A 72,089-nucleotide genomic window follows, 5' to 3' on the forward strand; every position below is an offset into this window, starting at 1 on the left:
TTGTTATGTAGCAATAACAATCACAATTCCTTCTTGTAACGACTTTAGAAAGCTTAGAGTCACAAATGTTACTCCACTAATGGTTCACAAACACCAAGAGCAAGAGGATGAAGAGGATAAGAGAAGGAGGCTGCCCAAAACCGTCCAAAACCCTAGAAGGAGGCTTGTCCACGTTTTTGGGGCTTAAGGGTTCTATATATAGTGAGGCTATTAGGGTTATCTAACAAGGAAACCCTAATTTGGATGCTTAAGCCCTAAGCAACCTATGGACTCCTTTATTTAAGGACCTTGGACGATTTCTTATGGGTTTCCCCATAGAATTCGTCCAACCTTATATAATAAGGCAATCCATAGCCCAATTGCAATTATCTTATAATTACAATTACAGTCCCTTAAGTTTAATTAATCTCTTTTAGTCACAAACTCAATTCTTACTAGTTCTTGACTAATATTAATTAAACAATATGATTTCTCCTTTAATATATAATTCCCATAATATATTAATAAACCATATTTAATCCTTTCTCTCCATAATTCATCCTATCAAGTTGCTTTGGTGAAGGCAACCCAAAAGGACCATGCACCATCGGGTCAAGTACATACCAAAATAGTTATGGACTTAGACACTAATCCAACAGTCTCCCACTTGGATATGTTTAATAACTATTCTGCGTATGACTTCAGATCCTGATCTGCAATCGTAGCTTTCCAAATCCGCTGTCAACTCTGATCCTATCAGATACGCGTGTCCTTTAGATAAGGGATCATATATTCCTCCATTCTAGATATCGTATAAGACATGATTTCAAATCATTCTTTCTATACTATTTCTCGATTTTCAATTTATGACGACTGACTAATTGAACAAATCAAATTAACCCTAGCCTGACCGAGCATTTACGTTTGTCATCACTAAATCATCGAGGGGCCAAAAGATATCGCTTTTATCCTACTTTGAATAAAGGGAACGGATAAATTTTGACTCAACGCTCGCTTGCACTCACTCACCGAATTATACATAACAATATGTTTTATAACACCAAGTTACTAGTGCGTTTACATATTATCAATGTGCAACCGACTCGCAAGGTACAACTCACACATCTCGGTTTCAAGAATATAAGATGTTATCGTCTCACTAATCACTCGTGATAAAATCCATGAAGTGATCCAAGTGAGCATGGGTTTAATCCAATGCTCAAATCATATTCATAAGCACTCATGAACGTTGCAACAAACATTTTCTTATCTCTAATACTCTTTTAGACATTCACACACCAATTCATGACAATCTTCATTCATACCTAATTCCAACATATGAACGATTGTGGTCCGTTCGAATAATTTGACTATTCTTAACCAATGAAATTATTCAGGAAGTCGAAACATGCAAAGTGAAACACAAGGATAATACTAATCCCATATGGCCGCAAACCCTTTAGTATAAATAAAACACCTTTTATTTATCACCATATCGATTACTCATTATTTGTTGTTTCTGGTAATCAACTTGTTACTTGAATTATAACACTTGTCCTATACTCTCAGCATGCACACAATGTTTACCTATGGTTCTTACTTTTGTGAAATAGATCAAATGAACACATTTCCAATCATACTCATCTCACAACTCTCAATCCTTTTTCATAAGTGTAAGAATATCAAATTCTTTCCACTTATAAAATATGTTAGATTCTAACATTTTATGCAAAGATCCTTTTGTAATGTCATTGCACTAAAGTCACAATGACTATTGCCAATGAATTACAAAGTTCTCTATCGGAAATTGTTACAATACAATTCCATAGATGTGATGTCTCTCACTCAAAGTACATTTCTTTGAACATCCATTTGCATAAAGTTTCTAATCTAGACATAGATTCTCAATATCTAACTCCTAATATGGAAACCTTTCCATACTTACCATATCACTACTCGTTCTTAATAGAATCTTATCTATTCATAAAAATGTAGATATACTCCATCCAATACTATACTTCCAACTACTCACAAGCGACCAATCCTCGGCGAACTTTGGATTGTCCTTTGATAGTTGTTTAATTATCTTAGTCAAAACCGATTCTTGTCCTTTTTCCCTCTAAATGTGCTAGACATTTGGAAAATTTTAGAATGGTCAAATATTGTAGCATTTGCAATCGATCCTATACCCGAAGCGTATGGGACACGATTCATAATGTCTTACATAAAGATTTAATACTTTATCAATCTTCTGCCATAATATTCTGTTGACTATGTTCTTACAATTCGAATTATGAAGAGGAATGCCGTAATCATAATCGAAATCTAAGAACACACTATATATCCTTGACTAAATTATTAACATTCCACAACCTAAGCCTTTAGATTTGAAATGAAGCATATGTTGGATAAGGTGTCTAAGCCCATAACTATTTCTGGTATGTACTTGACCCGACCCGGCATGGTCCATTTGGGTTGCATGGCACCGTGCAATTGGATAGACTAAATGAGAGAAATAACGCTTGGAGATTATTAATATATTATAAGTTCTAATATATTAATAATATTATTTGATTAGTTTGATCAAGAATTAATTTAGAATTAATTATGTGATCAAAAGATAACTAATTAAATATATGGGTTGATTATGTAAATCATCCATATCTTGTATAGTGGGCTAAGAGGCTCCATGGATTATCAAGTTGGGTTCCACCCATAGGATGCTCCATGGATGCTCCATGGGAGTTACAAACCCATGGGTCATGGAAATGAAGAGTCATGACACATTAGGGTTTAACCCTAGATGTGTCAACACTATATAAGTAACATGTTCTCCACCTAAAATCGGCTACACTAAGAAACAAGAGGGCTTGGCCGATTTTTGAGAAGTGTGTGTTCTCTCATAAGTTCTTCCAAGAGCATTTGGTGTTGTGTGAAGCATTTGAGGCATCACACTTGGGGTGCTAGGCTCACAAGGTTTCAAGGAACACAAACAACAACAAGGTAAGTTATTCTATCTATACTTTAAGATAAAATTGTTCCCCATGTATGCTAGATAGGAATATAACCTTGGAATTCAACTTTGCATGATAATTAGACAAACATAGATCCAAGGTTATTAGGGTTGCATGTACACTTAGGAAGTGTTAGAATGCTCAAAACCCATCAACATAATATTCTCTCCCTTAATTATAGCAAAACAACTATTCAACCCTTACAACCTTGCAAAGTATGACTCTTGTTTTCTATAATTAATATTGCTAACTTGCAGTACTTGCCTTAATAATCATACAATCATAACATTTATGCTCCCACTATCATGATGATTATTATAAACATAACGCTTATGCTCCCACTAGCTTTGACATGTATTTAGAAAACAGCTTAACTTACAGAAAAACAATACCTATTGAATTTCTTAAGTTCATGTTTCTAATACTTAATGCTTTGATAATCCTTTATCAAGTCTTCTTAATCTCATACACCTTTATCCAAGATAGCTCATATGTGTCTTAAACAATTAATACTAATTGCCAAGTCTCACAATTCAAGTCATGGAGAGGGATACCGTAACCATAATCAAATTTGAGAATGCAATTTTACAATTGCTATCTTCTTAAAATCTCTCTTAGTGAAAGCATTTCCTCATAGTCATTTTCATGAAGGAGGGAATCTTATGACACTTAGATTTTAATGGTGTATGTGTTCCTATCCATGTGAATTTGTCAAAACTAAGCTTTGCGACAAATTCAAACTCATATGGACCAAACTTTCTTAATCTTGATTTCTTGCCTTATGGTAGCACAACTGCCCACCATGTCTTCCAAGTAGTTAAGCAACTCACCTTTTCCTATCAATGTACTTTTCATTGATCAAGGTCCTTGCCTTTTATGCATCCAAATGAGAACTCCTAGGGCTCACATGCATAATTAACTCAGTTGGAACGGCACAGAAACAATATAGTGTCAACACGATAGGTTGTAAACCTCAACTCGTGTGCTAGTCATGATTAATGAGGTCTAATTTGATTTGTTCTTGAAACCTTTCAATACCATTAAGACTCCCACTGACTCCTCGACATATAAGATTCTCTTGTCAATAAACATTTCTTGACAAACAAATATTCAAGAGTTAGTGTAGTTTTTATCAAAACACTTCATAAATTGGTCCTAGTTGGTCTTTGACTTATCCAAGACATCACAACTTTCCACATTTGATGAATGTTATAAACCTTCTTAATACTTATTACTCAATGTCACAATCTTAACTCTAAGACTTGTTTTGGAATGAAGTATGATTAACTTCTTGAATTAACCATTTCTTCAATTCTTGATTCCTCTTCTTAGACATTCAATTGTACTAAGACTCTCTTAGAGGATCAATTGAGATATGGTTCTTAATCATTAAGACCTATCATAAAGCGTAAAAGGTACTCTCCCTTCTTCTTAGAATAGAGAAACTTTTATCTTTCTGCCTACTTGATTCTTCTTATTCGTTCTGCTATTGATTTAAACTTTTACAATCAATTCAGAATTACACTTAATCTTATAAGTGTAACCATATTTGCTAAACCTTTAGTGAATCATGAAGAATATCTTTGTTACTCTTGTGGTGGACTTGATCAACACATAACCTTGTGTACTCGATCTCCTAGTCCTTCACTTGACACTTTGTCAACGAATTAGTCTAATTTCCAAATGTGAAAGTTTATTCATTCATCATAAAATTCTTGTTGTACGATTCAATATTTCTATCCAATAGAAACTTGGGCTATGAGAAACTTTCCCTATTTGGTAAATTCTTGACATTTCCACAAACAACATAATTAAGAATCACGAACATCAATTTTTCATAACGATTTCATTGCAAGGAGATAAATAAATAAACACGTCAAACAAAATTTATTTTATTTATAAAAGCAGCGGAAAAACATTTGTCCTTACAATGCAAAATCAACTGAAAAAACTGTGTAATAAATATTCCTAATAACTCTATCTAAGCTCAAAATCTAATCTTCAAATCCATGAAATCGTGATTAGATTCATCTTGCTATTTCATCAAGCTTCCTCTATTTTCTTCGATCCTACAAAACATCAATTGTATTCTTATCACATTATATATTAAGAATCTAGAATAGGAGCTTAAAGAGTTAGTTAATGGATTTTACCTAAAGCAGAGCCATACGTTTTGAATCTCCCATCTCTTAGATCTCTTAGGTAAATAGGGCAGACTTGTATCCAACGCCCTTTCTCTTGGCAGCAAACGCAGGTCGGTTCTCCTAGAACGTCCTCGGAAGCATGGTTGGTTGACTCTCCCAACAATACGCTCCATTGCTTTGCCAAATCATTTCTGATTCAGCAGCAATGAGCATGTAAGTTAGGTCAATGAGGCTTTCTTCATGATCCATCATATAATACTTTATTTTGAACTCATTATATGATTCGGGAAGTGACTGCAGAACCTAGTTCACAGCCAACTTATCCGGAAATGATACGCCCAACATTCTCAAACTATCAATGTGTGATTTCATTCCTAGAACGTGGGCACACACGGGTTTACCATCTTCATGTTTCATTTCCAATAGGGCTTTAGTGACATTGAACCTTTCAATTCTTCGATCTTGTGGGTTAGGGAGAACAACGGGAGGAGGAGGAGGAAGTGAAGTATGATTTCTTGTTCCTCGATCGAATCATGGAATATCATCTTCATGTGGAAAGCTTGTTCCACGGGATTTGGGAAGACCATAGTTGTCGAACTTTGACATCTACAAAACGGGAGAAAACATAAATTCAAGTTAGTTGATTGATTGAGTCCTTTGTAATTCACCCAAATGAGATACTAAGGCTAGGACCCAACACAATATGCTACAACCTAGAAAAGGGATTCCATAATCTAGTTGCAGAATATTTGAAGGTAAGTGAATGACGATTCACTAATTTCCACCATGAAAAATGAAAAAGGAATTTAAGTTTTAAATCTATGAAAACTCCTAGATCCTTTGAGATTCATTGAACATTTCAATGGCATGTTTAAATCTCGATATGCCCCTCTTGTTTGTGACTGGGATGCTAAGGATCACAAAGCGGGTGTGAATAACCATGCAAACTTACATGGTGCCCTCACATGTTACGATCACCTATTCGATGTGCTGGTAAACCACACACACTCCACCGAACTATGACAAACATTGAGTCACCCTTTGCTACCTTTGCTCAGAACCATTTAGTGTGCCGGTAAACCACACACGCTCCACTAACGTCTTTGCAAGGGCACAAAGTGTAATTTCATGGAATTGCATCAATTCACTTTTGCCTAAGTAACTAAGATTGGGAATTTGTAAAAACATTTAGTTACTTTTTGTACTTCACTATACTTATAATGGAAGGTTTTGTCCTATCCTACCCGTTCGGCTAACGACCCTCCACTAGTCAAGAGTGCGGTGGGTAAGAGTGGATACCCATTCAATCGCCATTTTATAGGATATTTCCTTAAACACCCCTTATAGACCAGCTTCGTGAATGAGGCCTACTAACGGTAAGACTGACTTTTACTCATACATATATATATATATATATATATATATATATATATATATATATATATATAATGTTAGACTTTTAATGTTATATATAGTATAGGGTGTATTTTACACTTTTAAAATACTCGGTGGTGAAATTTAACAATTATACCTTTAATTCAATTAAATTGTAAACCTAAACTTTTATGGATTTGTTAAACGTCTTTTAATTACACACCTTAATTAATTAATAAAACCATAAGGGTGTTATTTGAACTTTTCAAAACAATACTAGGGTTTTAGAATTTAACATTTCTAAATTAAACTTTTAATCAACTTTTAAATTCCAAATACTTGAGGGCAAGTTTTGAAACATTTCAAAACATTAGGTTTAGAATTTAGATATACATCAAAATTAACTTTTAATCAAAATTTAAATTCTAAAACTTGAGGACAAGTTTTGAAACCTTTTCAAAACATTAGGGTTTAACTATTTAAATTTCAAAACTAAACTTTTAAGTTCAAATTTAAACTATAAAACCTAAAGGGGAAAACTGAAACTTTTCATATTACAAGGATCAAATAACAAATAATATAAATTAAACAATTAATTTCATCATTATCTATATTTGACCTAATTTCAATTTCTTGCAAAATAAGTTACCCAATTAATACAAATGTAACGTCCGGGTTTTCAGGGCTAAGCATTTTTGTCAATGTAATAGTCTAGGTCAACTATTGTAACTCTTTTTGAAGTAATAAATATGAAATATTTGATTATTATGTGAATTATGTGTGTTTATGTGTTTATTATTTAATTATAAATGTATAATTAATAAAGAATAAAAATGAGCGTCAAAATTAAAGTGTGAGATAATCCCGATATCTCTACATAAAGATGTAGAATATGTCTCAAGGTTTCCGTACATATAAAGAATGCCGAAATCCGAGCTATAACGAAGAAGTTATGGCCCACCGAAGTTTTACGGCAAAACCGGCACGACACCGGGAGACGTAAATAGTGAATTTACGATAGAAGACTTTTTAGCCTTAGCAATCTAAACAAAAGTCATAGAATATGTTAAACTAAGAACATCGATAAAAAGAACGCCCAAATCTGACTTCGTATGAAGAAGTTATGATTTTTCTAAGATTCGGCTTAGCAGTGCACGGCCTGAAACTCGAATTTTAGTTCGAGCGGTTTTTGGCTTACGCAACGTAAATGAGAGTTGAAGATCTCATTAATAGGAAATCAACGGTAAAAAGACAGACAAAAACAGAGTCCGTATGTAGAAGTTATTAATTTTACGCAGACGTTTAACAGTATAATCTCCTTGTACTGTTAAATTTAAGATCGGTCGAGAATTAGCTGACGGTGTCAAAATGAAAGTTGTAGATATTATTATTACCTACGCATGGATATAAGGAATTTCAAAAAAGGAGGTCGTATGTGAAAGTTACGGATTCTAGAAGTCGGAAGTGTGCTGTGCGAAAATGGGTGATGTGGCACAATCTTGGCCATTGCTTTCTCCCCAAGGCTTGCCACCAGATGGTGACATGTGGCACCAAGTTCAGCCACATTTCACCCTATAAATACCACCTCTCCCACCCTCATTTTCTTCACACATTTCCCATTCTTTCTTCTCTTTACTCTCTCTCTCTCTCTCTAGAACCTCTCTCTAGCCCCGAAATCCCCCGAAAAGCCTAGGGAACCTCCCTAGCACGAGGCGGAAGCCCCGGAGTGCTCGAAGGCTCTGAGAAGAAGAGATTTTCGGCTCGGGAACGCTGCTCCAAGCAAAGCCCGGTTTTCTATAAAACCCGCTGTAAGTGAGCTACGCCTACGCTATTTTTAATATAACTTTTATTTAATTATAGTAACGTTATTAGGAACTTATAATAAATACTTGGGCTATTATTATGGGTTATATAAGTATTTTTTTGATGCTTATATAATAATAATAATAATAATAATAGCTAGACTATTAATTAGTCTCGACGAATAATAAACTAAACTCTAGTGGTAATAATACTAGGTTTCGTCGAAGAAAAAAATTCTTTTTAAGAAGCGAAGCGCTGTCTGAGTTCGGAATCACCACCTTTTCCGGTGAGTGCATAGTTACTTTCAGCTTACACATAGATATGAAGTATTTTATATAAATTACGTGCTATGTTTGCATATTATCTAAATACTTGCTATCTACGTTAGATGAACGTTGTTATACATGTTTTCAATGATTTAAACTGTATATGTATTTTATATCTACGAAAATGTTGGGGTAAAACATGGGTACATGTAATAGGTGATGTGAGATAAAATGATGAGAGGCCTCGATGTTGTTGTTGTTGATCCAGTCATCTAGCGGAGTATAGATGACGACCACGGACTCTTCTAGACAGTCCAGTGGAACACTAGCAGGCTCGCAACCTGTAGGTGTTGTGACCGATGTGTTCACCGGTGTACTCCATCCCCCACATGGTTGCCTATTAGGACATTTATTACTGAGGAATCCCCTTAGCAGTAGTGTTCGTCCCGATGATGATCCTTAGGCTAGGTCCCTTATGATAGGTGTTTAGGGACGTAAAGTGAGGATAATGGGAACGGGTAATCGGGTTATTGTTGATTGATGAAATTAATAAACTTATTTATTGTTGGTTGAAAACCCTATGTGCTCACCAGGCTCCCAAGCCTGACCCACTCAGTTTTATGCATTACAGGTAGTGGCGCATGAGCATAGTTGTGATATTTTGGACGAGGGATTACGGATATAGGCCTGTAGATATGAAATAATGTAGTAAGGCTTATATTGTACTGTTTATACTTTTGATCTGTACGAACATGACATCCCGAGTCTTTTAATGAAATACATTTCTATGGAAATGCTTTTGATAAATCTTTATCATATTATTGTTTTGGGACAAATTCCGCAACCCTTTTATTAAAAGATAACTCTGATTTTGAAATAAAGTATAAACAAAACCTGTCTTTTCTGACCGTGATTTTGGGGATGTCACAGTTGGTATCAGAGCATTAGTTTAAGTGAACTAGGAATTTGTAGGATTTCTAGACTTAAACTTAGAATGCTAAGCGATGATTGTGAGGTGTGAGTACTAGCTTATTTTAGGAATTGTGCCTAAAATGCTTTTATGTGCTAAATGCTTTATGCATGATATGCCATTATTTTGTTCGGATCTATGGTCTGTTGCCGACTGGATCTGGAAACCTTATGTGTTTAGGATTCTAAATGTACGACTACGATATTAGAACTAGCATGTAAACGTTTCGGAGTGATAAGGACAATTTAAAACGTCTCTCCTAAATAAAGATTTGAATTCACCTTATTCGTTGTATAGATCATGATGGCAAGGACCCGTAGCGGAAACGTGAACGCAAATGGAGGTAGGAACCAACCCCCAGTAGTTCAGCAAATACCTATTGTTGAAGAAGTTGCACCTGAGCCAGTTACCATTGCTGGAGTTCAAGCCATGATTCAGGCTATGCTAGCTGAACAAAGGGAAGAAATGAGACGGATGCTCCGCGAGAATAGAGACGAACCTACCATACATGTTGAACCGACGGAGCCAGTTCCTGAGCCATCTGAGGAAGGGAACTATAGCCGTCAAGTGAGTCAAATAGGGACTCAAGGTGAACAAAGGGATGGCCCAGAAGGAAGAAACAACAAGGATGGGCGGATGTACAAAAATTTATTGGGTGCAAAACCACCAAGTCTCTCAGGAGGCCCAAAGCCTGTTGAGATTATGGACTGGATCTCCGAGATGGAGATGGTGTTTGAGAGCTGCGACTGCAACGAAAAGCAGAAGACTGTCTTCGCTGTGAGACAATTGAAAACTGGAGTCTTGAGTTGGTGGAAGCTATTGGCAGATACGATGCCACGAGGAAAAGCCCTGAAAATGTCATGGGATGAGTTCTTGGAACAACTAAAGGCGCAGTACTGTTCAGAGATAGACCTGATTGATCTGAACAATGAGTTCCAAAATTTGAAGAAGGGGAGAATGAGCATTGATGACTATGCTGCTGCATTTACTGAAAAGATGAAGTTGTTTCCATACCTAGTGCCAACCGAACTTTCTAAAATTGAGAAATTCGCAAACGGACTGCCGACTGACTTTGGCCCAACAGTCAAGATGGCAACCACTCTGAAATCAGCTGTTTGAGCAGCTAAGAATGTGGAGACCCAACAAAAGGAAAGAGGTCTGGAAAGGGCTGAGGTCGGTGAGAAACGGAAGTTCGATGGATCCTCGAAGTCCAACAAGAAGAGTAGATTCTCGAAACCTGGTTCGAGAGGAGGAGGATCAGAAGCAAAGTGGTGTGACAAGTGCAAGAAGAATCACTTTGGGAAGTGTGATGGAGGGGTCACTTGTTACAAATGCGGAAAGCCTGGGCACTATGCCAATGAATGCACCCTTAACCAGAAGGCCTATTATGGGTGTAATGAAGAAGGGCACATTTTGAAGGACTGCCCGAAGAAGAAGGAGGCAGGAAGACCCAACATACCACCAAAGCCGAAGGCGAGAGCCTTCCAGATGACGCTCGAGGCTGCAAAGGAGACAGCAGACGTCGCTTCAGGTACCTTTCTTGTAAATGGTTTGCCTGCAAATATACTGTTTGATTCCAGAGCCAACTACTCCTTTGTGTCGCATAAATTTAGTGCGAAATTAGCATTACCTGTAGAAAAACTTGATAACGCCCTAATTGTAGAAGTTGCCAGTGGCAAATTAGTACCTGTTAGTAATCGTATTAGGAACATCGTCATTGACCTAAACGGAAACGAATTCCAAGAGGAACTATTACCCATAGAGTTAAACGGTTTCGACATCGTTTTGGGTATGGATTGGCTTAGCGCCAACGATGCCGAGATATTATGCCGAAAGAAGATAGCTAGGATAAACCCACCCGGAAAGGAATCATTTATGGTGTACGGGGACAAACGCAGAGTGAGTTCTGGAATCATCTCCTTGATGAAAGCCAAGAAATGTTTGTCCAAGGGATATGCATCGTACTTGGCATTCGTAATCGATGCTAAGAAAGAAAAGAAAGAGGTGCAGAATATACCGGTTGTGTGCGATTATCCGGAAGTCTTTCCCGAAGATCTTCCCGGATTACCACCTGATAGGCAAGTAGAATTTCGTATAGACTTATTACCAGGAACAACACCGATAGCAAAGGCACCTTACCGATTAGCACCGACAGAGATGAAGGAGCTCATGACGCAACTTCAGGAGCTGTTGGACAGCGGTTTCATTCGACCTAGTTCATCACCCTGGGGAGCTCCGGTGTTATTCGTGAAGAAGAAGGACGGAAGCATGAGGATGTGCATAGACGACCGAGAGTTGAATAAGGCAACGGTGAAGAACAAGTATCCATTGCTGAGGATTTATGATCTATTCGATCAGCTGCAAGGTTCGAGCTACTTCTCAAAGATCGATCTTAGGTCAGGATATCATCAGTTGAAGGTGAGAGAGCAGGATATTGAGAAGACTGCATTCAGAACAAGATATGGACACTACGAGTTCTTGGTTATGTCATTCAGACTAACCAATGCTCCCGCAGCATTCATGGATTTGATGAATAGGGTTTGTAAACCATTCCTCGATAAATCTATGATAGTGTTCATCGACGACATTCTCATTTACTCGAAAATCCAGGAGGAGCATGGCAAGCATCTACGAGAAGTGTTGGAGGTGTTAAAGAAGGAGAAGCTTTTTGCAAAGTTCTCTAAATGCGACTTTTGGATACGGGAAGTCCAATTCTTGGGTCATGTTGTTAACCAGGAGGGAATAATGGTTGACCCCACCAAGATCGAGGCTGTAATGAAGTGGGAACGTCCGAAGAGTCCCACGGAGATTCGAAGCTTTCTAGGATTAGCCGGATATTACCGACGATTTATCCAAGGCTTTTCTTCGATAGCTGCTCCATTAACAGCTTTGACCCATAAAGGAGCTACGTATACATGGAGTGAGAAACACGATGAGGCGTTCGAGAAGCTAAAAAAGAAGTTATGTGAAGCACCAATACTTTCTCTACCCGATGGAGTCGAAGATTTCGCAGTTTATAGTGATGCATCTGGAGTCGGGTTGGGTTGTGTTCTGACCCAAAGAGAAAAGGTGATAGCATACGCATCTCGACAATTGAAAGAGCACGAAAAGAACTACCCCACTCATGATCTGGAGTTGGCAGCGGTAGTATTTGCCTTAAAGATATGGAGGCATTACCTCTACGGCACGAAGTGCAAGCTCTTCACTGATCATAAGAGCCTCCAATATCTCTTTAATCAGAAGGAGTTGAACATGAGGCAACGACGCTGGCTAGAACTTCTCAAGGACTACGACTGTGAGATACTTTACCACCCAGGTAAAGCAAATATTGTTGCTGATGCTCTTAGTCGGAAAGTCAATCTTGAAAGAAAAAGACCAAGAGCGTTAAGAATTGAAGTCGTCTCGATGATTGTGGAAAGTATCAGGAAAGCTAGAGAAGAAGCCTTAGAAAAGAATGACCGAAAGGAAGAACGTTTGGGAAAAACGTTAGTGTTCGGTACGAATAGTCGAGGACTGAAGGTATTCCAAGATCGAATTTGGGTACCTAAGACGGGAGGAATAAGAGATCTTCTAATGGAAGAAGCACACAAGACCATGTACTCGATTCATCCCGGTAGCACTAAAATGTATAGGGACCTAAAACCCTACTACTGGTGGCCGACGATGAAGCTCGATGTTGCGAAGTATGTGGCTGAGTGCGTAACATGTGCGAGGGTTAAGGCACAACATCAAAAACCGTATGGGAGTTTAGAACCCTTACCTGTACCCATGGGAAAATGGGAAGACATCACCATGGATTTTGTGACTAAACTGCCCAGAACGAAGAATGGTCACGACATGATTTGGGTAGTCGTGGATCGTTTCACCAAGAGTGCACACTTCATAGCAGCCAACGAGAAGTGGTCTATGGATAAGCTCGCAAATGCTTACGTGAAGGAAATTGTAAGACTTCACGGTGTCCCTCTTACTATTGTGTCAGATCGTGATAGTCGTTTCACATCGAGGTTTTGGAGGAGTCTACAAGAGGAGTTGGGTACAAAGTTGTGTTTGAGTACTGCTTACCATCCGCAAACTGATGGTCAGAGTGAAAGAACGATTCAGACGTTGGAAGATATGCTGAGAGCATGTACCCTCGAATTCCAAGGGAATTGGGACGAGCACTTACCTCTGGTAGAATTTTCCTACAACAATAGTTTTCACTCGAGCATCAAGATGGCTCCTTATCAAGCCTTGTATGGGCAGAAGTGTCGTACGCCGTCTTGTTGGCATGAAGCCGGAGAGAAGCAGTTTATGGGCCCCGAGATAGTCCATGAGACTGCTGAGAAATTGAAGGTGATTAGGGAAAGAATGTTAGCAGCTCAGGATCGTCAGAAGAGCTATGCCGACAAGAAAAGACGACCGATAACCTTCGAAGTTGGGGATTCCGTTTTACTTAAAGTCTCACCGTGGAAGGGACTTATACGATTTGGGAAACGAGGAAAGTTGAGTCCAAGGTTTATTGGACCATTCAAAGTTCTTCAGAGGATTGGGAACCAAGCTTACAAGCTGGAATTGCCCGAAGAACTCAATGGTATTCATAACACATTCCATGTGTGTTATTTGAGGAAATTCATGTAAGATGTTCCCGACATAATTCCAATCTCGGAATTAAGGATGGATGAGAATAAAAGGCTGATCGAAGAGCCTGAGGCAATTATTGACCGTAAGACTAAGAAGTTACGACGCAAGATGGTCGACTTGGTGCTAGTCCGATGGAAACATTCGAATGGGCCGAATATCACTTGGGAAATAGAGGATGACATGATGAGTCGCTGTCCACATATGTTTGCTGATGCATGATTCCGGGACGGAATCATCCTAAGGGGGTGAGAATTGTAACGTCCGGGTTTTCAGGGCTAAGCATTTTTGTCAATGTAATAGTCTAGGTCAACTATTGTAACTCTTTTTGAAGTAATAAATATGAAATATTTGATTATTATGTGAATTATGTGTGTTTATGTGTTTATTATTTAATTATAAATGTATAATTAATAAAGAATAAAAATGAGCGTCAAAATTAAAGTGTGAGATAATCCCGATATCTCTACATAAAGATGTAGAATATGTCTCAAGGTTTCCGTACATATAAAGAATGCCGAAATCCGAGCTATAACGAAGAAGTTATGGCCCACCGAAGTTTTACGGCAAAACCGGCACGACACCGGGAGACGTAAATAGTAAATTTACGATAGAAGACTTTTTAGCCTTAGCAATCTAAACAAAAGTCATAGAATATGTTAAACTAAGAACATCGATAAAAAGAACGCCCAAATCTGACTTCGTATGAAGAAGTTATGATTTTTCTAAGGTTCGGCTTAGCAGTGCACGGCCTGAAACTCGAATTTTAGTTCGAGCGGTTTTTGGCTTACGCAACGTAAATGAGAGTTGAAGATCTCATTAATAGGAAATCAACGGTAAAAAGACAGACAAAAACAGAGTCCGTATGTAGAAGTTATTAATTTTACGCAGACGTTTAACAGTATAATCTCCTTGTACTGTTAAATTTAAGATCGGTCGAGAATTAGCTGACGGTGTCAAAATGAAAGTTGTAGATATTATTATTACCTACGCATGGATATAAGGAATTTCAAAAAAGGAGGTCGTATGTGAAAGTTACGGATTCTAGAAGTCGGAAGTGTGCTGTGCGAAAATGGGTGATGTGGCACAATCTTGGCCATTGCTTTCTCCCCAAGGCTTGCCACCAGATGGTGACATGTGGCACCAAGTTCAGCCACATTTCACCCTATAAATACCACCTCTCCCACCCTCATTTTCTTCACACATTTCCCATTCTTTCTTCTCTTTACTCTCTCTCTCTCTCTCTAGAACCTCTCTCTAGCCCCGAAATCCCCCGAAAAGCCTAGGGAACCTCCCTAGCACGAGGCGGAAGCCCCGAAGTGCTCGAAGGCTCTGAGAAGAAGAGATTTTCGGCTCAGGAACGCTGCTCCAAGCAAAGCCCGGTTTTCTATAAAACCCGCTGTAAATGAGCTACGCCTACGCTATTTTTAATATAACTTTTATTTAATTATAGTAACTTATAATAAATACTTGGGCTATTATTATGGGTTATATAAGTATTTTTTTGATGCTTATATAATAATAATAATAATAATAGCTAGACTATTAATTAGTCTCGACGAATAATAAACTAAACTCTAGTGGTAATAATACTAGGTTTCGTCGAAGAAAAAAATTCTTTTTAAGAAGCGAAGCGCTGTCTGAGTTCGGAATCACCACCTTTTCCGGTGAGTGCATAGTTACTTTCAGCTTACACATAGATATGAAGTATTTTATATAAATTACGTGCTATGTGTGCATATTATCTGAATACTTGCTATCTACGTTAGATGAACGTTGTTATACATGTTTTCAATGATTTAAACTGTATATGTATTTTATATCTACGAAAATCTTGGGGTAAAACATGGGTAGATGTAATAGGTGATGTGTGATAAAATGATGAGAGGCCTCGATGTTGTTGTTGTTGATCCAGTCATCTATCGGAGTATAGATGACGACCACGGACTCTTCTAGACAGTCCAGTGGAACACTAGCAGGCTCGCAACCTGTAGGTGTTGTGAACGATGTGTTCACCGGTGTACTCCATCCCCCACATGGTTGCCTATTAGGACATTTATTACTAAGGAATCCCCTTAGCAGTAGTGTTCGTCCCGATGATGATCCTTAGGCTAGGTCCCTTATGATAGGTGTTTAGGGACGTAAAGTGAGGATAATGGGAACGGGTAATCGGGTTATTGTTGATTGATGAAATTAATAAACTTATTTATTGTGGGTTGAAAACCCTATGTGCTCACCAGGCTCCCAAGCCTGACCCACTCAGTTTTATGCATTACAGGTAGTGGCGCATGAGCATAGGTGTGATGTTTTGGACGAGGGATTACGGATATAAGCCTGTAGATATGAAATAATGTAGTAAGGCTTATATTGTACTGTTTATACTTTTGATCTGTACGAACATGACATCCCGAGTCTTTTAATGAAATACATTTCTATGGAAATGCTTTTGATAAATCTTTATCATATTATTGTTTTGGGACAAATTCCGCAACCCTTTTATTAAAAGATAACTCTGATTTTGAAATAAAGTATAAACAAAACCTGTCTTTTCTGACCGTGATTTTGGGGATGTCACAACAAATAATCAAACTTTATCATATAAGGAAGTAATTATCTAATTAATTGGTAATTATCTTGTGTTTAATCAAGGATATACTCATAAAATTGATTAAAATCATATTTTAATAATCTAAAACAGATAAGGCAATTATCCATGAGTAAAATAACAAGAAATCCCGAAATCCCCTCTTTCTGACGCTCGAACTCGCCGAGTACCTACATGGACTCGCCGAGTTCATCAGGCAGTTTCACAAAAATCGAATCTTTTCAACTTGAACAAACATACAAGGCATCAATACAATAGAAATCAATCAAGGCTCTGATACCACTGATGGGTTTTGGTCATAAGAACATCCTTTGTGCTCATACAACCCTAATGCTTGGATCTAGGTTTCTCTATTGTACACGCAATTTATCCAAGACTATAAACCCTAATACTAGCATGTGATAATCGATATTAGCACAATAATAAGTTTAAGATATTACCCTGATTGTTATGTAGCAATAACAATCACAATTTCTTCTTGTAACGACTTTAGAAAGCTTAGACTCACAAATGTCACTCCTCTAATGGTTCACAAACACCAAGAGCAAGAGGATGAAGAGGATAAGAGAAGGAGGCTGCCCAAAACCGTCCAAAACCCTAGAAGGTGGCTTGTCCACGTTTTTGGGGCTTAAGGGTTCTATATATAGTGAGGCTATTAGGGTTATCTAACAAGGAAACCCTAATTTGGATGCTTATAAGCAACCTATGGACTCCTTTATTTAAGGACCTTGGACGATTTCTTATGGGTTTCCCCATAGAATTCGTCCAACCTTATATAATAAGGCAATCCATAGCCCAATTGCAATTATCTTATAATTACAATTCCAGTCCCTTAAGTTTAATTAATCTCTTTTAGTCACAAACTCAATTCTTACTAGTTCTTGACTAATATTAATTAAACAATATGATTTCTCCTTTAATATATTATTCCCATAATATATTAATAAACCATATTTAATCCTTTCTCTCCATAATTCATCCTATCAAGTTGCTTTGGTGAAGGCAACCCAAAAGGACCATGCACCATCGGGTCAAGTACATACCAAAATAGTTTTGGACTTGGACATTAATCCAACAGAAAGGAGGTCGATCAATACTCGCATGGTAACTGTTGTTAGACGAAAATTCCGCTAACAGAAGATACGTATACCAACTGCCACAGAAGTCTAGGACACATGCCCGCAACATATCCTCAAGAGTCTGAATCGTTCTCTCGCTCTGTCCGTCCGTCTGAGGATGGAAAGCAGTGCTAAAATGGAGACGAGTACCCATCTTGTCGTGAAACCGCTTCCAGAATCTGGAAGTAAAACGGACATCTCGGTCGGACACCACTGAAACAGGCACTCCATACCGTGCCACCACCTCTCGCACATATATAGATCGGCTAGCTTCTCCGCTGATATGCTCTCCTGGATCGGTATAAAATGAGCACTCTTCGTCAACCGATCCACTATAACCCAAATCGAATCCACTCCACGTGTGGTCCTGGGAAGCTTAGTGATGAAATCCATAGTGATATCCTCCCATTTCCACACTGGTATGTCCAACGGCTGCATCTTACCGTGAGGCCTCTGGTGCTCTGCCTTAACCTTCCTACAGTTTAGTCATCTTTCCACATACCAGGCGACATCCCGCTTCATGCAGGGCCACTGGTGCCTCGCACAATCTCTACCTGAGAGTCTCAAACGCTACCTGCTGCTCAGGCCCCCAACGAAACGCCACCGACTTCTTGGTCAGTCGGGTGAGAGGTACTGCTATCTTGGAGAAATCCTGAATGAATCTCCTGTAATATCCTGCCAAACCTTGGAAGCTCCGAATCTCGAATGGAGATCTCGGGACCTCCCACTGCATCACGACCTCTATCTTGGTCGGATCTACCCAAATACCCTTCTGGTTGACGAGATGTCCATGGAATTGCACCTCGCGCAACCAGAACTCGCACTTGGAGAACTTTGCGAAAAGTCTCTCCCTCCTCAAAATCTCTAGCACCTCTCTCAGATGCTCCTCGTGCTGCTCCTGAGTCTTAGAATACACCAAGATATCATCTATGAATACTATTACAGACCGATCCAGCATCGGCCTGCACACGCGGTTCATGAGATCCATGAATGCTATTGGAGCGTTGGTGAGCCCAAACGACATCACCACGAACTCATAATGACCATACCTGGTCCTGAAAGCAGTCTTCTGCACATCCTCGCCTCTGCCTCGCATCTGATGATACCTGAAGTGTAAATCGATCTTGGAAAACCAAGACGCTCCCTGCAGCTGATCAAACAAATCATCTATCCTCGGAAGTGGGTAACGGTTCTTCACTGTTACCTTATTAAGCTCCCGTTAATCTATACACATACGGTGCGACCCGTCCTTTTTCTTTACAAACAAAATCGGTGCACCCCAGGGTGAACTGCTCGGCCTGATAAAACGGGGGCTACCCGATCATTCGTCTCTCTTGCGCTTAGCAAGGGGTTCAGCAGAGCTCCTGGAGAGCTAGATTGTGCACTTGAGGTTGAGATAGCAGCTGATAGGACCGTTAGGGTCGCAAGGGTACACAGAGGATGTTCTCTATAGGTATTCGATGAGCGGTTTCCGGTGGACTTGGTCCCTATTCCCCTACGAGGGATTACGGTTATAGTAGGCATGGATTCGCTGAGCCCCAATGGAGAGGTGATAGATTGTGAGCTGCAATTAGTGAGAGTTCGCACTTCCAGTGGGGGAGAGTTTGTGATTCAGGGTGAGAGGCCACAACGCGGACTGGTTCTGTGATCAGCGGCGAGAGCGGGGTGTTATTTTAAGCAGGATTGTGTCTGTTATGTTGCCTATGTTCTAGATGCCCGGGAGAAGGGCAAGAAGATAGTTGATGATGTTCCGGTGGTACGGGACTAGCCGGATGTATTTCCTGAGGATTTTCCGGGGATACCTCTTGAGAGGCAGGTTGAGTTCGAGATTGACCTAATCCCTGATGCGGCTCCGATAGCTAAGTCACCATATCGGTTGGCTCCCCCGGAGATGCAGGAGTTATGTACGCAGCTACAAGAGCTCTCCTATCTTTTAGATCTCTCAAGTAGTCAGGACAGCTTTGTGACCAATGCCCCTTTCTTTGGCAATAAAAGCAAATGAACTCCTTTGGAATAGTGCATGGGATAATTTTAGATTTAGCCTTTCTCTTTACCTTCCGGTAAAATGGTTCGACCATCACCAATCCCTTTCCATTGAGAAGAGAAGAGTTCCTTGAACTTCCAGTGTCGCCAGTGTCCATGGAAGCTTGGGACATTGACCCACCAGACAAATTTGCTTGTCTGGCACACCAAACCATTACTGATTCAGCAGTAATAAGCAAATAGGTGAGTTTAGTGAGGGTCATGTTGTAGTCCATCATATAGTACTCTCCTACGAACTCACTATATGAGTCAGGAAGCGACTGAAGAACTCAGTCAACAGTCATGTCCTTAGAGACAACAACACAAAGCATTCCTAGTTTGTCGATGTGTGACTTCATCTATAAGATGTGTGCACACATAGACTTTCCATTTTCGTGTTTACTTGCCAAGAGGGCTTGAGTAAGCTTGAACTTTTCAAGCTTTTGAGTTTGTGGGTCAGGGAGAACAATTAGAGGAGGTAGAGGAAGTGAATCATGATTCTCATTTTCACGATCCAATCGTGGAACACCATCTTCAAGTGGAAAACTTTTTCTAACGGATTCAAAAAAGACCATAGTTGTTAGACTTTGACATCTACAAAACGGGAGAAAATTCAAGTTAGTTGATTGAGTCCTTAATAAAACACCCAAATGAGATATTAAGGCTAGGACCCAAATTCCACATATCTCCTAAAGTAACTAAGATTTGGGAATTTATAAAAGTGTTTAGTTACTTCGTATTTCATTATACTTATAATGGAAGGTTGTGTGCTATCCTACCTGTTTAACTAATGACCCTCCACTAGTCAAGAGTATGGTGGGTAAAAGTGGATACCCATTTAATCGCCATTTTATAGGCAATTTCCCTAAACACCCCTTAGAGATCAGCTTCGTGAATGAGGCCTACTAACAGTAAGAATGACCTTTTACTGATACATATATAATATTAGACTTTTAATTTTATATATAGTATAAGGGTGCATTTTACACTTTTAAAATACTAGGTGGTCTAATTTAATAAAATTTTACTTTTAATTTAATTAAATATAAACCATATCATTATGGATTTATAAGTCTCTTTTAATTATACATTTTTAACTTAATAAAACCATAAGGGTGTAATTTGAACTTTTCAAACAATTAGGGTTTTAGAATTTAAAAAATTTCAAAACTAAACTTTCAATCAAAAATTCAAATTCCAAAACTTGAGGAAAAGTTTTGAAACTTTTCAAAACCATAGGGTTTAGAATCAAAATTTTAAAATTAAACTTTTTAATCAAAAATTTAAATTCCAAAATTTAAGGGCAAGTTTTAAAACTTTTCAAAACTATCTAGATCGAATTACAAATAATTCAATTAATCAAATAATTTGTGATTATCTAAATATGACCTAAGTCAATTTCTTGTAAGATATTCCATAAAATAATTTATAAAATCAACTTTTATCATATAAAGAAATAAATATTCAATTAAATGATAATTATCTTCTATTTTGGCAAGGATAATAACATAATATCAATAAAAATCGGATTTTATCAATAAAAAACTTTTTTGGTAATTATCCCAAGCTAAAACAGCTCAATATCCAGAAAATTTTGGCATCTGACCCTCCGACTCGTCGAGCCAACATTGGACTCATCGAGTTGCCAGTGAACTCGGAGAGTTCAAGTATGGACTCGACGATTCCAGGCTCCATATCCAAGATATTTTGATTTCCAGCTTTGAATAATCATGAGAAGCATCAAATTCATCAAACAACCAGCCTAGGCTCTGATACCACTAATGGGTTTTGAGCAAAACATCAATCCTATGGTGTACATGCAAACCCTAAATCTTTGGCTCTAGTTTTTCTAATGAACATGCAATAATCATCCAAATTCATAAACCCTAGATCTAGCATACAATAATCAATATTATCATAATAAAGGATTAGATCTTACCTTTGATTGTTGTGTAGTAACAACAATCTATTCCTTCTTGTAATTGACTTTTGAAAGCCTAGTGCCTCAACTCTTGCACCTCTAATGTAGTCACAAACACCAGTAGCAATAAGAATTAAGAAGAAGGAAGAGGAGAGGCACCAAAAACGTTCTAGGGTTCCCTTCAAATGGTTGGATACGTTTTTGGAGGCCTAAGGGTTCCTTTTATACTTAGGCTTCTAGAGTTTTAGATGGAAACCCTAATATGACTGCTTAAATCCTAAGCAGCCCATGGACTCCCTCCTTAGAGGCCTTGGATGAATTCTTATGGGTTTCCCCAAAGATTTCGTCCACTCCAACTTGTATGGAGTCCATTAGTCCATTTATGCAACTATCTTATAATTAGACAATCAGTCCCCTTGATTTAATTAATCTCTTTTAGTCACAAAACTAATTCTTAATTAATTCTTGACTAATATTAATTAAACAATATGACTTCTCCTTTAATATATTATTCTTATAATATATTAATAAATCATAATTAATCCTCTTTCTCCTTAGTTCATCCTATCAGTTGCTATAGTGAAGGAAACCCAAAAGGACCATGCTCGTAATCAGGTCAAGTACATATCAATATAGTTATGGGCTTAGACACCTAATCCAACATTTTATTGCTAAGGGGTGTTTCGGTAAAGTTCATTTCGGGCTTTTATGAATTTTGGATTTTTGCTCGGAAAGTTTTAAGGCATGGATAAGTTGATAGAAGTGTAGAGCTTTTCTTTAACTTTCTGTGGATATAAAGAACCTCAAAAGTGTAGTTAAAATGAAGAAGTTATGACCGTTTGATGTTTGGAGGTTTTAGGCCAAACTGAGTACGTCGGGCGTACAAGAAGGTGTACGATGGGCGTACTTAGGGAATCCTGAGTATGCTAGGTGTACCAGGAGTATGTTGGGCATACACAATCCATGACCAAACCCTATTTTTCCTTGTTTGAGCCCTATTTAAGCTCCTTAACTCCCTCAAACCCATTCCATTCTCAACCTCCACCCCTCTAACACCTCTTCCATGATACCCTAACCCTAGTTGAGTCTTTTGTGATAAAAAGAAGGTGTTTTTGAGTGCTTTGGAGTATGCATGGTGCACCTTGGAGAAGAAGGAACTGCTTGGAGAAGTGTTGGTTGCATTGGAGCTTGTAGATCTGGACTTTGTTTACCTTGATATATCTTTTAGGGGTATATAGTTTGAATCTTGATGATGCATTTGTTAGATCTAACTAGTTTTGGATGTTATGAGTTTTTGGTCATTTTAGTGCATAAAGTTTAGATCTTGGAAGTTTGTGACCTTGTAATGGATAATGTTGGAAACTTTATCCATCTAAACACATTTTGATTCAAATCTGAAAGTTGGAGACTTGCACTTAATGTATTAAGTTGAAAAAGATGCTCTTTTGGATCCCTTTGAGACATAAGACTAGATCTTGTTTATTGAGACGATTCTAGTGGATAAACATGGAAACTTTATCCATTATAAAGCTATTATGAACTATAAAAATGTGATGGCCCTTCTATCCCTCCCATGCTAGAGTTGTGATGTCTTAGTGGGTTAAGAACTTAGGGTATTGCACATTAAGCACTTTATAACCATACAAAGTCATAAAGTTGGAAAGTTTATGATTTAGAACATCATTTTGGGATTGGATCTGAGTTTTGGATGTAAGAACATAATGGGATAAGCTGTTAATGGAGTTTGATACTTGCAAGGGAACAACACGTGTACCTCTGGCGTACACCACGCGTTGCAAATCATTTATCCTACGCACGGAGTCAACAAAATGAGGAATGAGAACCAAAGCGCAGGCAGGGAGAGCCGGGCGAACTACTAATTATTAACCGTCCTTTCAGTTGGGACATTCAAGCAAGCCTTGCAAAGGCAGCCTTCTCGCGAATCAAAGGCTTCATTTCCCGCAAGTGACCAACCGAAGCCATGTGATATTGCCATATTTATACCTATTTTTAGGCAATATTTAAGTACATTTTTGTATATAAACTCGTAATTTGTTTAGAATAATGGTACTTATGAGTTTAAATGTTATTTGCAGCCAAAAAGAAGACATTTTGAAGAAAATGGGCTAAGAACATCAAAGGAAGAAACTTTGGGAGTTAAAAGATTAAAGGACAAGAAAATCAGGGAAAAGCGAATTCACGATGTGAATATCTTAAGATTCACGACGTGAGTCTATGTTCTAGAAGATATGTACGCGGGTGAAGGAAACCTTGACGGGCACGGCTATCTGGAACTCACGACGTGAATATCTTATTATTCACGACGTGAATCATTAAAATCAGCAACTATATATATCCTTAACCATTACAATTAGAAAAACTTTTGGTGGCTGAGAGGGGTTCCTAAAGATGAAAATGATGGGTTTTGGTCATAAGACATCCTATGTGCTCATACAAACCCTAAAGCTTGGATCTAGGTTTCTCTATTGTACATGCTTTGAATCCAAGACTATAAACCCTAATTCTAGCATTCAAGTAATCATATTAATATGTAATTAGGTTTAAGATGATACCTTGATTGTTATGTAGCAATAACAATCCCAAATCTCCTTGTAATGACTTTGGAATGCTTAGAGTCACAAGTGTCACTCCTCTAATGGCTTACAAACACCAAGAGCAAATGGAGAAGGTATAAAGAGAGAGGAGAGAGGTTAGAATTCATCCTTAGGACTTCTTGGGAAGGGATACACGAATTCATGAGCCAAGGGGTGTTTATATAGGTGTAGAGATAGGCTTTCAGTCATTATCCTTATCTAGTTGCTTATCCACAAAGCAACCCATAAGATAATCCTTGAATCCTTATCATAGTCGAATTCTAAGGCCTTATCACCTCAAATTCGTTCACCATATATTTAAGATAATCCTTACCTTATTTTGTAACTATCACATAATTACAAATCAGCCCCTCTAGTTTAATTAATTACACTTGATCACAAAATTAATTCCTAATTAATTATTGACCAATATTAATTAAACAAATATGATTGCTCCTTTAATATATTATTCTTATAACATATTAATAAATCATAATATCCTCTCTCTCTTTATTTATTTCTCCAATCAAGTTGCTTTGGTGAAGGCAACCCAAAAGGACCATGCACCATCGGGTCAAGTACATACCAAAATAGTTATGGACTTAGACACTAATCCAACAGAAAAATCAGAGAAGAAAATACCTGGAAGTTGGTTTCAACACCAAGGAAGTAGAAGTACATAAATTGATTCATATTTTGGTACACTTTAATATGTTTTGGATTATAAGATTCGTTTGTTTAACTGTTAATATGTCCAGCTAAATCTAGCAGCTTCTATTAGCTAGATGAAGCTGGAACTCATGGTTTTAATGCATTAGATTTGACTTTAATTGTTGGTGATATGCTTGTGTTGATTGATTTTACCTAGTATGCTTGAATTAGTTATTTAATTGCTTTGAATCCTTGTTCTGTTTAGTTAGTGAACACAATGCTGCATGAACTTGAATACCTAATAATATAGTGAACACTAGTTATTGGAGCTAAGATCAAACCAATCTTAGAATAGTAATTGAATAATTAAATTAAGTTTTGTTAGAGAACTTATATTTTGACTATAATTGTGTTTTGATTAATCAATCTTTCATGGCTCCAGTCTTACTTAATAATTGATTCTATATTAAGTATTGTATGAACATAAATAGAATTACATGAATTGATTAATAATTAGTAGAGTTAGAACTAAACTACTAATACTATCTTAATTGGTCACCAACAGTAATAGTTATAGCCAATGTATAACCATTGAGTGAAAGTGGATTCGAACTAATAAAAGTATTTTATTTATTGATTAATTTATCGTTAAAAGAATTAAGATCATTTAAACTTGAAAAATTAGATAAAAACCCTTTTAGCTTGTTAATAATTAGATTAATTTAATAGTAAATTAGTGACACTGTTCCCTGTGATCGACACCCGACTTACCTAAGCTATACTATAATCTGACTAGGTACACTGCCTATAAGTGCATAGTTAGTTAAGTTTGTTAGGTTATAAATATTAAAATTAGTGGGTACTTTTGTGCACATCACCATGCAATTTCTTATATTATAAAAGGAGTTATAGAAGATCTTTTCAATTGTAGGGGCATGTTAGCATGACTTATAGGGGTTACCAGTCATAGCTATAGGAAGAGGGAATCTAACTATCGCAATTCAATCATAGGGCTAAACTGTACTTGATTAGTACCGACTTTCGTTAAACTGAACAAGTGAAATGAGAATGTCAGTCTAGTGGGCGAATAACAATCAGGCTAAATGCATGACTTCTACTCCTAATTCAACCTTGAAAGTGCTTCGTTTCGGCCTATGGAATCTCAGCTTTGTAAAAGTCTTTGAGAGCATAAAGAGGGCCTTATAATTCATAAAGAGGGTCTTAGAATTCAAACTAGATAGCAGATGAAAGTGGTATAACAACCGCAAACCCCAGTCCCATGGGGAGCGTTTTCTATTTGAGTTTCGGAAAAGAAAGGAGAAAGGACTTTTGAAGCTTGCTGACTAGGGTTGGAAGCTAAATTCAGTAGTACTCGAAGAACTGGAGTGATCCAATAGCCAGGAAGGGGCCTAGAAGTGCCTACTACTACACCATACTACACTTGGCTCTACATATTTACAGAGCTAACCCCTGTCCAGTGCCTGACAGAGCTAAGGGGGCTTCAATCCTTACTCTTTATCCTCATCTTCGCCCAGGCTAACGGGGCCTTACTTATTCAGGGGGAGAGTAGAGCCTCAAGAAGCACTGTTGAGAGGAATATTTTTGGTCCCTCTTCATTTTCTATAGGGTTCCAAACCATTCTTCAACACAGGTAACAAGGAGCGAGGCCGTGATGGAAGAGATCAAACACGGGAATAAGAAGTAATTCCATTTTCATTTTTATAGAGGGGGATGCAGAAAGTGGACAAAACAGACTCGCATTTCTCATCAAATCTTAGAGAAGCTGGTAAAGTAAAGACAAACTCTTTCAAAAGTAATGGTGGCTAGGAATGGCTTCAGTTTGGTCATCGATTTACCTTATGGTCGACTTGCTTGAATCGAAGAAGAAGAAACCCCCTGACTAAAGCCTTCAGTGCTTCTCCCCCATGAATGTGATCAACAAGAATTGATGTACCCACCATTCTAGATAGGAAAAGATTGATGTTAAGAACCAATACTAATCTTATAGCAAGCCAAAATAGAGTTTAGATAGGTAAGAACAAGTGCCTATTTCTTGGTAGCCAAAACACAAGTTTGAGTTGTCGGGGTTGGATCTGAAGCATCAAGCTTCTCCTATACTTTCTCAAAGAAATGCCCTTATCTCGATCTTTATTAGAGGCTAGAGTCTAACCATTAAAGAAGGCTTGAACAGGCTTTTGAGTAAAGAAAAAAGTTGTTTGTTTTGTTTGATAAGTCTCTCCTTACTAAACTCGTGACCCAAGAACTCCCCCTTAAGGTGCATTCATGGTGAGTAAGTCGAGTCCCTTTTTTTTGGATAATCCTTCAGTGCACTATCAAGTAGTCAACCAAACATTCTCTTTATGACTCCGCTTTCTGAGTCACACTCTGAGTTGACTCAATTTGGTTGGCTCGTCTGGGCTAAGTCAGTTGACCTAGTTGGTTTGACCAGTTGACTTTGACAACTTTTGACCTTGAGGGTATTTTGGGTATTTCGGGATTTTAATTTTGATTGGTCACTTGGAGGAATAGGTGTCGGTTGGAGTTGAGATTCGGAGTCAGTACCTCATTAACTTCTGTTCAGTTTGTGAAATGAGATCTCCTCACTATATTTACAGGTCAAAGGCACCAATATCGGCCCTTTGGATTGTTATCCTGGTTTGTCATATGCTTGAGTGTTGTGGTGATCTGTTAAATCTGTATCCTGGTAGATAGAATGATGTTATGCTTAATGATATGTTAGATTTGCCTATTATCTATTCTGGTTATATGTTTAACTTCATTTATGGTGTCGTAGTGTGGGTCGGTTGAGACTGTACTGCTTTGTGCTATCAGTCAACAAACCCGAAAATGTTTATATCGATATATTATTATGATTTACTGGGCTTATATGCATTTGGATATGTATATGTTGACATGTTGTGTGGGGTTGGGTTGAGGTGGTCCTATTTTGTGCTGAAGGCTAACAAACCCAGGGCATCGTGGATAGACTTAAGGCCAGGAGGGCGTACCAATCAGGCCGAAGGTCCGTAGAACGTTCCAGATAGGCTGAAGGCCCAGTGAGGCGTACCAGTCATGCTCAAGGTTCTGTGAGCATACTAGATAGACTGTAGGTCGGTGGGGCGTTCCAGTCAGACTGAAGGCTCTATTGGCATAACAGATAAACTATAGGCAGGCGAGGCGTTCCAGTCATGCTGAAGACTCTGTATACATGTTGTTTGTTGGTATATGTTATATGTTTGTGTGGTGGTACTTTGCGGGAACTCACTTACGATTTCAATTTATTATTTTAGGTGTTTCAGATGTTTTCGCAAGGCGAAGGCGTGACCGTATACATCCTTGGTTTTACAACAGATTTGATCTTGGGAAACTCTGATTTTAAATCATGTTTTGGAAACAGTGGTTTTGTATACACTTTTATTAGTAAATGAGTTTTTTGAAAAGTTTAAATTTTTTGAAAATTTTTGAGATGTTACAATGGACTTGGATTCAATATCAGTGATTTTTTTCCATTTGTAAAGCAAAATCGCATCCACTTTTCATGTGATCGACGTTATCCCTCGATGTGGTTGATTCCCCTTCTAAGAGTTCTTTTAGACTTTTCAAAGTCACCAATTGTCCATGTGGCAAAGGGCTAACCAGGTAAGTCATTCATTTTATCTAAAGTGACCAATTAAACTCGATAAAAAAACTTTATTCCCTTAAAAAGCACGAAAATAAATTAAAAGGATTGATTGAACAAATATACAATACTTTGTAAGCTAATGTGTCATTTTCCCTTTTGTTAAATAACCATACAAAAATAAAAGCTACTGATTTCAATTACCACCTGCTTATTGACTTCTAGTTTTTAACTATCAGTTACGTATTAGTTTGTTTGCCAAAAACAGTCTTACTTTTATTTATTTTTAAAAAAATGAGGTCTAAACTATATTGTTATCTTTTGTATAAAAATAACAGAAATATTTTATACAAAATATAAAATGTTATGGTTGTTTTAAATAAAGAGCAAATTATTGAATATGATAAAAATAAAATTTGTTTATGAACGTAACAATAAAAATGTCTTATACAAATTTTTTTTGTTCCAACTGAAACAAAAATTATATTTATTTTTAATATCTTAATTTATTAAATATTAAGCTAAACGGAGTGAGAGCCATGGTTAGGAGCGTTGTGTGTGTTGTGATTAGAGCTGTTAATTTGGGTTGGGTTTGGGTTCAACCAATTTATAAAGTAGATTGATAATTTCAACAGAACCTAACATGTTTATTTAAATAGATTGATATTTTTAAGCCAACCATCGTTTTATATAAATGGGTTGTGAGTGGGTTAACGTGTTTTCATCAAACCTATTAAATAATGGGTTAATCCATTTAAAAAAGAAAACGTAAATGAATTAATTAAAAATTTAACTATTTAAATTAGTTTCAAACTTAAACAAAATTTCAAAGTAAGACAAAAACAAAACCTCAAAGAAATTGTTCAAATAATATTAAAAATATGTAATTTCGAAATGAATTTTGAGAGTTACTAATTAAGAGTGAGCATAGACGGGTATCCAGCCAAATTACACATAACCAGAAATGGAACCGGTGGTCCCTAGAATCTTAGAACTGAAACCGACAGTTCTTGAAATCTTGAAACTGAAACACGAACCAATAACATCGGTTCTTAAGGTTTTGAAACCGGAACCGGAACCGCCTGCACCGGTTTCAGTTCCGGGTACCCGGTCATCAAAGTTTTAATATTATTTGTAATAAAAAGTAACAAAATTAGCTCTTAAAGACTAAATAAAATACACAAAAGCATATAAATTAAGTATTACGATTATTAATCATAAAATTTAACCATTTTTTATACAATATATGTATACAGTTGTAATTTTTGTATCGTACTTGATAGTATATTTTGATACAAGTTATAAGCACCTTCATCATATGGGTTCATGTTATTGTTGCATCATATTACTGTAGTTTCATTTTAAATATAAAACCTACATATTCAAAATAAACAACATTTAACAGTATATTACTATTTATTCTAAAGTAATAAAGTTATACTACATAAACCAGCAGGTAACGGTTCCGAAAAAATGAGAATCGGAACCAGAACCACTTAATGCGATTCCGGTTGATACCATATTATGTTCTGATGCTCACCCTATGACTAATGTTGTCCGCCCCAAGAAAAATATATAAATTAGGATTGCAGTTTTTTAAAACATAAATAATGATATAACATTATAATTTATAAAGTAATATTTAGATCAATATTTGATAATATCTAAATAATTATTAAATTAAATATATATTAAAATTAAATTAGCCTTTGTGTTGAAAATGAATTGATAATTAAGTTTTTGATGTTTCAATTTTAGCCCCTAAAGTGTCGATTACTCAAACGTGTATAATTCAACGTTTAATTACCTGCAAATTTGATAAAATCTGATTGTAGAAAGGTAAAAATCCTTCATGTTCATTTTCTTCCATGGCCAGAAATGTGTGGCAAGTAGTATCGTTAACTGTATATACATGAAAATAGAGTTATATTTTATCACTCGTATCCAAATTCAAAATAATAGACTCTATATAGGCCATGCATGTTTCAGCTAATTCTCTCCTTCATTTAGGTTCAATACATGAACTAATTTTTTGTTATTATTTCTTATAATTATAATTCTCAAAGAAAACGTGTTCCACACGTGTACATGTTCTGTGATGCAACGTTTTCATAGCTCAATACAAGAATATGTCCTACGTTATGATTCAATACAGTGTAATTCTTATAAAAAATGTGTTTCATGCGAATAGTTTATGTTCAATTAATTCCATATTTTCATGCCCCAATAGCAGAATATATGCTACATTGTTATTCCATACGAATAAAAGTCTTTAATATAATGTTCCATGCGTAATTGTTTTTTATTATGGGTGATGGAAAATCAAACTCAAAGTTCCATTTAAATCATGATAAAAAAAATTATCCTAACAAGATTTAAATAAAAAAAAAATCTTACTTTACGAGAATATATCAAACCTTTTATTTATTTATTTATTTCTATACCTTTCTCATGCTACCCTTGGGCATATTAGCCTAACATAGTGTTTGCTATATTTTTAAAAGATAAATTTACAAACTTATTATACTTTAATAATAAGCCATTTGATCAAGTGTCTAAAATTATAACTAAATTAGTATAATTTTATAAAATAAAAATAAAATTTTTTTGGATTGCCCTCAATAATTAGAAATAACTATAAACGATTTTAGGAGAGTGATGAAATGGTTTCTTAATTTATTATTTATAAAGTAATTAAAAATTGCTTATAATTAATTTAGAATTAATTAGAAATTAATTTTAGACTAACAAGAATTAATTAAATGTACAAAGATTTAATTGTAATTGTTTATAATCAAGGAAGAAAGACAATCCTAGAACCATCGTAAAGATGGATGGTTTCTAAGGGAGGATTATTGAATAAAGATAACTCTTTTGAATAAATTAAATCTTAATATTTAATTATTTAAAATAAAGTTTATCTCGGAGATCAACCAGCTATGAAAAGAGATCATTGGCATGCAATTTTTGAACCCTAGCATTCTAAAGGAAGAAATCACAATTTCTCTCTTCCCTCCTAATTTCTATTTTCGTTACTAGTATTCTAGGGTTTTTGGTGTAAGTCATTAGAGACATTTACCCCATTGGTGTTTGCTTTCCAATGAAGAATTGAAATGAAAGTTATATTCGATTAAAACAAAACGTATGTATACTAATTTGATATAAAAATTGTTTTATGATTTGCTGCATATATCTAAGTGTTTCGTATAGCCTAGAAAACCCACTCAATAATAAAATAGGTATTTATGTATAAATCTTTAAAATCTCTAGAATATTCTTCATATTAACATATTAATATCCCGTAGAATATTCTTCATATTAACATATTAATATCCCGTTGTCTTCCTTGGTCATTAAGCTTCCAAATTATGCTCTGTTTTTTTCTTGTTTCTTTCTTTTTCATGAGATAGTCATTTTCAGCTATAAAACATAAATGTTTAGCAATAAAGCATAATTTGTCCAATTTTACTAACAAATTAAAACACCCATAAATTATATGAAATATCCCTTAAAATATATATAATTTAAGACACATCAAAATACCACATAGTTGGTCTTGGCTTTTCCTCAAGCAAACCTAAAGTTATTAATATTAAATTATCTGCTTATATTTCTATACTTTTTTTTATTAACATTGCATACGATAACCCTATTCCAGATCCACAAATTATATCCAACTTCAATGCGTATATATGTGTCTAAATCATAAAAAATTCTAATTGTTAAGTATTTACAATCCTCGTAAACATTCCCCACTTAATATGAACAATATCACTTTTGCATACATTTGAATATACCTATTAAAAGTGCCTAACATCAAGGTAGTTTTGTTATATTTCAAAGATCTCGATATTATCCCAGAATAATTTTTATATATAGGATACCACTTTCCACTTTTCTTGATACATAATTTTTTTATAATGTTTCGTTACTACACATAGTACCAAATTGACGAGCTTTAGTTCCTGGTTTTCTATGGAAGATTTTTGGATACTCGATAATTTCCTTCCAAAGGCCACTAAAAGAATTCTGTGACTTTTGATGCGAGATACATGATATAAGTTATTCTTTTGATGCGAGATACATGATATAAGTTATTGCTCACTCAAAAAGTCACAAATTGACTCCTAGTCTTTAGCTCAACAAGAAAATTTTAAATATTTTCATCACTTTTTCATAATTAAAACTCTTCTTTCCTTTCTTTTTAGCAATTTGGAAACATGATATCAACCTTTATTGGCAAAAATTAATTTTTTTGAGATACATTAGAGTGCTCGGTATGGGACCAACGAGAAGCAACGCGGTTGACATGGCAATTCGCAACGGCTGCGTAACGGGGGGAACACCGCCCCCTGCTCGTTGCAACTCGTCTAAGACGCACCTCGTTGGCGTGGCGACGGGAAGAAACGGCTCCATTTTGACCGTTTGAGTGCAACGGTTAAAAAAAATTATTTATTAAAAAAAACAATTTATTATCCTATAAATACCTCCTATTTTATTTTAAAATTTTCACACTTTCTCTTCTTCTCTCTACATACTTTCAATTATCTTCAAAAAAAATAAATATGGATCCTATATTTTCTTTAGGGTGATGTATCATTATTACACTACCGACTTGCTACAACCAGACCCAACCCCGCTACTAACAAGATGTGCGATGTTAAACAGAAATTGCGAGGAAGGACACGAACATCTATATCGCGATTACTTTGCGGATAATTGTGTATACGGGGCGAAGGACTTCAAAAGAAGATTTCGTTTGAGTAGGGATGTGTTCTTACGAATCGCCAACGCCTTGGAAAGCCGGTATCATTTCTTTACTATATTTTTATACAAAATAAATAAAAATGTACTACATGTGTCTTTAATTTTACAACATATGCAATATATTTTTAAACTGTAGTTAATTTATGTTTAGGTATGAATTTTTTCAGTTAAGATATGATGCTAGAGGTAGATGGGGGTTTACAACGTTGCAGAAATGTGCTGCGGCCATTCGTTTGATGGCAATGGGGGAGTCATCCGACACCATGGACGACTATATGAGAATGTCCGAAAGAACCGCAAGAGAGAGTTTGTATACATTGTCAAGGGGTGTTGTTGAAACTTTTGATGACGTGTATTTGCGGAAACCTTCGTTGCATGATTTGCAAGAATTGTATGCGGCGCATGAAGAACGCCATGGGTTTCTCGGAATGATCGGAAGCATTGATTGCACACACTGGAAATGGAAAAATTGTCCGGTAGCATGGAAAGGGCAATACGCAAGTGGTCATCACGGATCACCTTCTTTGGTGTTAGAGGCTGTTGCTTCTCAAGATTTATGGATTTGGCATGCATTTTATGGGGTTGCGGGTTCCAACAACGACGTCAACGTTCTTGATCAGTCGTCAATATTCAACGATCTTTTGAATGGAAAAGCCCCGGATGCTCCTTTCACGGTGAATGGAAACGAATACAAATATGGGTATTACCTTACAAATGGAATATATCCTCAGTATTCCACATTCGTGAAGGCATTCCGCCACCCGGTTGAAGAACGAGACAAATTTTTTAAGAGAAGACAAGAAGGAGCACGTAAGGATGTGGAACGTGCTTTTGGAGTGCTGAAGGCGAAGTGACATATAGTCGAACATGCAGCACGACCATTGGATTTAGAAACTTTACGATATATCATGTATGCATGTATTATAATGCATAACATGATAGTAGAAGATAAAGGGCGAAATATTGCACACTATATCCCAACGGAGCCCAGACACGTTCAGTTTCAACCAGGAACAACAGATTATTTGCATCGCGTTGTTGACATTCAGGACGCAAATAAATACAGACAACTTCGAGAGGACTTGGCGGATTATATATTCTATGGTAACAATAACGATAACGAATAGTGTTGTATTTTTTTTTTTTTTTTTTTGAATTTGGATGTTATTTCTTTTTTTTTTTTGGTTGTTTTTGGATATTATGTGTAATTTAGTCTTTATGTTAATTTTAATTTTTAGAAAATTTTAATTGTTTTTTATACCTTTTAAACATTATGTTTTATTTATTTTTTAATTTAAAAAAATATTTGTCTCAATTTAAAAAAAAAATCGAAATAAATAAAAAATAAATTATAAAATGAAAAAAAAGTTGGTGTCATAACAAGATATAAGCATGTTGTCCATTTTCTCACTTGATGTTATAACATCATTGATGACGTGGCATGTGATGTGGCACCAAAATGGTGTTACATCTAGTTGCCCACACCTTATGGTCTTATAGTAATCAATGTAAAATATATAGTATCTCTCATACCACACAAGCTAACATTTTTGTCTCATTATTTAAATAAAACTAAAAAGCAATAGATATACTATAAAATATATATTTAATAAAATCTTCAAATTGTTTTCATATTATCTTATTTAACATTAATAAACTTAATAACACCGCAAATATTATCATAGCAAAGTTTTATCCCGAAGGTGTAGCTTCTATTCTAGTATTATTCATTTAGCAGTTTAAAAATATTACAATCGATCTCCTACCCACACTTAAAATATGCAACGTCCTTTATATTTTAAAATAGAATAAAATATAGTAATTGGAAAGAAATACCCTAGGATAGAAGTGGCGAGATCGATTGTTGAACGTTTTAAGCCATTTGTTGACAATGGTGGGCTTTGCGATTGGTCTTCTTCTATATGTGCTATTATCATCATTTTTACTTGATAAAACTCTTGAATAGAATTAGTTCTTCTTTTTGGTCAACATCGGAAGATGGAAGCAATGGTTTGTTCGTGAAAGTTATCCATTCTTGTAATAACCCATTCTTGTAATAATTCATGGCACTATTTCTTGCCAAAATGTCTTCATTATGCATTTTACAAGTTTTCTCAACACGATTTTCTTATAAAGGCCTACTTTTGAAAATATTCTTCTTAAGAGAGATTTGTTTTGATAAGACACTTGACTTTCTTATCTTCTTAGTTTCAAGTTTTCATCTTTCTTTTAAGTAGGATGACCCGTCACTTAGTCTTCTTTTATTTCTTTTACCATTATTGACCAATATAATGAATTGTTCAGCATAATAATTTCGGCCTATAAAACAAAAACTTGAAGCAACATTATAGGAAAATTGATTTTATTAATATTACATAAACTTAAAAACACACTAAAAATGACTTGGAAATTAAAAGTAAAATATAAGTCAAAGTATTCCTAATTAATTTCGAACTATTTCATGCCCTTTTTTCGTAATTTTCGTTACTTTATACATTTTATATATCCATGTGATCATCCTTGAAACACTGTGATGGCTCCCCATTGGATAATTCTTCCTCGAACTTGTCTACACTCTAATTATTGTACTGATCTTGTTCATCTTTACTCGGATCTTCCTCCAACTCTTACTCATTTCCTTCGTTCTCATAATCATCTTTCTCTTCTTCTCTCATCTCCACTATTTGGCTTTGGTAGGGATTCATCTTTTTTAACTTTTATTTTCAAAATTCTTCTACCAACCAATTCATCATAGTTTGAAGTCCTTCCAAATGCTCTCACGTATTTCTTATTGTCTTCATTAATCCTACAACCATGTTTTCAATATTTTTTTTATGTAATTCTTGTCTTTTCTAGTTCTTCTCCTAACCTTGCCTTTTTCATCTTACTCTCCTTATTCACTAATTTCCTCTTTACTCCTTTTCTATTTGCATCTTTATCCCTTTATTTCTCAATATCACTCTCCTCCATAATCTTTTTTTACGTGAGTAATAGTTCTATCTCCTCATTTTCATAAATTGATTTCAGGAAAAACCAAATCCATGATCTCGGGTGCAATTCCATTATACTCCTTACGATTTCATTGGATAGAATGTCATATAGTGTTTCGAGTTTTGTAACAAGGTGCCCTCATACAATCACATCATTGTGTAGGCCCATTAGTGAAGGAAGGACTTTTAGGCCATCATGGAGGGACGTGGACTAAGGATTTTGGGCTCTTTGACTAGGTTGTGTTATAATCATAATTAGGGTCATTTGTATATTTATTCAGTGTGAGATTTTAGACTGGTAGTTGAGCAACTATTGTTTTTAACACATTGAGGTGAGTCTTCTTACTATACCAATGGGTCGAATGAACTAATGTTGGCCCATTACTTGATATGAGGTTTTAGTAGGTTAAAATGCAATGGTTTTGTTATTTGGCATGCTATGTCTTATGTGAAGACCATGGGGGATCCCATAGCATATGGTAAGACCTTGGAGGGAGCCTATGGCCTTGGATGTAAGACCATGGGGGTAGCCCATGTTATTCCGGATGAAGGCCATGGAGGGAGTCCATGGCAATCATATGTGTATATGTTCATGGAATTATGCGGTTACATGTTTTTGTGTCTTTTGGGAACTTACTAAGCATTTGCTTACAGTTTTGTTGGGTGCCTCAGGTGCTTCTGGTTCTAAGGGCAAGGGCCCGACTTGATGGCGCAGTATGCACTCCCAATATTTCCGCATTCACTGTTTTGGATACTCTGATTTTATGGATGTGAGTTAATGTAATGGAATTTTGGAAAACAAAATATGGTTGTAGTTTTTAAATATTAAATGAAAATTTTTATTTGAATTTTTGGACTGTTACAAGTTCGTATCAGAGCCTTTGTTTGAGGGATTCGGGCATACTCTCGTGTGTGTCAGAACTCAAACTGAGGAAATGGTAAAAATGTTCAAAAGAAACAAAAGTTAAATTTTTTATGAAAATGGTTTTCTTAAGTAAAAGGGGGAGAGTGTGATGCGCATAATCGGCTGAGCTCAAGTAAGTGTTCAGTATATATTAGCCATTCTAGAGATATATATTAGGAATTTATGTTGATTTGATTATTTGTTAAGTGTATGCTTTCAAAGTTGTATATGTTTAGGATTGCATAGCCCTAGAATGATGGATTCTGCCTTATTTCATGTTCCTTGTTTGGTTGTGGTTTTAGGGTAAGAGCTTTACTTGACAGACTATGTGATCCTATTTGTGTATAACTTGCATTCATAGTGCAACCTACGATGATTGATTTAGATCCTTGGTTAAGTGAGGATAGAGGAATTATAGAATGGTCTAGAATCTGACTTCGTGTTGTGTTCTGTGGGTCATGTTATTTTTGGTTGGGTGAATTAGAGGCATCAGGTATGGCCTTGAAAAGGTACAAATAGGTGTGGAAGGTAGTATTCGGCCTGTACTACTGAAAACACAATTCATGTACCTGAGACGAGGACAAACCTGGAAGCTCTAAGGAGTCCAGTGAGAAGGAATCCCGTTGAACTTACTTATCAATTGTTTTTTTATGTTGTATTTTTAGTTGAGGATGGTGATGATTACGCGAGGAGGTTTATGTTTAGGATCAGGTTCAGGCTCTGGTGTAGAGCCAATTGATGAGAGACTACGTGACCTTATCGTGGCTGAGGTTACTCGTGGCATCCTTAATGCCACCTCAACGATCTTTGGTATCGTCAAGGAGGGGATCATGGAGATTATTGAGGAGCAGCTAAGTTCTTTCCGAGCCCAGATTGTTTCGAGTCAGATTGGGACTCGATCTCCCTCATTTTGGGAGTTCAAGGCGTATGGTGTGCCTGAGTTCTTTGGAGTTAGGGACCCCATTACTAGTCACCACTGAGTTGCAGACATGGAGAATGCCCAATGCACGAGATTTTTCACCAAGGTTACAAAGGTGGGGTTCACGTCCTGTATGTGGTGGTATCGGGCACGAGATTAGTGGGAGTAGGTTACCCGTGAGGTAGGATCAACGGGTGTGGCAGAGAAGTCTTGGGGGAGTTTGTGTGGAGGTTTTATCTAGAGTTTGCATCGACCATTGAGGTGCAGTGATTGGTGAGTGAGTTTAAGGTCCTTCATCAGACGATAGAGATTGTGGCGGAGATCAACGCCAAGTTCAGAGAGAGGGAACTATTGGTTCTGTAGTACGCTTCAGATAAGGAGATGAAGAAGACGAGGTATCACTCCATGTCGACGGATGATATTTGTGAGTTCTTGAGCTTTTCAGGGTGAAAAACCCTTAATAACATGTTGGAGAAGGTTCAAGAATAGGAAATTGAGTCAGAGCTACGGACGAAGTGGAAATCGGAGTAGGTTCAGGTAGCAGTGAATCAGGCTAAGAATCCTAAGACCTCCGATCCTCCCAGTAAGGGCCAAAAGGATCGGGACCTCTATGCCAAGTGCGGTAATCCGCATAGTAGAGCCTGTCAGGAAGCAGGCTCCGCATGTTATGCTTGTGGCTAGCCAGGCCACATAAGTAGGCATTTTCCCAAGAAGGGCTTGATTTGTTTTCACTGTAACCAGACTGGTCATAAAAGGTCGATTGTCCGAGGTTGACTAGAGGAGTAGTGGTGGCGCCTGCGTAAGCCATAATGAGGATTATTGATGGTCGTCGACTCAAGACGGAGGCTCCTACGGTGAAGAGCCGCACATTTTAGCTGACCACAGAGTATGCTTGAGAAGTGCCAGACGTGGTGACTGGTATGTGAACTATTTATGTCTTATTTAATTTATTGTTATGCTTATGTTATTATGATCTTCTATCAGGACCTTTTTTCTCAATGAATTGTTAGCTCATGTTCTTGTTGATTCGGGTGATACCTGATCATTTGTATCTCTTGCACTCAACAAGAAGTTTCGAGATGCTTCAGGGACTTGAATTCCCCACTCCAGGTGGAGATTACGGATGACCGTACCATGAGCGATGTAAGGGTATTTCATAGGAATGTTTTGAATATGTTTGGTGAGAGGTTTCCTATTGATTTGGTACCTATTCCTTTAAAAGTATTGAAAGTAATCATTGGGATGGACTGGTTGGGGCCCAATAGGGTTGTAATAGATTGCAAGAAGCACCTGGTGAGAGTTGGAACCCACGTGTGGGAGAACTGGTTATTCATGGAGAGAGAGCCTTGCATGGGCCAACTCTCTATTCGGATTAGAGGCCTAGGAGGCTTCTTTAAGAGGGTTGTTCTGAGTTTCTTGCTCATGTCTCGGATTTGAGGTTAGAGGTCACGTCATAGTTGAGCAAGGTACCTATTACGTGAGATTTTCCCAACGTTTTTCCAAAGGAGTTTCATGGGGTGCCTCCTGAGAGGCAGATAGAGTTCCGGATTGATTTGATGCCTGGTGCGGCTCCGATAGCCAAGGCATCGTAGCGTCTAGCTCCGTCTGAGATGTAGGAGTTGTCTACATAGCTACAAAAGCCATTAGACAAAGCATTTATTTATCCGAACAGTTCTCCATTGGGAGCATCGATCCTATTTGTGAAAAAGAAGGATAGGTCACACATGACGTACATTGATTATCGGGAGCTAAACAAGCTGATGGTAAAGAACCGTTACCCGCTTCTGAGGATTGATGACTTATTTGATCAGCTTCAGGGTGCATCTTGGTTTTCCAAAATTGATCTTCGGTTGAGGTATCATCATATGAGGATCATGGATGAGGATATACTGAAGATGACCTTCAGAACTCATTATGGTTATTACGAGTTTGTGGTGATGCAATTCGAGCTCACTAATGCCCTAACAACATTCATGGATCTCATGAACCAGGTGTGTAGACCGATGTTGCATCGGTACGTGATTAGTTTTATTGATGATATCCTTGTTTACTCTAAGCCCAAGCAGTAGCACAAGGAACATTTGAGGGAGGTTTTAGAGACCCTGAGGAGGGAGAGGCTTTATGCCAAATTCTCCAAATGCGAGTTTTGGCTGCATGAGGTGCGGCTTCTGGGGCACATCATCAACCAAGAGGGTATATTGGTTCATCAATCCAAGATTGAGGTATGATGCGATGGAATGTACCGAGGAATACATCCGAGATCCAGAGCTTCTTGTGCCTTGTGGGGTACTATCGAAGATTTATTCAAGACTTCTTCAAGATTGCAGTGCCTTTAACTCGTCTGACCAAGAAGAACGTGATCTTTCGGTGGGGTCTAGATCAACAGTTGGCCTTCGAGGCTTTTAGACAAAAATTGTGCGAGTCCCCAATTATGTCGTTACCCAAGGGATTATATGATTTTGTGGTATATTGTGACGCTTCTATTTCAGGCTTGGGGTTGTGCTTATGCAGAGGGGACACATGATAGCTTACACCTCAAGGCAGCTGAAACCTCGCAAGTCGAATTACCCCACTCATGACTTGGAATAAAGGGCGGTGGTTTTTGCCTTCAAGATTTAGAGGCAATATTTATATGGGGTCCAATGCACCATCTTCACTGATAATAAGAGTTTGAAGTATTTGATGGATCATTCGAACTTGAATATGCAATAGACGATGTGGTTAGACATGGTGAAGGATTATGACGGGGAGATTTTGTATTATCCCATGAAGGCCAATGTGGTGGTCGATGCTTTGATTCGTAAGGTGGCGAGTGCAATGATCCGAGATGTTTGCTTGAGGATTATAGTTACCTCACCATTGATGGATATGATCAAAGGAGCACATGAAGAGGGATTGAAAAAGGAGAATTGGAAGACTGAGCGGATTAGGGGAAGATTCCATTGTTTGATCAAGACAGCCGAGGATTTTTGACTCAGTGTGGTAGGATTTGGGTTCCATATTTTGGAGGAGTAAGGCAAAAGATTTTGGAGGAAGCACATAAATCCAAGTTTTCTATCCACCCAGGGTCATGAAGATGTAGGCCCTTCATGAAACAGGAAGTTGCTTGGTTTGTTGAGTCGTGTTTGACCGATAGGAAGGTCAAAGCCGAGCATCAGAGGCCTCACGGAAAGGTTCAGACGTTACCCATTCCCATGTGGAAATGGGAGGAGATCACCATGGACTTTATCACGAAGCTACCTAGAATGACACGAGGTGTTGATTCTATTTAGGTTATTGTGCACAGGTTGACCAAGAGCGCTCATTTTATTCCGATTTCTGAGCGTATATCCACCGAGAAATTAGCACATTTCTAAGTGAGGGAAGTGGTAGTCAGGCATGGAATGCCAGTATTAGTGGTCTCGAAGCACGATGTTCGTTTCACCTCCAGGTTTTGGAGGAAGTTTCATGAGGAGTTAGGTACTTAGTTGCATTTTAGCACTGCTTACCACCCATAGACTAATGGTTTGAGCGAGAGAATGATCCAGACGCTCGAGGATATACTTCGAGCATGCCTGTTAGACTTCATAGGGAGTTGGGAGACTTACCTTCAACTAGAAAATTTCTCATACAATAATAGTTATCATGCTAGTATTGACTGACCTGTGTTTGAGATGTTGTACGGTCATAGGTGTAGGACTCCAAATTTTTTTTTTTGGAGGGGAGGGGGGTTGACCATTGTGTCATGGGAAGCACCGAAGTGGTGCTTAAAACCACTGAGTCGATTCAACAGGTGTGTGACAGGCTGCGAGTTACACAGAGTTGTTAGAAAAGTTATGTTGACCAGCACAAATCGAATCTCGAGTTTCAGTTGGGGGATTTTGTACAGTTGAAGATGTCTCCCTAGAAGGGTGTCATCCGCTTTCGGAAGAGGTGCAAGTTGGGATCCCGATTTATTTGTCCATTCAGGATCTCTGCCCAAGTTAGCAAGGTTGCATATCGATTAGATCTCACTAATAAGCGGATTCAGATCCATAACACATTTCATGCGTCTCAACTATGAAATTGTGTTTCAGATGAGGCTACAATCATTTGATTATATGATATTCAGGTGGATGAGAGCCTGAACTATGTTGAGAAGCCCATTGCAGTTTTGTATTGAAAAACTAAAGCTCTTCGAAATAAAGAGGTGAGGCTAGTGAAGGTGCAAAGGCAGTACCGATGGGGCTTCGAATGGACCTCGGAGACGGAGGACGAGATGAAAGAGCATTACTTGGATTTATTTGCATCTGCAGACTTTGATGACGAAGTATAAATCAAGTGGGGGAGATTTGTAACATTCAAAAATCCAGGTATTCCATTTAACCACCTTGAAGTATTTTATTTGTGGCTTTGACGACCCTTCGTAAGTTGGATGTACATATGAGTACGCTTAGCATACGCAAGCAGATGCATCGAGTGACTTAGGCTCATATACGGGGCATACAAGCTCGTACATAGGCTGTAAGAGGCCGAGGTCTAAAACCCTAATAATCTGACTTGTGACCTATTTAAACATTCTTAAGTCATTTCGACCTTACCTTAACCAGCCTCTATCACTTTTAAATGCCCCTAAAACCCTAAAACGATTGTGTGTGACTCTTGAGCTTGAAAGTTCCACAAATATCTCCTTTTTGATGATCTAGCAAGGAGAAGGAAGTGGAAGCAAGCCTTGAACGTGGGAAAAGCCTTTGGATCTTGCATTTGGAGCATCTTGGGAAGCTTCTGGAGGTAACAAGCTCACACCTTGCTCTTGTTTATGATTAGTTGAGTTAGGGTTTGGTTTTGAGTCCTTTCTTGGTCCATGAATCTTCTCTTTTGAGTTTGGATAACTCCAGAGGTCAGGGGTGTTAGATCTTGGTCCCCTGGTCAGGTTTTAAGCATAAAAATGATAGCTTGATGGCCATGGTGCCTTCTTTCATGAGCTTAAGAGCTTAAAATGAGACTTAATGGATTAAATACGGTATTGGGTTCTCTCATGTCATGCAAGGGCATAAATTTGCCAACCTTATGCCATAGAACCTTTGGAACGACCTAGATCATGATTTGAAACGTGAAGTCATTGTGTATTAAGAACTTAATGGATGTTGTGCTTTACCTGCTTGTACGTTGGGCGTATTGACCTGTACGCTCCGTGTACAACCAAAGAACCTAGTACGCGAAGCGTACTTCTAAGGTACGTTGGGCTTACGCTCTACTGTAGATGTTAGACTTCCGGTGGGCTTTTCGTCAAATTGAATTCCACTTAGCCTTGGGCCTGGACCAATTGGGTAGTTGGTCCTTGGGATTTTTTATGGGCTATTAATGTCATGTTTGGGCCTTATTGGTGCAACATCTGGATTCCCACGTATATTATTCTATTCATTTATTTTGGAGTTTGTGGAGGGACTCGGCGAGTTGGTGCTTAGACTCACCGAGTAGGGTCGCGGATTCTCATCCGGGTTCATGACTGGACTCGGCGAGTCCATGAGTTGATAAAACAAGCTTAAGAGGTGTTAGAGTTCACTAAACTCTCGACGGTCCTTCCATTGTAAATAGATCGATTGAACATTAGTCTAATGATGCTCAATTCACGATTCCAAATTCTTATCACCATCTAAGATGTAGTGGAATTTCATCTTTACATGTATTGTCTTTCTATGATGTTAAGGTTCTTAAGTCATATAGAGTGGGCCTTCAACATTATAGAATGTTCCACTAGAACTTGTTACTAGAAACAATTCCAGGGTTATGAAGTCTCAATTTTAAGATATGCTTCATGAACACTTCTCTTACATTAAGGTTTCCAACTAACATGTAGATTTTGCAAACATCTCCCATTATGGAAACATTTCCATATTCCCATATGACCATCAATTCTGACTAAGAATCATCTCAATCCAAAACGTGTCATTATGCTCCTTTCTAAATATAGTCATACTTCTTACTATCCACAAGCAACCAATCTTCAGTAAAACCTCATAATGTTCTTGATAGTTGTTTAACAAACATAGTCACATGAAACTCTAATCCTTTTCACATAATGCTAAGAGCATTTGAAAATTAAAATATCTGAATATTATAGCATATGTAATCGATCCTATATCTGAAGCATACCAGACTCGACTAATTATTACAAGGGTCCAATGTATGTTCAGTTTTTTGCTATAATGTTTCCATATATGGAATATACACTTTCGAAACATTTCAACATGTTATTCATATATGCCTTTTTCTGAGTTCTATTATATTATAGAATCTAAAACTTTAGATTCAAAACGAAGTATGCGTGCCCTCTCCCTTAAGCCTAATATAGTGAAACACTTCCCAACTTTGCAACTTCCAAACTAGAGACATTATTCTCTATGGATAGTATTGTCAACATGCAATACCAGCATAACCATTATGCTTCCACTAGCTTTGATATGTATCCATAAATCTGTTGGATTGGTGTCTAAGCCTGTAACCATAATTGGTAAGTAGTTGACCCGGTTGTGCATGGTCCTTTTGGGTTGCCTTCACTAAAGCGACTTGACTGGAGAAATAATAGAGAAAGAGGTTATTATGATTTATTAATATATTATATGAATAATATATTAAAGGAGAAATCATATTTATTTAGTTAGCATTGGTCAAGAATTAATTAAGAATTAATTTTGTGATTAAAAGAAGTTAACTAAACTAACGGGCTGAACTGTAATTATGTGATAGTTGCAAAGTAGGACAATGGATGCCCTATAGGATAGGGTGGACGAATTCGAGGGGATAAGGCCTTAGAATTCGTCCACGATAAGGTTTCTAGGGTTATCCTTTGGGCTGCTTGGTGGGCAAGCAACCAGATAAGGATCAGGACTGAAACCCTAATCCCTACACCTATATAAACACCCCTTAGCATATGAAATTCGTCCATGCCTGGATCTAGGGTTCCTAGAGCCGAATTTCATACCTCTCCTCTTTCTCTCTTGCCTCTCCATTCGCTCTTTGTGTTTGTGAACCATTAGAGGTACTACACTTGTGGTACTTGCTTTCAAAGACAAGAAGATTCAAGATTTAAGATGTTATTACAATATAACAAAAAGAGGTATGTATTTCATCTTTCTTTGTGAATTTCGAAATCCCTAGAAGCTTGTTAGGGTTCTTCACATGTTCATAATGTTGTATAACTAATAGTGATAACATAGATCCAACTCTAGGGTTGCATGTACACATAGGGTTGTTTATATAAAACCCATCAGTGGTATCAGAGCCATTGGTTTTTGTTTTCAATTAGCATTATACAAATGTATGAACTTGACAAATTAGGTTTTAGGGCCAGTAAACCCTAGGTAGCATGTTAGGGTTCTTCAACCCTGATTTACGAAATCTGGTTTGGATTTCCCAAACCCTTTCCTTAGCCTCCAAGTTTTCGAATTCTTGGGTTATCCAACCCTTGAATTTTGAAATTTGCCTCCTTCCCCAAGATAAGATGCTATTTTTTAGGGATTTGGATTAATGACATATCTTGTAATTATCTTTTAAGTGTAAAAATTTGGTAATTAAATAATTTGAATTATCCCATCCCATAATTTCGAATTTTAGGGGATTTAAGGGATTAGGTTAAATTAATTGTTTAATTTAAAAGATATTTTTATCAAAATACTAGATAATTGTCAAATTAATTAGATAATCATTTCCTTATGTGATAAACTTGATTTATTTGAACTATTTAATAGATTATCTTGCAAGAAATTGAATTAGATCATATTTAGATAATTACTAATTAATTGGTTAATTATTATTATTTGTAATTTGATCTAGAATGTTCTTGCTTATGTTTTGAAAAGTTTCAAAACTTGCCCTCGTGTTTTGGAATTTAAATTTTGATTAAAAGTTTAATTTTAAAATGTTAAATTCTAAAACCTTAGTTTTGATAAGTTCAAATTTCACCCTTTTGGTTTTATTAAGTTAATTAAAAGTATAATTAAAAGAAAGTTAATAAATCCATCATCATTTGGTTTATATTTGATTAAATTAAAAGTGTAATTTATAAAATTAAACCACGCAGTATTTTAAAAGTGTAAAATACACCCTTATACTATATATAACATTAAAAGTCTAGTATTATATATGTATAACTTAAATGCTAGTCTTACTGTTACTAGGCCTTATTCACGAAGCTAGTCTGTAAGGGGTTTTTAAGGAAATTGCCTATAAAATGGCGATTGAATGGGTATCCACTCTTACCCACTACACTCGTGACTAGTGGAGGGTCGTTAGCCGAACCGGTAGGATAGGGCAAACCCTCTCCTCATTAAAAGTATAATGAAATATAAAGTAACTAAATGTATTACAAAATTCACAATCTTAGTTACTTTAGGCAAAAGTGAATTGATGCAAATCCATGAAATTACACTTTGTACTCTTGCTAAGACATTAGTGGAGTGTGTGTGGTTAACCGGCACACTAATTGGGTTCCAAGCAAAGGCGGCAAAGGGTGACTCCATGTTTTTCATAGTTCGATGGAGCGTGTGTGGTTAACCGGCACATCGAACAGGTGACTGTAACATTGGGGGCACCATGTATATTTTCATGGTTATTCACACCCTGTTTTGTGATCCTCGGTATCCCAGTCACAAATCGAGGGGGATATCGAGATTTAAACATGTCATTGAAAGGTTCAATGAATCTAAAAAGATCTAGGAGTTTTCAATACATTTAAGACTTCAATTCTTTTTCGTTTTTTCATGGTGGAAAATTAGTGAATCGTCATTCACTTACCTTCAAATGTTCTGCAAGTTGGATTACAACATCATTCTTCCAATTTGTAGGATGTTGTGTTGGATCCTAGCCTTAATGTTTCATTTAGGTGTTTCATTAAGGATTTAATCAGCTAACTTGAATTTTATCCCGTTTTCTAGATGTCTGATTCTAACCATGGTCTTCCCGAATCCCAAGGAGAAAGTGTTCCTGTTGAAAGTGAAAGCTCGTTCCAAAGTGAAAGTTCAATGTGGACTAGCTTGATTTCACTTCCTCCTCCTCCCGTTATTCTCCCCGACCCATAAGAATGAAGACTTGAAAGGTTCAAGATCACCGAAGCCCTGTTGGCAATGAAACATGAAGATGGTAAACCCGTGTGTGCTCACGTTCTAGCAATGAAATCACACATCGATAGATTGATAATGTCGGGTGGCCTTTTCCCAGAGAAGTTGGATGTATACTGGGTTCTTCAGTCACTTGCTAAATCATATAATGAGTTCATAAGAGAGTATTATATGATGGATCTTGATGCAACCCTCATTGACCTAACTTACATGCTGATTGCTGCTGAATCAGAAATGATTTGGCGAAGCAATGGAGCAATTTTGTCTAAAAACTAAGCCTACCATGTTTCTGTGGATACTCCAGAAAAATCCACTTGTTTCCATTGTCATGAAAAGGGGCATTAGAGACGAAGCTGCCTAGTGTACCTGAGAGATCTAAGAGATGGGAGAGTCAAGGCGTATGGCTCTACTTCAGGTAAAATCCACTATCCAACTCTGTTAAATTCCTATTCATTTACTCTTAATACATGATGTGATAAGATTACATTTGGATGTTTTGCAGGATCAAAGAAAAGAGAGGAAGCTTGATAGAAGAGCAAGATGAGTCTAATCACGAAGAAATGGATTACGATCGCATGGATTCGAAGATCAGATTTTGAGCTTAGAGAGTTATGATAGATTTGTTAGGAATATTTAGCTACATAGTTTTTCAATTTGATTTTGCATTGTGAGGACAAATGTTTTCTGTTACTTTTATGAATAAAATAAATTTTGTTTGACTTATTTATTTATATCCTTGCAATGAAATCGTTATGAAAAATTGACGTTTGCAATAAATGGATGTGATTCTTAGTTATATTATTTATGGAAATGTTGAAATTTTCTTAGTAAGGAAAGATTCCCATCGCCCAAGTTTCAATTGGACAAAATCTTGGAATCATTTGATTTGAATCATGTGATGTATGGAGATCTTAGTACTTAGAAATTTTAAGACTAATTCCTAGACAAAGAGTCAAGTGAAGGACTAGGAGACCAGGTTCACAATATTGTGCATCGGTTCAATCCTTCATAAATAACAATAAGATTATTCATCATGTTTACTAAAAGGTCTAGTAAATATGGTTATGCTTACAAGATTAAGTATAATTCTGAATTATTGAAAGGTCTCAATAATAGCATAACAAATAAAAGGAATCATTATGCAGAAAGATAAGAAGTTTCTCCAATCTAAGAAGAAGGGAGAGTACTTCTATATCAAGTTTTTTTATCGTATTAATATTAGTAAAGAACCATATTACAATTCATCCTCTAAGGACACCTTAGCACACGATTTTGGCTAAGAAGAGGAATCAAGAATCGCTATAGTGGTTAAGACATTAAGATGAATCATACTTCGTTCCACTATCGAATTAAGATTGTGACATCGAGTGACACATCTTAAGTAGGTTTATAACACTTAAATGTGGAATAGAGAAAGTTTTCTTATTCCTACACATTTGAAATTTGTAAGTTGTGATGCCTTGAAGAAGACAAAGACCAACTAGAACAAATTAAGTTAAGTGTCAGTCTTGATAGAATCTCGCGCTAACTCTTGAATATTTGTTTTGTCAAGGAATGTTTCTTGAAAAGAGAATCATATATGTCAAGAGGTCAGTGGGAGTCTATATGATCTTGAAAAGTTTTCAATAACTTATCAAGAATAAACCTAATCAACAATCACTAGCACACGACTTGAGGTTTGTAAGCTATCGTGTTGACATATACTTGTTTCTGTGCCATTTCAGTTTAGTCAAATATGCATGTGAGTTCTACGAGTTCTCAATGGGCTGCATAGGAGCTAGGCACCTTGATCAATGGATAGTACATTGAATTGTAGGGTTGAGCTGCTCAATAACTTGGAAGCAATGTTGGGACCCTTAATGGCAAGAAATTAAGAATTAACATGTTCTGTCCATAAGAGTTTGGATTTGTCACTAACATTATCTTGTGATTATGGTTATAACAAATTCACATGGATAAGGTCACATACACAATAAAATCTAAGTGTCATAAGGTTTCTCTCCTTCATGAAAATGATTGTGAGGAAACGCTTTCACTAAGAGAGATTTTGAAGATAGCACTATGTAATTTGGGTTTCCCAAATTCAACTATGATTATGACATCCCTCTTCATAGTTCGAATTGTGGGAAATGGCAAATGGGTCTGAACATTTTAGACTTATTGCTATAAGTTCTAGGATCCTTTAGACACACACATGAGTTATCTAAGAAAAGGTGTATGAGGTTGAGAAGCTTAGATAAAGTCTTATCGAAGCGTCTTAGTATTAGAAATATGAACTTAAGAAACTCAATAAGCATTGTTTTCTAGAAGTTCAACTGTTTTCTGAATACATGTCAAAACTAGTGGAAGCATAAGCGTTATGTTGGTATGAATATAATCCTCATGTTAGTGGGATCATGATAATTATGGTAAGTTGCAAGTTAGCAATATTAATTATAGAAAACAAGTGTTTTAATTTGCAAAGTTTCAAGGATTGAAAATTTGTTTTGCTATAATTAAGGGAGAGAATATTGTACTCCGTTTCGAAATCTAAGAGCTTAGATCGAGAAATTTTAATCAAATTTAGTCAAATATATGAATTGCATTCTCAAAATTCGATTATGATTACGACATCCATTTTCTTAATTCGAGTTTTGAGAACATGGAAAATAGAAATATTATGGAAAAAAGACTGATAAAGTATCACTTCTTTATGTAAGACATTATGCTTTGTGTTCCATACGCTTCGAGTATAGGATCGATCGCATATGCTGTAATACTTGAACGTTCTAAAATTTTCCAAGTGCTTAGAGAATTAAGAGGGAAAAAGGACTAGAACCGGACATGACTAAGTTTATTAAACAACTTTTAAAGGACAATTTAAGGTTCGCCAAGGATTGGTTGCTTGTGAATAGTTGTAAGTATAGTAGTGGATGGACCATACTGACATTATTATTACAAGATTTGATAATGAGTTGTCATATGGAAAATGTGGAAATGTTTCCATATTGGGAGTTAGACGTTAAGAATCTATATGGCTAGATTAGAAACTTTTATGCAGAAGGATATTCAAAGGAATGTACCTTGAATATGAGAATTCGTATCTATGGAATTGTCTTGCAACAATCTCCAATAGAGGACTTTGTAATTTTATCGGAAAGTGTCTTTGTGACTTTAGTGCACTGACATTACGAAAGGATCGTTGCATAAAACGTTAGAATATAACATATTCTCTAAGTGGCAAGAATTTGATATTCTTACACTTGTGGTAAGGATTGTGAGTTATAAAATGAGTATGATTGGAAATGTGTTCATTTGATCTACTTCACAAAGTAAGGACAATAGGTAAACATTGTGTGCATGCTAAGAGCGTGGGACAATTGTAGTAATAATTCAAGTAATAAGTTAATTAACCGAAACAACAAATAGTGAGTAATCGAAATGGTGATATATAAAATGTGTTTTATTTATACTCAATGGTTTGGGACTATATAGGATTAGTATTATTCTTGTGTTTAAATTTGCATGTTTTGACTTCCTGAATAATTAATTATTTCAAAATAATAAAATTACTTGAATGGTCCACAATCGTTCATATGTTGGAAGTAGGTATGAATGAAGACTGTCATGAAATGGTTTGTAGATTGTCTAAAGTGTATTAGACATAGCAAAGTTTGGTTGCAACGTTCATGAGTGCTTATGAATATGATTTTGAGCATTGGATTAAACCCACGCTCACTTGGATCGCTTCATGGATTGTATCACGAGCGATTGCTGAGACGATAATATCTTGTATTCTTGAAACTGAGATGTGTGAGTTCTATCTTGCGAATCGGTTACACATTAATCATATATAAACTCACCAGTAACTTGGTGTTATAAAACATATTATTGTGTGTTATTTGGTGAGTGAGTGCAAGCAAGCATTGATTTGAAGTTTATCCGTTCCTTTTACCCAAAGTAACCACTTGAAATTGTTAACATCAGTTATGTCATGTTATAAACATGCATATTATGCCTCTCGACGGTCCTTCCATTGTAAATAGATCGATTGAACATTAGTCTAATGATGCTCAATTCACGATTCCAAATTCTTATCACCATCTAAGATGTAGTGGAATTTCATCTTTACATGTATTGTCTTTCTATGATGTTAAGGTTCTTAAGTCATACAAAGTGGGCCTTCAACATTATAGAATGTTCCACTAGAACTTGTTACTAGAAACAATTCCAGGGTTATGAAGTCTCAATTTTAAGATATTCTTCGTGAACACTTCTCTTACATTAAGGTTTCCAACTAACATGTAGATTTTGCAAACATCTCTCATTATGGTAACATTTCCATATTCCCATATGACCATCAATTCTGACTAAGAATCATCTCAATCCAAAACGTGTCATTATGCTCCTTTCTAAATAATGTCATACTTCTTACTATCCACAAGCAACCAATCTTCAGTAAAACCTCATAATGTTCTTGATAGTTGTTTAACAACCATAGTCACATGAAACTCTAATCCTTTTCACATAATGCTAAGAGCATTTGAAAATTAAAATATCTGAATATTATAGCATATGTAATCGATCCTATATCTGAAGCATACCAGACTCGACTAATTATTACAAGGGTCCAATGTATGTTCAGTTTTTTGCTATAATGTTTCCATATATGGAATATCACTGTCGAAACATTTCAACATGTTATTCATATATGCCTTTTTCTGAGTTCTATTATATTATAGAATCTAAAACTTTAGATTCAAAACGAAGTATGAGTGCCCTCTCCCTTAAGCCTAATATAGTGAAACACTTCCCAACTTTGCAACTTCCAAACTAGAGATGTTATTCTCTATGGATAGTATTGTCAACATGCAATACCAGCATAACCATTATGCTTCCACTAGCTTTGATATGTATCCAGAAATCTGTTGGATCGGTGTCTAAGCCTGTAACCATAATTGGTAAGTAGTTGACCCGGTTGTGCATGGTCCTTTTGGGTTGCCTTCACTAAAGCGACTTGACTGGAGAAATAATAGAGAAAGAGGTTATTATGATTTATTAATATATTATACGAATAATATATTAAAGGAGAAATCATATTTATTTAGTTAGCATTGGTCAAGAATTAATTTTGTGATTAAAAGAAGTTAACTAAACTAGGGGGCTGAACTGTAATTATGTGATAGTTGCAAAGTAGGACAATGGATGCCCTATAGGATAGGGTGGACGAATTCAAGGGGATAAGGCCTTAGAATTCGTCCATGATAAGGTTTCTAGGGTTATCCTTTGGTCTGCTTGGTGGGCAAGCAACCAGATAAGGATAAGGACTGAAACCCTAATCCCTACACATATATAAACACCCCTTAGCATATGAAATTCGTCCATGCCTTGATCTAGGGTTCCTAGAGTCGAATTTCATACCCCTCCTCTTTCTCTCTTGCCTCTCCATTTGCTCTTGGTGTTTGTGAACCATTAGAGGTACTACACTTGTGGTACTTGCTTTCAAAGACAAGAAGATTCAAGATTTAAGTTGTTATTACAATATAACAACAAGAGGTATGTATTTCATCTTTCTTTGTGAATTTCAAAATCCCTAGAAGCTTGTTAGGGTTCTTCACATGTTCATAATGTTGTATAACTAATAGTGATAACATAGATCCAACTCTAGGGTTGCATGTACACATAGGGTTGTTTGTATAAAACTCATCAAAGTTAACTGGGCTTCTAGAAATAAATACCCTTTTACTTTCTCATGAAATTGTAGGTTCTTATTTTGCAATGCTTCGTCAAGCCTTTGATTAGGCTTTTTAAGCTTATGTACTTTATCTGGATAGTTTATGTGTTCAAACCCTTTCAAGATGTGATAAGCATATCTCCTGAAAGTTTAAACAATTCCTTGACATTCCTCACAATTCAAAATATGAAGAGGGATTGCGTAATCATATTGTCAATTTTAGAATGTAATTTACACAACTATTATCCATATAAATCATATCTTAAACATCTATTAGCGAAATATTTCCTCATAACCATATTCATGAATTAGAGTGAAACCTTTTTCCACTTAGATTTCAACATGCATACATACCTATCCATGTGAATCTATCAAATCCAACCTGCAGTCATAAGACAAGGTATAGTACAAACCAAAATCACATTCAATTTTCCTTCATGGACTGAACTTTTTTATTTTAATTTTTTGTAGTGTGGCAGCACAAGGGCCTACCAGTGTTTCCATGTTGTTAGTTGCTCACCCATATTGATCAGTGTACATTCATTGGCCAATGTGCTTTGCTTTTGTAGTTACATGAGGATCATAAAACTCATAAGCATTTCCAACTAAACTGGAAATGCACAGAAATTAGAATATGTCAATTAACCATAGCATGTTATAAACCTTATGCCATATGCTAGTGATAACTAAAAGGATCATTGCCGGTTGTCTCTTGTAAGTTCTCAAGTTATATACGACTCCCACTGACTTTTTGACACATAAGTTTCTCTCTCAAGCAACACTCCTTGACGAGCTAAAACAAATATTCAAAAGTTTGTATGGATTCTCGACAACAAAACAATCCCTAGAATACGAATCAATTTATCTTTTGTTTCTTAATTAACGAAAACATCAAAACTACAATCTAAATGTGCTAGATTAAGGAAAGCGTTCTTTACTCCACATATTAGGAGGCATTATCATCCTTCTTAGTTTGGAATGAGTTTCAATATATGATCTATAATTACCATAGCATGGATCTAAAATGTTATTGGAACAAAGTATGACTCATCTATGGTCGAACAATTTCCAACAATGTTTAATTCCTCTTCTTAGTCATATAATTTCACTATGATGTTCTTTGAGGATTAATTGGGATACAATTCCACAATCAAAAAGACGATCATAAAACATGATACTAAAGTATTCTCCTTTCTTTTTAGATTGGTGAATCTTTTATCTTTCTTCCTAATAGATTCTTTTAATCATTCTGCTACTCTTTGAAGTTTTCATAAGTATTAGAATTCTATCTAATCTTATAAACAAAAACATATTTACTGAAGCATTAGTAAATCATGAAGAATATGGTTATCTTCCCTTGTGGTGCATCTGAAGATTCCATATCAATATGTATAGATCCATTAGTCCTTTACTTGTCTTACATAAACATGTGAACAATGAATTAAGTCATAATTTCCCAATAAACAAGATTCTCATATATATTATATAGTTCAAATTGTACACCACCAGGTATCTCTCCAGTTGGCGATGAGATTTCTTTTCACTTAGTTAATTATGATAGTACCACAAGTACGGTATAGAAGAATCAATATCCACTATTAATATTGATATTATTAAAAACATAACCAACACTTTCATTAATATCATTTCATCGACATATAAAATAAGGAAATTTCACAAACAACAACTTTATTTTATTGCTAAAAAGAAAATTAGAACATGCCCCCACAGCACATAAAATGAAAACTTTATTTGTAGACATCTCCGAAGAGTAATAGCAATCAATTAAATTATCATAACTCCTTAGTAGTAGCTCCAAATTCTGACCATCGAACCATTTGACAAAAGTCCATTTCGCACGATCAAATTTAGTTCACTTTGCTTAAGTTTCCTTCATTCTTTTAGATCATTTAATACAATCATATTATGTATTAAGAGTCTAATAGTAGGAACTTATAATGGAGTTGGGTAATGGATGCACATAAAGTAGAGTCACATGAATTGACTTTACCATCTACAAGATCCTTTAGATATTTTGGGCAGCTTCGCTTCTAATGTCCTTTCAAATAGCAGTAGAAACAAATGGACTCATTGGGGTCAACATTTGGAATGATCTCATAATGAGCCTTCCTCATTACCATACGGCCAAACGGTTTGACCTTGGCCGATCCCTTTCGATTGTGAATAGAAATCTTTTCTTGATCACTAATGATACCATTGTCAATATCCAAGGAATTCGTGGGAAGAAATTATATGAGCATTTCTGCTTTAGATGTTTTGTTAAGCATGTTTATATCAACAAATATTAACACATGGGTTAGATTAATTAGGGTCACGTCGAGATTCCTCATATGAAAGTTCTTAATGAACTGACCATATGACTTTGGAAGCAAAAGAAGGCCCAAATCATTATTTTCCTCCTTTATGAATTCAACATCCAGTCTTTCCAATTTTGTCATTGTATGATTTCATTTTTAGAATATACGCACACACATAGTTTCCATCTTCATGTTTACATGCCAATAGGGATTGAGTAGTTTCATAACTTTCAAGTTTCAGAAAACATGATGTTAGGAGAGTCACAGGAGGAGGAGGTAGAATAGTTGAAGAGAGAAGATGTCCAGTTCCACCATTTGCAAAAGAACAGAAGACATTTTCACCTTGGCTTAAAAGTGGAAGACCATCTCCAATTGATTGAGGAAAATCATTTCCACAAGAACGAGGAAGACCATTTCTATATTCATAAGACATCTAAAATTTGTGAAAAGTGAGAATTCAACTTAGTTGATTTTAATCCTTAATTATTAACCCAAAAATCAAATTAAGACTAGGGACCATATTTTCGATTCGAACTTTAAAGGGGATTTCGTAATCAAATTCGAATCTATTTTAGGTAGGTAAGGATTTTATCAATTTCAATTTTATGAAACTCCTAGATCCTTTGAGATTAACTGAATATTATCAATCGATTGTTTAATCTTGATTATGATCTTACCAATTTTGACTGGGATGCCGAGGATCACAATTAAGATGTTAATAACCATGCAAACCCACTCAAGCACCCTTGATTGATTTACAATCTCATTGTAATGTGTAGGTTAACCACACACTTTCCATCAACAATTATAAACACAAGTTGTTTCACCATTTCATGTTTATAGTCCCAAATTAGTGTGTCGGTTAACCATACACGCTCCACTAACTAATCATAAAGAAATGATGTGCGTTTTCATGGATTAGCATGTAGTTCACATTTTCCTAAAGTAACTAGAGTTGGGATTTGTATAAAAGGTTCCAGTACTTTATAGTATCATATTTTTAATGAGGTTGTGTCCTATCAAATCCGTTCGACTAATGACCCTCCACCATAAAAGGGAGTTGTAGGTGAGAGTGGGCACCCATTCAATTGTCGGTCTATAGGTTGTTTCCTTATACACCATTATAGTATGGTTTCATGAATGAGGCGTACTAGGGATTTAACTGAATTTTCTTATGTGTATACTACATTAAACATTTAATCATATATAGTATAAGGGGTATTTTAAAACTTTTCAAAACACAAGATTCAAATATTAATTATCTAAATTAATCGTATAATTAATTAATCAATTTAAACCTTTCATGGATTTATAATTATCTTTTAATTAGTCATATAATTAAATTTATTATTAATTCCATAAGGATAATTCAATTTTCATTAATTTTATAATTAAATATTATCTTTCCAATATTATCTCCTAGTTTTTAGGGTTTTTATTTTAATCATCTAAGGCATCAAAAATTAGATCTTGACAGATTTAAAAAAAAATAATTACAAAAATTAACCACACAAATCTGATTAGGCAGCTGTTGCGGTGGTATCGACCTGGTGGTTTGCGTCCTCGACTTCACTGGTGACTGGAGCAGCGATGGTTCGCACTATGGTGTGGAGATGGCGGCTGAGAAGGCTTGAAGAAGATGGTGGCGGCTCGGAAAGGATGTGTTAGGTTTAGGATTTGTATGGTGAGGGTGGTGGGTTTTAAACCCCGACCATTCTAAAACTTTAGCATAATTACAAGTCTGATCCCTCCCCATAGGATCCTTTCAACTTCAGCCTCAAACTTATCTTTTAACCCCTGCCTCCATAAAATATTTTCATCTTTAATCTGACATTTACGATTCAGTGTGACATCCCCATTTTCACGGCCAGAAAAGACCGATTTGGTTTATGCTTTATAAAAATCAGAGTTCTTCTTTTAATAAAAATGTTGCGGAATTTGTTCACATAAAAACATGATAAATACGTTATTAAAACATTTTCGGAGAAACGTATTTTATTCATTTCAAAACGTTTGGGATGTCATCGTTAATACAGAAACATAAGCATAAACAGAACTTACATTTATTTACACTAGTGATCTACATCTCTTTAAATCTCTCAGTGTAAAGTGACTTCGTATCAACACCTGTGATATAAATAAACTGAGTGGGTCAGGTTGGGAAACCTGGTGAGTATATAGGGTTTTCAACCCACAATAATATAATTATTATTTTCAAACAATCAAACAATCAACCCAATTACCCATTCCCGTTATCCTCACATTACGTCCCTAAAACATCTAACACAAGGGACCTAGTCAAAGGACTATCATTGGGAATGGAGTATAACTGGTGAGCACACAGTTCAAATGAACACACAGTTCGAATAAACACACAGTTCGGTTAAACACATAGTTCGAATAAACACCTACAGGTTGCGAGCCTGTTAGTGTTCCACTGGACTGTCTAGAATAGTCCGTGGTCGTCATCTATACTCTGCTAGATGACTAGATCATCAAGAACATCTATAACGAGGCATCTCATTATTTCGTTTTATCACACAACAACTAATACATCTACCCATGTTTTACCAACACATTTTGTAGATATAAAATACATATACAGTTTAAATCATTGAAAACATGTATAAAACGTTCATCCAGCATAGATAGCAAGTATACAGATAATATACACACACAGCACGTAATTTATATAAAATACTTCATATCTATGTGTAAGCTGAAAGTAACTATGCACTTACCTGATAGGTGGTGACTCAACACTCGGACAGCGCTTCGATACTCTCAAAACAATTTCCTTCGATAAAACCTAGTATCAACACCACTAGGGTTTAGTCTAACGATAACCGCAACTAATTAATAGTATAGCTATTATTATTATATAAGCGTTAAATAACACTCAATATAACTCATAATAATAGCCCAAACAATTATTTTAAGGTCCTAATAATGTTACTATAATTAATTAGAAGCTATATTAAAACTAGCGTAGGCGTAGCTCACTTACAGCGGGTTTTTCGCAAAACCGGGCTTCGCTGGAGCAGCGTTTCCCGAGCCGAAAGGCTCTTTTCTCGGAACTCCGAGAGCCTCGGGGCTTCCTTCGGGTGCTAGGGGGCTTACCTAGGCTTTAGGGAGGGTTTGGGAGGCTAGAGAGAGAAACTCGAGAGAGAAAGAATGTTGGAGAGGTGTGAAGAGAAGTGAATGTCCGGCACCTCTATTTATAGGAGGCCTGACTGGTGGACTCGCCGAGTCTGAGTCATGACTCGCCGAGTTGGTCCATGTGGTGGCCTTCTGGTGGTGCCACGTGTCCAATTCTGGTGGTGCCACGTCACCCCCTATCGCGTATCAGCCTTCAAACTTAGAAAAATCACACCTTTCCCATACGAGCTCCGTTTTCGACGTTCTTTATATCCACGCGTAGGTAAAATTAAGATCTACAACTTTCGTTTACACTCCGTCGGCTAATTCTCGACTGATCTCAAATTTAACAGTAGGAGGCGTTTAGACTGTTAAATGACCGCGAAGAATTCATAACTCCTTCATACGGACTCCGTTTTCGTCTGTCTTTTTACCTTTGAGTTCCTATTAATGAGATGTTCAACTCTCATTTAGGTCGCATAAGCCAAAAACCGCTCGAATTAAAATTCGAGTTTCGGGTCGTGCATTGCTAAGCCGAATCTTAGAAAAATCATAACTTCTTCATACGAAGTCAGATTTTGGCGTTCTTTTTATCGATGTTCTTAGTTTAACATATTCTACAACTTTTGTTTAGATTTCTAAGGCTAAAAATTCTTCTATCGTAAATTCACTATTTACGTTTCCCGGTGCCGTGCCGGTTTTGCCGTAAAACTTCGACGGGTCATAACTTCTTCGTTATAACTCGGATTTCGGCGTTCTTTATATGTACGGAAACCTTGTGACATATTCTACAACTTGGTTAAGATTATTTATTCTAGATTATTTATTCTAAATAATCTTTTGTCGAAAAGTCATTTTCGACCCCTAGTGCCTCTAAATTGACTAGCCCGGATCTGCGGGCGTTACAATTATCTCCCCATTAGGATGATTACGTCCCGGAATCATCAACGAAAAAGGTCTCACATGATGACTCCATTTGTTATCTATTCATCCTAAGTCATAACTTCGATGTTTCTTCGAACGAGTATCTAACTCTTAGACTCCTTGACTGCAGGCGGTGCTCGATCTTGCATACGCTCTCTATTTCACGTTAGACTCCAAATTATGACCTTCAAGTCACAATCTCGATCCTCACTGGATACAAACTTAAGATAAGTTCTTTTATTAATACAATGGATCGATGTGTCATGACCTCTCATCGTATGTTGCAATGCTCAGACTCAGGTCTCTTAGAGTCAAATTCCAGAACAGTCTATACCTTCCTTCATGTTCTAGTCACATCTAAAAAGGTAGCATCTCTAGAAACCATCTTTTTTTTTTTAACAATGAGCGCGATACTTCTATTGATCGCTTTGATTTCAATTGTTTGGTTTAAGTCGGACACTACATCAAACTTGGTTCTCTGAACCACGTAACCTACTCACCGTAGTCGGACTCAATGTGATATGACCACTAGGGTCGGGATAACAACAATTTTCTTAGTCATTACCGAAACAATGGTAACGACATACTTGAATAAAACGAAATCAATTACTAGCTTCTTGGTAACCTTGTGACTTTCCCTGATCCAAGCGTGAGTCCTGTGCTTCCGGTAGTATATGCATCTACTACCTTTCACACCTACTCATATTCGTCCCAAGTGATGTCTCGCAGTTTTCCCAAGTTATTATCAGACAACAATTTTTTTAACACATAAAAATGTGTCCAAACAATCACAAAATTTTCCCTACGCTCTACTAGGACTTCTTCTATGCGTATCTTCAATCATCAATTCTGCTTCAGCTCGGTGGAAATACCATACGATGGGTCAACTTCATGAACTACGCCAATCATTCCATCATCCTGCCAATCGAAGGTGTACTTCGGACGTACTGTAATCCTCTAAACGTACAGCATGACATATTCTAAAGGCAAGATACCACTCTTATGATATCTTCCGATAGGTGTCATTCACTATCGTAAGCCTTTTCATTTCCTCCACTTACTCAATTCTCTATGAGTCCTTATCATGACATTCTCTTCTCCAAAGCAAGCGTTTGGTGTATCGAGACGAGAATATAGACAGAGGAAGAGTTAGACACATATTCCTTCTTATTTCTCTAAAAAGTTACATGCCAGTTCTAATATCGTAACTAAACGTTTAGAAACCTGAGCATATAAAATTTCCAGATCCGGTCGGCAACAGACCATAGATCCGATCATATAATGCATATGATAAATCATTTAGCACATAAAAGCATGTAAGGAATTTTCCCTAAATAAGCTAGCGCTTGTGTCTATTCAGGTGTATTACCTAAATTTTATTAAACACGCTCCTCACAATCATTGCTTAGCATTCTAAGTTTAAGTCTAGAAATAAATCCATATTCCTAGTTCGCTTAAACTAATGCTCTGATACCAACTGTGACATCCCCATTTTCATGGCCAGAAAAGACCGATTTGGTTTATGCTTTATAAAAACCAGAGTTCTTCTTTTAATAAAAATGTTGCGGAATTTGTTACCATAAAAACATGATAAATACGTTATTAAAAACATTTTCGGAGAAACGTATTTTATTCATTTCAAAACGTTTGGGATGTCATCGTTAATACAGAAACATAAGCATAAACAGAACTTACATTTATTTACACTAGTGATCTACATCTCTTTAAATCTCTCAGTGTAAAGTGACTTCGTATCAACACCTGTGATATGAATAAACTGAGTGGGTCAGGTTGGGAAACCTGGTGAGTACATAGGGTTTTCAACCCACAATAATATAATTATTATTTTCAAACAATCAAACAATCAACCCAATTACCCATTCTCGTTATCCTCACATTACGTCCCTAAAACATCTAACACAAGGGACCTAGTCAAAGGACTATCATTGGGAATGGAGTATAACTGGTGAGCACACAGTTCGAATGAACACACAGTTTGAATAAACACATAGTTCGAATAAACACCTACAGGTTGCGAGCCTGTTAGTGTTCCACTGGACTGTCTAGAATAGTCCGTGGTCGTCATCTATATTCCGCTAGATGACTAGATCATCAAGAACATCTGTAACGAGGCATCTCATTATTTCGTTTTATCACACAGCAACTAATACATCTACCCATGTTTTACCCAACACATTTTGTAGATATAAAATACATATACGGTTTAAATCATTGAAAACATGTATAAAACGTTCATCCAGCATAGATAGCAAGTATATAGATAATATACACACACAGCACGTAATTTATATAAAATACTTCATATCTATGTGTAAGCTGAAAGTAACTATGCACTCACCTGATAGCTGGTGACTCAACACTCGGACAGCGCTTCGATACTCTCAAAACAATTTCCTTCGATAAAACCTAGTATCAACACCACTAGGGTTTAGTCTAACGATAACCGCGACTAATTAATAGTATAGCTATTATTATTATTATTATATAAGCGTTAAATAACACTCAATATAACTCATAATAATAGCCCAAACAATTATTTTAAGGTCCTAATAATGTTACTATAATTAATTAGAAACTATATTAAAACTAGCATAGGCGTAGCTCACTTACAGCGGGTTTTTCGCAAAACCGGGCTTCGCTGGAGCAGCGTTTCCCGAGCCGAAAGGCTCTTTTCTCGGAACTCCGAGAGCCTCGGGGCTTCCTTCGGGTGCTAGGGGGTTTACCTAGGCTTTAGGGAGGGTTTGGGAGGCTAGAGAGAGAAACTAGAGAGAGAAAGAATGTTGGAGAGGTGTGAAGAGAAGTGAATGTCCGACACCTCTATTTATAGGAGGCCTGACTGGTGGACTCGCCGAGTCTGAGTCATGACTCGCCGAGTTGGTCCATGTGGTGGCCTTCTGGTGGTGCCACGTGTCCAATTCTGGTGGTGCCACGTCACCACCTATCGCGTATCAGCCTTCAAACTTAGAAAAATCACAACTTTCGCATACGAGCTCCATTTTCGACGTTCTTTACATCCACGCGTAGGTAAAATCAAGATCTACAACTTTCGTTTAGACTCCGTCGGCTAATTCTCGACCGATCTCAAATTTAATAGTAGGAGGTGTTTAGACTGTTAAATGACCGCGAAGAATTCATAACTCCTTCATACGGACTCCGTTTTCGTCTGTCTTTTTACCTTTGAGTTCCTATTAATGAGATCTTCAACTCTCATTTAGGTCGCGTAAGCCAAAAACCGCTCGAACTAAAATTCGAGTTTCGGGCCGTGCATTGCTAAGCCGAATCTTAGAAAAATCATAACTTCTTCATACGAAGTCAGATTTTGGCGTTCTTTTTATCGATGTTCTTAGTTTAACATATTCTACAACTTTTGTTTATATTGCTAAGGCTAAAAAGTCTTCTATCGTAAATTCACTATTTACGTGTCCCGGTGCCGTGCCGGTTTTGCCGTAAAACTTCGACGGGTCATAACTTCTTCGTTATAACTCGGATTTCGGCGTTCTTTATATGTACGGAAACCTTGTGATATATTCTACAACTTGGTTAAGATTATTTATTCTAGATTATTTATTCTAGATAATCTTTTGTCGAAAAGTCATTTTCGACCCCTATTGCCTCTAAATTGACTAGCCCGGATCTGCGGGCGTTACAATTATCTCCCCCTTAGGATGATTACGTCCCGGAATCATCAACGAAAAAGGGCTCACATGATGACTCCATTTGTTATCTATTCATCATAAGTCATAACTTCGATGTTTCTTCGAACGAGTATCTAACTCTTAGACTCCTTGACTGCAGGCGTTGCTCGATCTTGCATACGCTCTCTATTTCACGTTAGACTCCAAATTATGACCTTCAAGTCACAATCTCGATCCTCACTGGATACAAACTTAAGATAAGTTCTTTTATTAATACAATGGACCGATGTTTCATGACCTCTCATCGTATGTTGCAATGCTCAGAATCAGGTCTCTTAGAGTCAAATTCCAGAACAGTCTATACCTTCCTTCATGTTCTAGTCACATCTAAAAAGGTAGCATCTCTAGAAACCATCTTTTTTTTTTAACAATGAGCGCGATACTTCTATTGATCGCTTTGATTTCAATCGTTTGGTTTAAGTCGGACACTACATCAAACTTGGTTCTCTGAACCACGTAACCTACTCACCGTAGTCGGACTCAATGTGATATGACCACTAGGGTCGGGATAACAACAATTTTCTTAGTCATTACCGAAACAATGGTAACGACATACTTGAATAAAACGAAATCAATTACTAGCTTCTTGGTAACCTTGTGACTTTCCCTGATCCAAGCGTGAGTCCTGTGCTTCCGGTAGTATATGCATCTACTACCTTTCACACCTACTCATACTCGTCCCAAGTGATGTCTCGCAGTTTTCCCAAGTTATTATCAGACAACAATTTTTTTAACACATAAAAATGTGTCCAAACAATCACAAAATTTTCCCTACGCTCTACTAGGACTTCTTCTATGCGTATCTTCAATCATCAATTCTGCTTCAGCTCGGTGGAAATACCATACGATGGGTCAACTTCATGAATTACGCCAATCATTCCATCATCCTGCCAATCGAAGGTGTACTTCGGACGTACTGTACTCCTCTAAACGTACAGCATGACATATTCTAAAGGCAAGATACCACTCTTATGATATCTTCCGATAGGTGTCATTCACTATCGTAAGCCTTTTCATTTCCTCCACTTACTCAATTCTCTATGAGTCCTTATCATGACATTCTCTTCTCCAAAGCAAGCGTTTGGTGTATCGAGACGAGAATATAGACAGAGGAAGAGTTAGACACGTATTCCTTCTTATTTCTCTAAAAAGTTACATGCCAGTTCTAATATCGTAACTAAACGTTTAGAAACCTGAGCATATAAAATTTCCAGATCCGGTCGGCAACAGACCATAGATCCGATCATATAATGCATATGATAAATCATTTAGCACATAAAAGCATGTAAGGAATTTTCCCTAAATAAGCTAGCGCTTGTGTCTATTCAGGTGTATTACCTAAATTTTATTAAACACGCTCCTCACAATCATTGCTTAGCATTCTAAGTTTAAGTCTAGAAATAAATCCATATTCCTAGTTCGCTTAAACTAATGCTCTGATACCAACTGTGACATCCCCATTTTCATGGCCAGAAAAGACCGATTTGGTTTATGCTTTATAAAAACCAGAGTTCTTCTTTTAATAAAAATGTTGCGGAATTTGTTCCCATAAAAACATGATAAATACGTTATTAAAAACATTTTCGGAGAAACGTATTTTATTCATTTCAAAACGTTTGGGATGTCATCGTTAATACAGAAACATAAGCATAAACAGAACTTACATTTATTTACACTAGTGACCTACATCTCTTTAAATCTCTCAGTGTAAAGTGACTTCGTATCAACACCTGTGATATGAATAAACTGAGTGGGTCAGGTTGGGAAACCTGGTGAGTACATAGGGTTTTCAACCCACAATAATATAATTATTATTTTCAAACAATCAAACAATCAACCCAATTACCTATTCTCGTTATCCTCACATTACGTCCCTAAAACATCTAACACAAGGGACCTAGTCAAAGGACTATCATTGGGAATGGAGTATAACTGGTGAGCACACAGTTCGAATGAACACACAGTTCGAATAAACACATAGTTTGAATGAACACACAGTTCGAATAAACACATAGTTCGAATAAACACCTACAGGTTGCGAGCCTGTTAGTTTTCCACTGGACTGTCTAGAATAGTCCGTGGTCGTCATCTATATTCCGCTAGATGATTAGATCATCAAGAACATCTATAACGAGGCATCTCATTATTTCGTTTTATCACACAGCAACTAATACATCTACCCATGTTTTACCCAACACATTTGTAGATATAAAATACATATACGATTTAAATCATTGAAAACATGTATAAAACGTTCATCCAGCATAGATAGCAAGTATATAGATAATATACACACACAGCATGTAATTTATATAAAATACTTCATATCTATGTGTAAGTTGAAAGTAACTATGCACTCACCTGATAGCTGGTGACTCAACACTCGGACAGCGCTTCGATACTCTCAAAACAATTTCCTTCGATAAAACCTAGTATCAACACCACTAGGGTTTAGTCTAACGATAACCGCGACTAATTAATAGTATAGCTATTATTATTATTATATAAGCGTTAAATAACACTCAATATAACTCATAATAATAGCCCAAACAATTATTTTAAGGTCCTAATAATGTTACTATAATTAATTAGAAACTATATTAAAACTAGCATAGGCGTAGCTCACTTACAGCGGGTTTTTCGCAAAACCGGGTTTCACTGGAGCAGCGTTTCCCGAGCCGAAAGGCTCTTTTCTCGGAACTCCGAGAGCCTCGGAGTTTCCTTCGGGTGCTAGGGGGTTTACCTAGGCTTTAGGGAGGGTTTGGGAGGCTAGAGAGAGAAACTAGAGAGAGAAAGAATGTTGGAGAGGTGTGAAGAGAAGTGAATGTCCGGCACCTCTATTTATAGGAGGCCTGACTGGTGGACTCGCCGAGTCTGAGTCATGACTCGCCAAGTTGGTCCATGTGGTGGCCTTCTGGTGGTGCCACGTGTCCAATTCTGGTGGTGCCACGTCACCCCCTATCGCGTATCAGCCTTCAAACTTAGAAAAATCACAACTTTCGAATACGAGCTCCGTTTTTGACGTTCTATATATCCACGCGTAGGTAAAATCAAGATCTACAACTTTCATTTAGACTCTGTCGGCTAATTCTCGACCGATCTCAAATTTAACAGTAGGAGGCGTTTAGACTGTTAAATGACCGCGAAGAATTCATAACTCCTTCATACGGACTCCGTTTTCGTCTGTCTTTTTACCTTTGAGTTCCTATTAATGAGATCTTCAACTCTCATTTAGGTCACGTAAGCCAAAAACCGCTCGAACTAAAATTCGAGTTTCGGGTCGTCCACTACTTAGCCGAATCTTAGAAAAATCATAACTTCTTCATACGAAGTCAGATTTGGGAGTTCTTTTTATCAATGTTCTTAGTTTAACATATTCTAAAACTTTTTTTTAGATTGCTAAGGCTAAAAAGTCTTCTATCGTAAATTCACTATTTACGTTTCCCGGTGCCGTGCCGGTTTTGCCGTAAAACTTCGACGGGTCATAACTTCTTCGTTATAACTCGGATTTCGGCGTTCTTTATATGTACGGAAACCTTGTGACATATTCTACAACTTGGTTAAGATTATTTATTCTAAATAATCTTTTGTCGAAAAGTCATTTTCAACCCCTATTGCCTCTAAATTGACTAGCCCGGATCTGCGGGCGTTACATTCAGCCCCCAGCTTCTAAAAATCCTTTCAAATTATATTCCGAAATTACACTTTTGCCCCAGAATAATATAAAAATTAAAATTCGGCTCCCCAAAACCAACAATCCACTAAATAATATGGATTTAGTGCGACTATTCGTTCATCAGTTTTTATCTATTTATTTATTAAATAAATAGAATGTTCAATATATGTTCGAATTGATGGGATACTATGGGATATCATTTTTGGATTGAAGAATGGTATATTTATTGAAAACATAGAAACTGTGTCTGAAACATCCCAAAATACAACCCAAAAATTTTTGTTTAACAATTACTAAAAATACTAAGATGATATCATAAAATAAAACTCAGACGTCAATATCTCAAAACAGCAGCAAAGTGTTATGTAGAACTGTATCAAAACTGTATCAAATCACATTTATGAAAAACTAAAGAACATCTCCCAGGACAACTGAAACTGTGGTGTATGCGATGCCATCAACCCGAGCTCTTCCCTTTGCTTGTGGAAGTACCTGAAACCAAAACTGAAACTGTAAGCACGAAGCTTAGTGAGCTCCCCCAAACTACCACATACCATACAATACATATAAACACATACTGGGCCTTGCCCACTTTATTAGACCGAAGTCCGGAACTAACCAGGGCCTTGCCCTCTGCATCGGACCGAAGTCCGGAACTACTGAGGCCTTGCCTCCTGCATCGGACCGAAATCCGGAACTAACTGCATCGGACCAAAGTCCGGAACTGACTGCATCGGACAGAAGTCCGGAACTACTGAACATAGCATAGCATAAACATATCAACTAGCATGAACACATAAACTACAGACTGCATTGGGCTGTAACCCGGAACACATAACACATAAATCATGTCTGAGCCACGAAGGCATTAAACATACTAACATCTGCATCGGACTGAAGTCCGGAAACTACTACTACTAGCTGAACGGGTCGGCATTGTGGCCTTAGACCCGTTCCCACTGGAAGGAAACCCACATCGTGATCTGGCTGCTGAGTGTATGGCTCTGGAAGCTATCTGCTGCTGCACCGGTATCCCCCAGCTACAATTCCACAAATACACTCAATCAAAAACTAATAACTGCATTGGGGTAAAATGACTCTTTTACCCCTAGCTAAAGTCAACTCTCCTGGGCCGCCAACTCGCCGAGTCCCTACTCTCATTTCTCAACCCTGCTCGCTGCTACTCGTCGAGTATGGCATAAACTCGACAAGTTCCCATTCGATTCTAAAACTCAGGCTATCTGCATCCGACTCGCCGAGTTGTTCTTGAATCTAAGAAGATTGTCTTAGACTCGCCAAGTTGTAAGAACAACTCGTCGAGTCCCTCCATTACTGAGTCTAATGTGACAACCATCAAATTTCGGTCAAGTCAAAGTCAACTAAAGTCAGCAAGTCAAACTGTTTGACTCAATTTGCCCTTGGGTACTAAAATTTACACTATGAAACTTCTACATAACTCTCTATTCTAATGAGAAATCATAAAGCAAAAAGTGCGAACACCTAGATCTCCTTAACCTAAAACTGTGGTACGTGGCGAGCCAAACCGATAAAACAATGTTGCATACTCATCGGGAGTATGTAAGATCCTTAAACAAGGCTTAACAGGGTTTACGAACCTTGCATTGCGAAGCCAAACACTCAAAATTGTCACACATGGAACCTCTCTCAATCGTTTTCACTCTATCTCTCTCTATGACAAATCTCTCCCAAATCTCTCTCAAATATCTCTCTGTACGAGAAATCTCTCCAAGAATGTCAAATCTCTCCCAAATCTCTCCAAGTATGTGAAACCTCTCTCAAATATCTCTTTGTATGAGAAATCTCTCCAAGAATGTCAAATCTCTCCCAAATCTCTCTCAAATATCTCTCTTTACGAGAAATCTCTCCAAGAATGTCAAATCTCTCCCAAATCTCTCCAAGTATGTGAAACCTCTCTCAAATATCTCTTTGTATGAGAAATCTCTCCAAGAATGTCAAATCTCTCCAAGTATGAGAAATCTCTCCCAAATCTCCCTCAAATAGTTCCTGTAACTTTTTAGAATCATTCGGGTCATTCCGGCCCTTAACCGGGTCAAAAACGGCTTAAAACGGGGTAAAAACGAGAAAAATGGACCTTAGGAACCGAAACCTTCTTAAGGAGGCGAAGCTCCTTAAGGCCGAGAGTACCCTGGACGAACCGAGCCTCTGTTGCTTGAATCCGGAGGACCGAGCCCCTGTAGCTGAGACCGAGCCTCTGCCTCTGTTCGCTTCTCGCACTCTCTGTTCACCTTCCGCCTCTCTGTCGCTTCCTCTCCTCTCTGTCGCTTCTTCACTCTCTGTCTCTACCCGCCTCTCGGTCTCTGCTCTCTCTTCCCGCCTCTCGGTCTCTGCTCTCTCTTCCTTCCTCTCGGTCTCTACTCCTTCTCTCCTCTCTGTCTCTTCTCTTCTCTCGGTCTCTCTTCTCCTCTCTCGGTTCCCTCTTTCTCCTTTCTCCCCTCTCGGTTCCTACTCTCCCTCTTCTTCCCTCTCGGTTTCTACCCTCCCTCCTCTCGGTTTCAGCATCAGAAGGCCGAACCTCGGCCAGAATTCGGAAATTTGTCACTTTTAGCCCATTTTTGATATTTTTAACATTTTAAGCCCGTTTTTCGTGATTTTAAAGCGGGATTTTCTCCAAAAATTATATTTTAACATAATAAACTCTAAATATTCATAATTTAAACATATTTTGATGAAAATCATTATTTAAATAATAAAAATCAAATTGGTGAATTATTAAAGGTGGAGTGTTGACTTTGCCTTATTCAATGTCACAAGCAACCACCCCACACCCACTCTATGACCAGCCATACCTCCCCACCTTACCTAGGTCACTTCAATTTCCCTTACACTCAATTTACACTCATTCCCATGTTTTTAGAGTTGGAACAAACATCCTCTCTCCTCATTTCTCTCATTTTCTCTCATTTCACTAAGTATCAAACACCACTTTTCTCGCAAACTTTTTCTCCACCAAACTCGAGATTCAAGGCTGATTATCAAGTGTTCTTCCACATTTGGTAAGCATAATCCATTCTCCTTATGATTATCTCACTTATTTCCACTCAAATCATGGATATCTTACACAAACTCCATCATATTTGTGTTAGAGCTTCGAATCTTCAAGTGAGTCTTCAAGTGTTCTTGGCTTGAACACTTCTTTTCTTCAACACTTATCTACTGAAATCACTCAAGGTGAGTTCATACCCCTACATTTTCATGTTTTCTCAAGTTTTCAGGGGGGGAATACAAGTTAAAACACCAAGAACATAACTAAATTTTTCTAACAGCCTTCATCAGAAAAGTTCAACTCCCTTCACGGACTGTTTTGGGCATCTTAAACATTTTTGTTTTCAAAACTGTACAAGGTGCAAATAGTTCAAGTTTTTATCTTTAAAATGACTACTTGCACATCTCCATACGATGTTTCTACAATTTATGGTGATTTTTACAAAACTGCCTATGATTTCAAACAACAATCCGGACCAGTCTGTGATTATGGACTTTTTCACCCAAGTTGGAGGTAATTAAAAATCGTGATAAAAATTATGAATAAACTAGACACATTTTTTGAACTCTCAGAATTTACGGATCTAGTTTTCGACTTCGTATGATTTTTCTATGATTTTTCCAAAACAGGGCAGAATGGCTAAAGTTAGCCAACAGCATGTAAATATCATAACACTTTGTATTATGTTGAGCAAAGTGTATAATCATAAGTTCTAATTATTGAATGTGTTTTCCTTGTTAGTTTATCATCATGAACTGAAACTAAGTCATTCATAATAAATATTATTCATTCATTTTAGAACACGTATATTAAGCTATAAAAAATATAGTTTGATAAATTCATAACACTAATACATTTCCATAAAAGAGTTCATACATATTACATACATTTTAGATAAATTATAATAGGTATAGTTTATGATACATCACTCAACACACTCGTACAAAAAGGGTACATTCATACAAGAAAGATTTATATTCACACACATTTCACGTAAATTTTTTAACCTATAGTTTGATAAATTCATGACACTAATACATTTCCATAAAAGAGTTCATACATATTGCATACATTTTAGATAAACTATAATAGGTATAGTTTATGATACATCACTCAACACACTCGTACAAAAAGGGTACATTCATACAAGAAAGATTTATATTCACACACATTTCACGTAAACTTGTTAACCTATATTGTGAGACTCTCTCTCTCTCTCTCTCTCTCTCTCTCTCTCCCCGTACGTCCGAGTGCGGGATATAATTCCTGGTAGTTATAATCAGAATCTCCTTGAGGGAGAACGTGATACTTGTATATAGATCTATATTGGGTTTGACACCCCACACCTTGCTGCTTGCTACAGTGAGACCTGCAGGTCTACGGGTGACAAATGTCATTTTATTTTTCGCGACGCCTGAGAACGTCGTGGCAGGTTCATATAGTCATAGTATGATTATAGCGACTCACATAGGGATATAACAATCCATAGGTTTACGGGATTTTATTTTTAAAACCTAAATGAGTTTTATGTCGATTTAAAATCACTTTTTATCTCTATGAGTACAGATTTTACTGTACACTTTTGGTTTTGGTAGTTACGACTACACATCATTTGAAACCACATTTATACTTTTAAGTATGGTCAATACTTGTTATTTCTCGGTCCTCTAATTTAGGACTACATATATATAAAGTATTAACGAACATGAGAACATACAGAAATTTCATTTAATTCAAACGCGTCCATGTCCATTTAAGCACATAACATTTTCTATTAATAAGAAAGGTTAATTATATATTTTGGTCTTCAGTCATAAGACTACATTACACAAATTTTAAAGAAAATATCGGATTTTCTGGATACATATTCTAACGCTTTTACAAGGAAAACGATTTACTTTTCTAACGAAATCTCTTATGAACTCACCAACCTTTGTGTTGACACTTTTCAAAACTACTTGTATTCTCAGGAATTCAGTGAAAACAGGAAATCAACAACGTTTTGAGGATGGGACGATAAATCGTCAAACAGTTCATTTTGTATTATAATGTAATTGATGTGAATCATGTAAACATGTGCTTTGATGTAACGTTTTCAATTATATTTGTGTTGGTTGTATTTACTTTGAGCACTATTATACTCATTGTTGTGATACTCTACATGAAGTCCTCCACCCCCGGACGTTTCCGCCATCCTTGGTTTGGGGGTGTGACATCTAACCTCC

The 72,089-nt window shown here is 36.7% G+C and overlaps 1 protein-coding gene across 1 annotated transcript; it reads left to right on the plus strand.

Moving 5' to 3' along the window:
* Positions 1-33,354: 33,354 nt before the first annotated feature.
* LOC145002585 (uncharacterized) lies at positions 33,355-34,318 on the plus strand. Its single transcript, XM_078961829.1, has 2 exons — positions 33,355-33,503; positions 33,616-34,318. The coding sequence occupies exons 1-2, from the start codon at positions 33,355-33,357 to the stop codon at positions 34,316-34,318; spliced, it is 852 nt and encodes a 283-aa protein (XP_078817955.1).
* The last annotated feature ends 37,771 nt before the right edge of the window (positions 34,319-72,089 follow it).

Source organism: Lactuca saligna, chromosome 6 (assembly GCF_052625555.1).
Source record: "Lactuca saligna cultivar CGN05327 chromosome 6, ASM5262555v1, whole genome shotgun sequence".
Lineage (NCBI taxonomy): Eukaryota > Viridiplantae > Streptophyta > Magnoliopsida > Asterales > Asteraceae > Lactuca > Lactuca saligna.

Bases quoted from the DNA above. Each gene is read 5' to 3' on its own strand.
- LOC145002585 (XM_078961829.1), top strand. From the start codon at position 33,355: ATGTTAAACAGAAATTGCGAGGAAGGACACGAACATCTATATCGCGAT. The intron at 33,504-33,615 runs GTATCATTTCTT...ATTTATGTTTAG, and splicing joins GCCAACGCCTTGGAAAGCCG to GTATGAATTTTTTCAGTTAA.